The sequence below is a fragment of the Paramisgurnus dabryanus genome, chromosome 8, assembly GCF_030506205.2.
Source record: "Paramisgurnus dabryanus chromosome 8, PD_genome_1.1, whole genome shotgun sequence".
In the NCBI taxonomy this organism is placed as follows: Eukaryota; Metazoa; Chordata; class Actinopteri; order Cypriniformes; family Cobitidae; genus Paramisgurnus; species Paramisgurnus dabryanus.
In genome coordinates, this window is record NC_133344.1 from 19389008 (window position 1) to 19461096 (window position 72089).

At 42.5% G+C, this 72089-nt stretch overlaps 4 protein-coding genes across 4 annotated transcripts in view; 2 read left to right on the forward strand and 2 right to left on the reverse strand.

Moving 5' to 3' along the window:
* Positions 1 to 32820: 32820 nt before the first annotated feature.
* Positions 32821 to 33786, reverse strand: LOC135770406 (olfactory receptor 1M1-like). The gene has a single exon (XM_065280102.1). It carries the CDS (start codon positions 33784 to 33786, stop codon positions 32821 to 32823), a length of 966 nt encoding a protein of 321 aa, XP_065136174.1.
* Positions 33787 to 38386: 4600 nt separating this feature from the next.
* LOC135770404 (olfactory receptor 1M1-like) lies at positions 38387 to 39352 on the forward strand. Its single transcript, XM_065280101.1, has one exon. It carries the CDS (start codon positions 38387 to 38389, stop codon positions 39350 to 39352), a length of 966 nt encoding a protein of 321 aa, XP_065136173.1.
* A 22848-nt stretch (positions 39353 to 62200) lies between these two features.
* Positions 62201 to 63181, reverse strand: LOC135770407 (olfactory receptor 6N1-like). The gene has a single exon (XM_065280103.1). The coding sequence runs from the start codon at positions 63173 to 63175 to the stop codon at positions 62201 to 62203; it is 975 nt and encodes a 324-aa protein (XP_065136175.1). The 5' UTR covers positions 63176 to 63181.
* A 5257-nt stretch (positions 63182 to 68438) lies between these two features.
* Positions 68439 to 72089, forward strand: part of LOC135770408 (olfactory receptor 1M1-like) — a 5117-nt gene continuing 1466 nt past the window's right edge. The window contains exon 1 of the mRNA XM_065280104.1: positions 68439 to 69388. Within this exon, the coding sequence (XP_065136176.1) occupies positions 68439 to 69388 (950 nt within the window). The remainder of the gene's footprint in view (positions 69389 to 72089) is intronic.

The following is a 72089-nucleotide window of genomic DNA, read 5'->3' on the forward strand; positions in this document are numbered from 1 at the left end:
TGTTCTTACAGGAGTACACCGTTGCTGAAGTTGGCTGGACTGGCTGTACCACAGCGGATGCTCATGGTTTCCACCTCTTTTCTCTCATTTTTTTTTTTTGGTTTTGAGTGTGTGCATTGCCTCTCCCCTGTGTGCATCTGTCACAGGGTGACGATCTTTTGGGCGGAACCAAAAGTTGGGAAAGCTTGGTTCCGCCCGGATGTTTCTGTCACAGGGTGACGATCTTTTGGGCGGAACCAAAAGTTGGGAAAGTTTGGTTCCGCCCGGATGTTTCCGCCCAGACCGGGAAGAGGAAACACCGGACATCCGGTAGCATCGCGAGGGCTGTAATCAGCCAAACAAGGCACAGCTGTGAGTTGTTAAGAGGAGCGCCGGGTGATTGGAAGATTGCAGCACCCAGAAAAGTATTTAAGAGCAGTTTAAACCGCAGTTTGTGTTCGTTGTTGGTGTTGTTGGTGTGTATTGAAGTGCTGAGTTGTGCTCGCCTAATACGCTGATCGATCTTTATGCTTGCTCTCTCTCTCGTCTTGTGTCATGGATTTATGTTGATGGAGATACCGAAGACCTTATAGGTTGAAGAACAAACGAATATTGACATCCAGAGGAGAGAAACAAAGGAAGAAGAAACGTACTGTTGTGAGTATACACCTGTAGAAAAGTGTGTGTTGGCGACTGGAAACCGCCCTGCCTGTGCATCTGGAGTGTTTGTAGTGTGGATTAACGTAGAGAACGTGAGACGATGGAAGTGCAGAAGCCGTGAGTAACAAAACCCATTTTATGGAAATGAATTGCATGTACTTGACCTGTAGATCTTTTTGAGTGCCTCCAAGAGAGAGCGGGTGGCCCTACCCCTTAGTCAGTGTGGTGGGTGAGCCGAAGGATCCTTGTATGAAGCAGCTACAGTGATGAAAACAAGCACTAGGCCGTGTTATCATCGCCGTATCTCGCCCAGAGCGAAGTGGAGGAAGACGGGCGTCTTTTGTGTGCACTGAGCGTGGTGGGTGAGTCTTTGGATGTAGAAATTTTCACTTTGAAGTGGTGCTGTGTAATGCCGTGTATTGCAGTGAGATTGCTGTGTCTTGTCAGACGTATCCCCGCCTCCACTCACTCGTCACGGGAAGACGAAGAGGAAAGCGGTCCTAGAGCAAACTTGTACATGATTATGCTGTGAGTGTGTTTCAGTCTTGAATAACGGAGTGGCATCCTGGAGTGTTTTCGCAGCCGAACGCTTGGCGGACGTGTGTTTGGGGGTGGCGGTGAAGAACTGTGCAGTTGGCGGTGTGTGAGTATTACAAATAACATTGCTACCTTACCTGTGTAATTTCATCGTCGCAGAGCTAGAGGCGAAGGAGATCCGCCGCCCCGAGGTCTCTACAAAAGGGCGCCCCTGTCCAGTGTTCGATCGCCCAACGGGTACCGAGGAAAGGGCAGCGCTCGACCCGGTGTGACGGCGTGACGTTCTCGCCCCTCTGCAGACCAACGAGCTCGCCGAGAGGGTTTGGTCCCCGGCGTCGTATAGAGACCACTGTCCAGCTGACACACTGCGGATGCCAGCTGTCGTAAGTCCGCCGCCCTGTAAAGTGCATACTAACCTGCTAAGTCTGCCGATCAACAGAGACGAGGAGTGTGTCGTGTATATCGAGCTGTGAAGGAAGCCACACTTATCAAGAGCTATAGCCGGCGAAGAGGTGAGAGAACAAATTGAGATCGATTCATTGTATTCTTGTGTCCCAGTTGCTGTCTGTGGAGAGAGAGAGAGCCAACGTGAGCGCTAAGAAACCGAGCTGTGAAGAAAACCACACTTACCAAGGGCTGTAGCCAGCGAAGAGGTGAGAGAACCAATTGAGATCGATTCACTGTGTCCTTGTGTCCCAGCTGTCGTCTGTGGAGAAAGAGAGAGAACAAGCGTGAGCGCTAAGGAAACGAGCTGCGAAGGAAAACTATACTTACCAAGAAGCTGTAGCCAGCGAAGAGGTGAGGGAACCATTTGGGATCGATTCACTGTGTCCTTGTGTCCCAGCTGTCGTCTGTGGGGAAAGAGAGAGAACAAGCGTGAGCGCTAAGGAAACAAGCTGTGAAGGAAAGCCATACTTACCAAGAAGCTGTAGCCAGCAAAGAGGTAAGGGAACCATTTGAGATCAATTCACTGTGTCCTTGTGTCCCAGCTGTCGTCTGTGGAGAAAGAGAGAGAACAAGCGTGAGCGCTAAGGAAACGAGCTGTGAAGGAAAACCATACTTACCAAGAAGCTGTAGCCAGCGAAGAGGTGAGAGAACCATTTGAGATCGATTCACTGTGTCCTTGTGTCCCAGCTGCTGTCTGTGGAGAGAGGGAACAGGAGTGAGCATTGAGAGAACGAGCTGTGAGAGAAACTGCATTTACCAAGGGTTGTAGCCAGCAAAGAGGTGAGAGCCATCCAGCCTGATTTAATTGTGTCCTCTGTGTCCCAGTCACTGCCTGTGGAGAGAGAGAGACGGAAAGGAGAGTGAGTCAACGACAAAGAGCTGTGCGAGTCAAGCGGTGAAGTGCCGCGAGCGAAATACAGGTACGCAGACAGGAAAAGCCAATACCAACATTCATTGTATTTTATTCTGCCTCCAGGAAGGAAGAGGAGTGCGCCACGGGCAGAAGGAACCAGAGGCGGGAGCCTGTTCCTCGACGTTACCCCCCACCCTCTGTCACTCACTCGGCCGTGGCCCCCTGGAGGGCAGAGCCCGAGATTAGTTTTAATTTCCCTTTCCCCAAGTCCCAGTACATTTAAAATATTTAAATAAATAAAGAATATTTTTATACTTACCTGTCCTCGTTGTTGTCTGGTCATTGGGTTGGTTTTGGGGACCTCCTCGAGGTGGAAGTCGAGAAGGGGCGTGGCTATACAATTAGCAGCCAGCCCCTGGCTGGTGACAGATTTTGGCGTAGTCGGCAGGGCTCCACCTCGAGTTGAGTAACCAAGCTAGCCCAATGACCGACAACGCGGGGCCCGCAGCCCAACCCCGTGCGGTGCCTGTCTTCATGGGCAGCCCTTGGGTCCAAAAGTATGGAGGGACAGAGTCGGAAGTACGACTAACGGAATGGAAGGCCCAGTTAGAGTATCTGGCCGACTTACAGGGCCTTAGTGCAGCCCAGCGGCTCCAGTTCGTGCTGAACTCCCTAGAGGGAGAAGCGCGGCAAGAGGTACAGGCCGCCCCTGAAGCTGTCCGAGCCAACGCCCAAACTATATTCCAGTTCCTCACCGAGCAATATGGTGACCACACCCCCGTAGCCGTCCTCCGTTCCCAATTTTTTAACTGTAAACAAGGCCCCCGACAACCTATTAGAGCTTTTGCCCTGAGACTGCGAGAGCAGTTCACCCGGCTGCAGACCCGCCGCGATCATGGGCTGGGAGACGGAGAGACTTTGCTGCCCAATCAATTCCTTCTGGGGATGAAAGAGGGCCCTGTGAGACAGAGTCTGAGGGTCCAGTTTCGGAGGGACCCCGACCTCACATTCGAAGATCTAAGGAAGGAGGCGCTAGCCTTGGAGGGCGACGAAGTTGAAGTGAGTGAGACCCCAGTATGCGCGGTCGTAAGTGGAAACGCACCAACACAACCTGAGCGCACGGATTGGAAGCAGGCCCTGAAAGCAGAACTTTTGAAGGACGTCCGAGAACAGATGTCGGAACTATCCAAGACTCTTCTGGGAGAGCTGCGCCAAGGTAGGGCGCGGGAGGAACCAAGGCCGGCACCCCGAGAGCGAGTATACTCGGAGAGGAGCCGGGAGCCACCCGGACGCCCAAACCGCTATAATCGGCCCCGGTTCGAATGGGATAACCAGGGGCGACCAATCTGCAACCTGTTGTGGTGAGCCAGGACATTATTGCTGTCAGTGTGGGCCCCGCAGGGCATCTGAAGGGGGTTTTTAGGACGACCGGCCACAGTGGGTCGTGTGGCCGGGACCCCTCGAGAAGACCCGGGAAGAAGAGACAGCTCTAGGCAACAGATGGTCGGGCATAGCCCGGTGGCGGAAGTAAAAGTGTGCGGCAAGCTGATTCAGTGCCTGGTGGACACGGGCTCCCAGGTGACGATGTTTGCAGAAAGCCTCTCCAAGGAGATATTCGGAAGGGAAGGAACACAAGGAGCGGAGGCCCCCTGGCTGACGTTGAAGGGCGCCAACGGCCTAGAAATCCCCTATATTGGCTATCGCCTGACGGATCTCGAAGTGCATGGGGTGGTGGTCCCCCAAAAAGGTGTGATCATTGTAGAAGATAGGTGTTTGGGCGCCCACCGAACCCTATTGGGCATGAACGTCCTCTCCGAATGTTGGGAGGAAATATTCCAGGCTAGGCCTGGCCCAAGGATCTCACCTACTGAGAGGCCCAAGTGGGAGCGCGTAGTGGCCGACTGCCGCCGGGTCCAGATGAACCAGGTTCGTAGAGATCGGGAGGAAGTGGGAAGAGTAATGTGTCGTTTTGCTTTGTCTATTCCCCCTAGAAGTGAGGCTATCGTATGGGCAAGAGTGCCCCTTCGGGAAGCAAGCCCAGAGGAGTGGGTATTGGTGGAGCCACACACAGACTGCCCACAAGTGGAGGTCGCACGGGGACTAGCGGCGGTCCACCGGGGGAGAATTCCTGTGAGAGTACGAAACGAGCACCCCTATGCGGTACATTTACACCGACATCAACGACTGGCCCGGCTGACAACGGTCACGCCCCACCAGGTGAGGGAAGAGAGGGACGTCAGCTTTCGCCAGGTGCGCCCCACTGTGATCGAGGTGGCCCTGACACAAATGGACGCCCCGTCGAGTAACAAGGGGAGAGATGTGCCAAAACACCTAGCGGGTGAGTCATTGCAAGGGGAAGACCTGGAACAGGTACAGACACAGAAACTGCAGGCACTCCTTCGGAGGTGGCAACATGTGTTTGCGAGGCACGATGAAGACTATGGGTGCACCAGGGTGGTGGAACATCACATCCCCACTAGGATGCAGGGCCAAGCAGGGAGAGGTACCGACTGATTCCACCTACCTTGTATGCGGAGGTACGCACACTTCTGCAGGGCATGTTGGGCCGGGGCATCGTTAGGGAGAGTAGTAGCCCCTGGGCAGCTCCCATCATGCTCGTCTGGAGGTTCTGTGTCGACTATCGCAAGCTGAACTTGGTAACCAAGAAGGATGCTTTCCCCTTACCACGAATTGAAGACTCCCTCGCCAGCCTCACGCAGTCAGCCTGGTATTCCACCCTAGATCTGGCCAGTGGATATTGGCAGGTGCAAGTAGCCGAGGTAGACCGAGAGAAGACTGCCTTCACGACCCCTTTCGGACTATTTGAATGGGACCGGATGCCTTTCGGGCTCTGCAACACTCCGGCCACCTTCCAACGCTTGATGCAACGCTGCCTTGGAGGTCAGTTGATGGAGTCAGTATTGGTATATTTGGATGATGTGATTGTGTATTCCCCAGATTTCGATTCACACCTCCGGCACCTAGAGGAAGTCTTCCGAGCCATGGAAAGGTACGGGCTGAAGCTGCAGCCGGACAAATGCCACTTGCTGCGGCGAGAAGTGAAATTTCTAGGCCACGTGGTCAGCGCGGCGGGAGTGGCCGTAGACCCCGGAAAGGTCTCTGCAGTGAAGGATTGGAACGCGCCCAAGACTGTGAGGCAAGTACGATCCTTTTTGGGGTTCGTGGGATACTATAGGCGATTTATTAAGGATTTTTTGAAGATTGCCAAGCCTCTTAACCAGTTGCTGGTTGGCACAGGACGAAGCTGGGGCCGTGGATCGCCCTCCATTAACTGGGATGATAATTGTGAGATGGCTTTTCAAGGGCTGAAGCAGGAATTGTTACAGGCCCCCATCTTGGCGTACGCTGACTTTTCCAAACCTTTTGTTTTATATACAGACGCAAGCAACCTGGGACTTGGGGCGGTATTGGCCCAACGGCAGGAAGGAACAGAGCGGGTGATCGCTTACGCGAGCCGAAGCCTCCACCCGGCAGAGAGGAACGATGCCAATTACAGCTCCTTTAAATTGGAACTGCTGGCCCTGAAGTGGGCCCTGAGCGAGAAGTTCAAGGACTACCTTTGGGGAGCCAAGGTAACAGTCATCACAGATAACAACCCTCTGGTGCATTTACAGACGGCGAAGCTGGGGGCCATGGAACAGCGGTGGGTGGCTCAGCTGGCCAACTTTGACTACCAACTGCAGTATCGGCCTGGGCGAGAGCATACGAACGCGGACGTCCTCTCGAGACTGCCAGAGGTAGAGAGCCCCAGGCGCCGGGGGTACCGAGAGGAAGATAGCCATGAGGAGGGCTATATGATAGGTGCCGTGGAGGCGCCAGGAGGCCAGCAGGAGGCCGTGCCAGGGAACTGGGGGTGGGACCCCCGCCGATGGATAGAGAGGCAGGCCCAGGATCGGGACGTGCGCCAGGTGAAGATATGGGTGGAGCAGGGCCAACGGCCGACGTCAGTGGAAAGACTAGCCCAGACGGAGACTGGGAGAAGGCTACTGGGAAAGTGGGAGAAGCTGGAACTACAGGAAGGAGTGCTTTGCAGGAAAACCCGCGACCCGAAACTGGGCGAGGAAGTGTGCCAGATCGTGGTACCCGCCGACCAGGTAAACGCATTAGTCTCAGCCTACCATGATCAGTTGGGACACCAGGGACAGGAGAGGACCGTATCCTTGCTACGTAGATTCTTTTACTGGCCTGGGCTGGAGGCGTCTGTGCGCAACTTGATTCAAGCCTGCCCCAGGTGCATGTTGTTCAAATCTAAACGAGAGACTCGAGCGCCGATGGTGCCCATCCACGCTAAAGCCCCCCCTCCATATAATGGCGATGGACTTCCTGACGCTGGGCCGCCCTCAGGACCGTTATCAGAACATTCTGGTAATCACTGATCTGTTCACCAAATACGCCTGGGCAGTCCCGACACTTGACCAGACAGCCAATACCACCGCCACAGCTCTATGGCGAAATGTCTTTCAGACATTCGGATGCCCTGAGTTTCTGCACTCCGACCAAGGGGCCAATTTCGAATCCAAAGTAATCCGTGAGTTATGCCAGTTGTATGGATGTACTAAAACCCACACGACGTCATACCATCCCCAGGGGAACGGCAGCTGCAAGAGGTTTAATCAGACCCTATTGGGGTTACTGGGGACCCTGGACCAACGACAGCAGAGCGATTGGGTGAGTGCTTTACCAAATCTTCTGCAAGCGTATAATAACAGTGTTCATAGCACAACGGGGTATGCCCCTACTTACCTGATGTTCGGCAGGCACGTACGGATGCCCACTGACCTGGTCCTGGGAGTAGCAGCAGACCGGGAAGAAGTGAGTGTGGCGGAGTGGGTGGGGCGCCACCACCAGCGCTTACACTTTGCTTACGAACAAGTGTCAAGGAAGATACAGACGACAGGGGAAAGGAACAAGCGGTTGTATGATCGGACTGCCCGAGATGCCCCCCTGTTACCAGGCGAGAGGGTCCTGGCGAGGGATAATCGGCGGCAAGGAAAGGGAAAGCTAAGCGACCGCTGGGAGGCCATCCCGTATGTGGTCTGCAAGCAGCAGAGGCCGGGACAACCGGTGTACACCATCCGGCCCGAGGGAAAACCCGGCCCCGAACGTGTGGTACATCGGAACATGCTTCGCCCCTGTCCAAACTACCCTGAGGCCGCGAAGGAGGTGCCCACAGGGCCAGTGCCGGCGGCCCCCTGGATGGAAGGATGGGCTGTGGTACCAGGCCGACCTGTGGTGGCCCTACCCCCGGCCGCCCAGATGCAGCCAGAGTTAGCACCCGAGCCAGCTGAACCCCCGGCCGCCCAAATGCAGCCAGAGTTAGCACCCGAGCCAGCTGAACCCCCGGCCGCCCAGATGCAGCCAGAGTTAGCACCCGAGCCAGCCGAACCCGATTCACCCGTGAGACGCTCCCAACGGGAGAACCGAGGACGTCCCCCTGCCCGGTACGGTGAGTGGACGACTCCGAGGCATTCCAGGGACTAGAATGCATTGGCGGGGGAGGATGTCACAGGGTGACGATCTTTTGGGCGGAACCAAAAGTTGGGAAAGTTTGGTTCCGCCCGGATGTTTCCGCCCAGACCGGGAAGAGGAAACACCGGACATCCAGTAGCATCGCGAGGGCTGTAATCAGCCAAACAAGGCACAGCTGTGAGTTGTTAAGAGGAGCGCCGGGTGATTGGAAGATTGCAGCACCCAGAAAAGTATTTAAGAGCAGTTTAAACCACAGTTTGTGTTCGTTGTTGGTGTTGTTGGTGTGTATTGAAGTGCTGAGTTGTGCTCGCCTAATACGCTGATCGATCTTTATGCTTGCTCTCTCTCTTGTCTTGTGTCATGGATTTATGGTGATGGAGATACCGAAGACCTTATAGGTTGAAGAACAAACGAATATTGACATCCAGAGGAGAGAAACAAAGGAAGAAGAAACGTACTGTTGTGAGTATACACCTGTAGAAAAGTGTGTGTTGGCGACTGGAAACCGCCCTGCCTGTGCATCTGGAGTGTTTGTAGTGTGGATTAACGTAGAGAACGTGAGACGAAGGAAGTGCAGCAGCCGTGAGTAACAAAACCCATTTTATGGAAATGAATTGCATGTACTTGACCTGTAGATCTTTTTGAGTGCCTCCAAGAGAGAGCGGGTGGCCCTACCCCTGAGTCAGTGTGGTGGGTGAGCCGAAGGATCCTTGTATGAAGCAGCTACAGTGACGAAAACAAGCACTAGGCCGTGTTATCATCGCCGTATCTCGCCCAGAGCGAAGTGGAGGAAGACGGGCGTCTTTTGTGTGCACTGAGCGTGGTGGGTGAGTCTTTGGATTTAGAAATTTTCACTTTGAAGTGGTGCTGTGTAATGCCGTGTATTGCAGTGAGATTGCTGTGTCTTGTCAGACGTATCCCCGCCTCCACTCACTCGTCACGGGAAGACGAAGAGGAAAGCGGAGTGAATAACGGAGTGGCATCCTGGAGTGTTTTCGCAGCCGAACGCTTGGCGGACGTGTGTTTGGGAGTGGCGGTGAAGAACTGTGCAGTTGGCGGTGTGTGAGTATTACAAATAACATTGCTACCTTACCTGTGTAATTTCATCGTCGCAGAGCTAGAGGCGAAGGAGATGCGCCGCCCCGAGGTCTCTACAAAAGGGCGCCCCTGTCCAGTGTTCGATCGCCCAACGGGTACCGAGGAAAGGGCAGCGCTCGACCCGGTGTGACGGCGTGACGTTCTCGCCCCTCTGCAGACCAACGAGCTCGCTGAGAGGGTTTGGTCCCCGGCGTCGTATAGAGACCACTGTCCAGCTGACACACTGCGGATGCCAGCTGTCGTAAGTCCGCCGCCCTGTAAAGTGCATACTAACCTGCTAAGTCTGCCGATCAACAGAGACGAGGAGTGTGTCGTGTATATCGAGCTGTGAAGGAAGCCACACTTATCAAGAGCTATAGCCGGCGAAGAGGTGAGAGAACAAATTGAGATCGATTCATTGTATTCTTGTGTCCCAGTTGCTGTCTGTGGAGAGAGAGAGAGCCAACGTGAGCGCTAAGAAACCGAGCTGTGAAGAAAACCACACTTACCAAGAGCTGTAGCCAGCGAAGAGGTGAGAGAACCAATTGAGATCGATTCACTGTGTCCTTGTGTCCCAGCTGTCGTCTGTGGAGAAAGAGAGAGAACAAGCGTGAGCGCTAAGGAAACGAGCTGCGAAGGAAAACCATACTTACCAAGAAGCTGTAGCCAGCGAAGAGGTGAGGGAACCATTTGGGATCGATTCACTGTGTCCTTGTGTCCCAGCTGTCGTCTGTGGAGAAAGAGAGAGAACAAGCGTGAGCGCTAAGGAAACGAGCTGTGAAGGAAAACCATACTTACCAAGAAGCTGTAGCCAGCGAAGAGGTGAGAGAACCATTTGAGATCGATTCACTGTGTCCTTGTGTCCCAGCCGCTGTCTGTGGAGAGAGGGAACAGGAGTGAGCATTGAGAGAACGAGCTGTGAGAGAAACTGCATTTACCAAGGGTTGTAGCCAGCAAAGAGGTGAGAGCCATCCCGCCTGATTTAATTGTGTCCTCTGTGTCCCAGTCACTGCCTGTGGAGAGAGAGAGACAGAAAGGAGAGTGAGTCAATGACAAAGAGCTGTGCGAGTCAAGCGGTGAAGTGCCGCGAGCGAAAAACAGGTACGCAGACAGGAATAGCCAATACCAACATTCATTGTATTTTATTCTGCCTCCAGGAAGGAAGAGGAGTGCGCCACGGGCAGAAGGAACCAGAGGCGGGAGCCTGTTCCTCGACGTTACCCCCCACCCTCTGTCACTCACTCGGCCGTGGCCCCCTGGAGGGCAGAGCCCGAGATTAGTTTTAATTTCCCTTTCCCCAAGTCCCAGTACATTTAAAATATTTAAATAAATAAAGAATATTTTTATACTTACCTGTCCTCGTTGTTGTCTGGTCATTGGGTTGGTTTTGGGGACCTCCTCGAGGTGGAAGTCGAGAAGGGGCGTGGCTATACAATTAGCAGCCAGCCCCTGGCTGGTGACACATCATCAACAAGCATCTAAGAGTGGAATTTCCCCAAAAAGAGTAACACGAGTTGAATTTGTGTCTTTTTAAGCCATTCTCTTGTGTCGCAAAGATTTGCATCTTTTTAAAGAAAGATGCCGGAGAAGGGACGGCATGGCTGCAAAACTCTGAAAGGATAATCTTCTTATCACGGTGTTGAATAAGTCGAAAGGTTCATCCTCCAACTCTGAGCAACCCAATCCAAAGCCTGTAGAGGTGCCAATGGAGTCGCCGAGCTCATGTTCTGTGATGTCCACCGAATCTGTTGGCTCTCACTTAAACTCTATATCTCCCACTGCATTGGATGGGGGGCCGTCAGCCTCCGAAGTCAACTTAGATGTCCTCCCTCCCTCAGGACAGGTTTCGGTGCTGGAGTTCGACCCAGAGATGGCGACCGAAGGTACTCAACCTCCCCCTCCTGAACCGTTACGCCTTGACGACTGGCTTTGTGGGCACAGGGGAACCAGCCATCAGCAGCCCGCCCTGCCCTCTCAGCCCACTGCCCGTGTAGGAAAACAAATGTCCAAGCTGCTATAGCACACACACCAGTGATCACCTCTGTTCCGCTCGGCTGACCTACCTCATGTACATCAGTAGTGTTGTTAATTCCCCTCGTTCGGTCCCTGCGTGCCTGACAACAGCTTCCCAGCCCGTACCATTGGTTATTACGCATGATCCGCCTCTGTTATGCGATTCAATTCAACCGGCATGCCCCCAAATTCTCAGGCATTCGCTTCATCACGGTGAACCATGCCGACACACATGTACTGCATGCGGAGATCGATGTTCTACTGGCAAAGGACTTTGCGTTCTAGGGGAGGTCATATCAGTACAAAGTTTTACTATTCAGGCTGTCCCTCTATCCCAACTCAGACCAACTCTTTGTCTGTTACGGTGGTCAGCAGAGAGGGAAAGCTGTCACCAAGCAGAGGATGTCTCACTGGATAGTAGACACTATCACCCTTCCTAATGATCTGCAGGGCACCCCCTGTCCATTTAATTTAAAAGCACACTTTACTAGGAGTGTTGCTTCGTCTTGCTTACTCGCTTGTGGTTCCTTGCTAACAGACATCTGCAGAGCTGCTGGTTGGGCATCACCTAACATGTTCACTAGATTCTATAGTGTTCTTTTCGAGCGATTCTCCTCTCGTGTTCTCTCCTCATCCGGCTCGCATGTCGACTTGCAGCCCCATATTGACACTACACAGTAGTACCAGTATGGAAGGCCGTTTGGTCAAAAAGCCTGAAAGTTCTTTTTTGACCTCCTGCCACTGCCTTGACAACTGATGTCGCGAAGCATCGGCTGTCGGTCTCTCACTAGCTGCATTCTCTGTAATCCTATGTGTTTGTCTTGGGCCTCCACATTGTGTCCCCTACCCGGGGTTCCTTTGTTAGTAGTTTCAATGAGATTAATCCTATAAATCTACTTAATCCCTCAGCAGAGCCCGCTCTGCATCTCCCCAGTACGTCTTATTACTGTTTATTTATGTCTACCCATCGGTTGTTCATATCATGTACCACCTGTTTACCCCTCCAGGGGGTGGCTTCCGCAGCGTTCCTAGCTCCGCTCAGTCAGGTCTCTTCCCAGTTCGCTGGTTCACTATTGTGAATTAAGGAAAAGGTAGTGACCGGCCTCCTATGGTAAACTCTTTTTTCTGTCTCCTTAGTGGATTTGGAAGGTTTACGCAGGCACTGGTAGGGTCAGCTTCAGTGGCGCTTTGGTAGAGATTCCCAATTTGTCATTCACGACGTGACGTCGTAGTGACTGACTGAAAGGGAACGTTTCGGTTACGTATGTAATCCTTGTTCCCTGGAGGAAGGGAACAGAGACGTCATGTCCCGTTGCTACAGTTTGCTTTTCCATTGCTGAGTCTGGCCGGGCACTGATGCTAAGCTTTCTCAGCAAAAATAGCTGATTTGGTAATGTGCACCTGCTGCTTATATACCCGCGGGTGTGAAAAAAATCATGTTTCTCAGAGGTCTTCTGTGTTTTTAATCCCGTCCGTGTTAAGCACTAAAGAGTTTTACTGGTGAGAGAAACATTTATTTATTTGACATATTCTGGCCTGTTGTGTAGGCCAGGTTTTTTTCCTACCCCGGAAGAGTTTGTGGACAGCTCGACGACGGATCGGACCTTTGAATATTCAGCTTAGTTGCGAGACAGCATACGAATGAACAGAGATATTTCAAGCGGATACCAGATGGCGAGCATACCCAAGGAAATCTAACATGCAGGGACTGAAACACTGCACCCAGATCGCTTATACGGTTTGACCTGAACAAACTGAACTGAGCTATTCTTTTAATCACATTGGATATTGACTGAGCTGTGAACTAGGGATTTGCCCGAAGCCGAATACGTTATTCGGAAGGGCAAGGATAATGGCTTCAAAACGAATAACGAATTCATCCGAATAACAGGAAAAATATTCGGCCAGGAACAGCGAACAGTTTACTGGAACAGCGCTAAATGATAAACCCTGTTTTGCTGTTTTGGAATTAGTTTAAAAACGCTGCTAATATTAAACTTATTTTAACCCAACTGTAAAAAAAATTATTTAATTACACAAGACCAGAAAACCTTGATAAAATGCTGCAATCTGCCAATATAATATTCGTTAATAACTCTGTGTCTCCGTGTGACTTCAGTTGCAGATTATCTTTTAATTACTTCAAATTAAAGCAAGCTTCATTGTCAATCTAGGTGAATATAAAATAAATAAGTAAATAGATAAGAATATGAAAATATAACATTTTAAAAGCAGAATTTAAACTGAATATTACTATGACGTTAATTGCAATAAACATAAAAATAAACTAAGTAAATAACAACTGAAACATTTGAATTAAATCTTTCTAATTACCTTTTTGTTAAAAATCATTTTGCTTGTTTTGAACTAAGTCAAAACTGATTTTTAAATAAAAGAGCATGTTATTTGACATTTTAAACGAATATCTTATTATTTATTAATTTAGATGAAGATTAATGAGAAAGTTTTTTTTTTTAAACAATTCGTTTGGTTCGCGCAAACACTGTATGGACAAAGATAATAATGAGCTCAGCAAGTTTGTTGTAATTGCTTATTATGCTTTTGTAAATTCTTGTCAAAACCGTTGTTTTTTGAACAATTCTGTCAGTGCACGTACTTGCGTGTCTGTGCGTTGTGTTTCGGATCTGTAAGTCAGCGCGAGTCTTGTCGATCTTAATAACATTTTAACATAAATCAGTCCCGAATTTATCTCTCTTAATAACTCTTTAAACATCAAGCAAGTCCTGCATTTTATTTTCAAATTCCTGCATGTTTTTAAACCGAAACCAAGATGTCAGACATGACACAAATCTTGGTTAATCATTTCACTCTCAGAAAACGTACAAATAACGATCAGTTTAGATGTTTAATTACTAGAGTATTTAAATCGCTGGATGAGGGTTTAATGTAGGCTACTTATTTTTCCTGAAAACCTCCCACTCATTTAGACAGAATGGGTCACATATGTAACTGTGCTGAAAGACACAATAAACGCTTAAAGGTGATGTACAGTCAACGCTCTAAAGTTCAACGCACATAGGCACAAGCTGTATGAGGCTTTGAAAATGGGTTTTCCATGCCTATTATTAATTAGAATAAAATTATTTGTCTTTTTAATTAAAATTCTGTAATATTATTTGTAATAAATATTTACAGTTATTTAAGTTATAATTATAATAAAATCAAAAATTATTTTAAAATGCCATTTTCATGTAATATGACAAACTTCCGGTTTAAGTCCCGCCCACTTCCGGTTCCATCCGAATACAAATACAGATACAAATAATTTTGAGATTGTTACAGATACAAATACAGATACAAATACTGACTCCACTGCACACCCCTACTTTGAACAAATCGAATTGGACGGATCCTGCGAACTGAAATTATTTAAAGTGTTGCAACAAAGTGTTTAAAAATTTGTGAATGTGTCACAAGGTGGCGATCTTTTTGGGGCGGAACCAAAAGTTGGGCAAGTTCGGTTCCGCCCGGATGTTTCCGCCCAGACCGAGAAGAGGGAAACACCGGACATCCGGTAGCATCGCGAGGGCTGTAATCAGTGAAACCAAGCACAGCTGTGCGTTGTTAAGAGGAGCGCCGGGTGATTGGAAGACAGAAGCACACAGAGGAGTATTTAAGAGCAGTTTAAATCACAGTTTGGTGTGCTTAGTGTGAGTTGAGGTGCGGAGCTGTGCTCGTCCGATACGCATTGGTGGATTATTATTTCTTGCTCTCTCTCTCTTTCGTAGTCTACAGTGGAAGTGCTGGAGTGACAAGAAACCCTACGGGTGGAAGAAAGATTGGTCTAAGTGACACATTTAGAGGAACAAAGGAGGAAGGAAACGTATCGTGTTTTGCATCGTAAACAAAGGCAGACCGCTGTGAGTATCAACTCCTGTATTAAAAGTAAAGTGGAAAACTAACCTGTGAATTTATTAAATACCTCCAGGAGGAGGAGGGCGGCCCTACCCCTGAACTAGCGTGGTAGGTGAGCCGTAGGAGCTTCCCATGTAAACAGCCACAGCAGCAGAACAAATATCCAGGCCGTACTAACATCGCCCCCATCCAACCCAAGCGAAGTGGAGAACGACGGGCGTCTCTTTGTGTACACCTGTAGTGTGGTGGATGAGTCCTTGTATTTTGAATACCTTTCACGTTGAAGTGGTGCTGTGAAATTGCTGTGGGTTGCTGTGCAAGTGCTGTGTGTCTTGTCAGACGTTACCCCGCATCATCCATTTCATTGAGGAAGAGACGGAGAGGCTAACGGTCCTAGGAGAAATCATCTATCATATGCTGTGTGCGGTTTTGAGTGTAAAGTGACGGCGTGGGCCTCTGGAAGCTGCCCCCGTCTGTATATCGGCAGGTTTTGGAGAACGGCGGTGAAGATTCGGAAGCTGGCAGCGTGTGTGAGTACTGATACGGGCCATTTGCATTGATACTTTACCTGTGTGTATTCCCTTGTTGCAGAGTTAGAGGCGAAGGAGCTCCACCGCCCCGTGGTCTCTACAAAAGGGCGCCCCTGTCCGGTGTTCGATTGCCCTACGGGTAGCGAGGATAGGGCAGCGCTCAACCCGGTGAGACGGTGTGACATTTCGCCCCTCTGCCGACCAGCGAACTCGCCGAGAGGGTCTTGCCCCCGGCGTCTTGTGGGAAATCATCGCCCGTTGGACTTCCTGTGTATGCCAGCCTTCGCAAGTCCGCCCCCGCTACATTGTCGATCCATCCCTGCCATTTAGAACGCAGTATAGCGAGCTCTGGAAAAGTTGCACTTACCAAGAGCTGTAAACAGCGGAGAGGTGAGAAACAACCTAGTCAGAAATAACCGTGTCTTTGTGTCCCAGCGGTCGCCTGTGGAGAAAGAGAGAACGAGAGTGAACGTCAGGAGAACGAACTGTGGACAATTATACGTACCAAGAGCTGTAAACAGCGGAGAGGTGAGAAACCACCAAGTCAGAAATAACTGTGTCTTTGTGTCCCAGCTGCTGCCTGTGGAGAAAGAGAGAACGAGAGTGAACGTCAGGAGAACGAACTGTGGACAATTATACGTACCAAGAGCTGTAAATAGCAGAGAGGTGAGAAGCACCCAAGTCCGAATTAACCGTGTTGTTGTATCCAAGCTGCTGTCTGTGGAGAAAGAGAGAACAAGAGTGAACGTCAGGAGAACGAACTGTGGAAATTATACGTACCAAGAGCTGTAAACAGCGGAGAGGTGAGAAACCACCAAGTCAGGAATAACCGTGTCTTTGTGTCCCAGCTGTTGCCTGTGGAGAAAGAGAGAACGAGAGTGAACGTCCGGAGAACGAACTGTGGACAATTATACGTACCAAGAGCTGTAAACAGCGGAGAGGTGAGAAGCACCCAAGTCCGAATTAACCGTGTTGTTGTGTCCAAGCTGCTGTCTGTGGAGAAAGAGAGAACAAGAGTGAACGTCAGGAGGACAAACTGTGGAAAATTACACTTACCAAGAGCTGTAAGCAGCGGAGAGGTGAGCACCATCTAAGTTCAGATTAACCGTGTCTTTGTGTCCCAGCTGCTGCCTGTGGAGGAAAAGAGAACGAGAGTGAGCATCGGGAAAACGAGCCGTGAGGAAATTATACTTACCAAGAGCTGTGAACAGCGGAGAGGTGAGAATCATCCAAGTCCAAATTAACCGTGTCTTTGTGTCCCAGCCGCCGCCTGCGGAAAGAGGAAGGAAGGAGAGTGAGCTGGACACGAACAACTGTATGAGCCAGAGCAGAGTGCAACACAGGTACGCAGGTGGAGAGAGTTAACCCCCAAATCCTCACACTATTTTACCTTTGCCTCCAGGAAAGAAGAGGAGGGCGCCACGGATAGTGGGGACAGGCAGGAGCCTGTTTTCCACGTCTCCCCCTGGGTCTCCAGCCCCCCCTGGATCTCCGTTGCCCCTTTCCCTTCCTGCCACCTCCTCGTGTCGTGGCCTGCCTGGAAGGCAGAGTCTTTAGTTAAACATAGCCAGCCCCTGGGTGTGACAAATGGATGAATGTATGAATGTAAATTGGTTGATGTGTTGTATTTTTTCTTTTATATTTTCTTGTTAAAGTGAGACTCAAAAGTGAAGCAATTGCACAAACAAAAGAAACATTTAAAATACTTACAATTTACCTGCAAAGAAAGAGTTAGACCCTGTAAAGTGAAACAATCATACCTACATAAGCACGCTAAAATACTTACCTGTTCCCTTAAAGAAAGAAGAGTTAACTCAAAAGAAAACTAGAAACAAATAGCTTAAAAATAGTTAAAGCAACTCTTCTAAAAGAGCTTATTTTTAAGGAACGGTAATGCACTAGTTACTATTATGATGCCAATCACCTCAGAGGATCTATTTATCACAATTAACGTCCAGGACCCAAGCAAAAAATGAAGAGCAAGAGACTTTGTTCAATGAACTGAATTTCTATTAAATAAATCATCTCGGTTACGTATGTAACCCTCGTTGCCTGAAGGAAGGGAACGGAGACGTCACGTTGTGACCGACGAATTGGGAACCGCTTCGCGGGTGACCTATCTACTTCGAGAAACTATGAAAACGCCAATGAACTTGGCATGCAGGTATTTGCATAATGCTGGCGCCGCCCCGCCAGGTGCGTATATAAGCCGCAGGTTCATAATACCAAATCAGCTATATTATTGCTGAAAAGCCGAGCAACAGTGCCCGGCCTGAAAACAGCAATGGAACAGCAAACTGTGGCGACGGGACGTGACGTCTCCGTTCCCTTACTTCAGGGAATGAGGGTTACATACGTAACCGAGACGTTCCCTTTCAGTCGGTCACTACGACGTCACGTCGTGACCGACGAATTGGGAATCCCTACCAAAACGCCACTGCAGCTGAACCCTTCCAGTGTCTGTAAAACCCCTCCGCCCCCCACATAAGGGGCGGAACCTACGGCGAAATGCAGAAGGCCGGTCACAACCTGTTCCCTAACTCGCCATAGTGAACCAGCGAACTGGGGAAGCGTCTAAACTGAGCGGAGCTAGAACACTGCGGAAGCCACCCCCTAAGAAGGTTGAATGGATGACATAAAAATATGAAACAACCGACAGGTTGCTCAAAGAAGTCTCTGAACAATACATGGTATGCAGAGAGATGCAGAGCAGGCTCTGCTAAGGAAAAACGTGGAGGATTAGAACCCTACGGACTATACACACAAATGAACCCCACGTAGGGGACAAATGTGGGCGCCTAGCCTACACAGGTTTACAGAGAATACATCAGTGATAGGCTGACAGCGGATGCTCCGCAACATCGGCTATCATGGCGGTGGAGGAGAGCCAAAAACTGTTTTTTGACGTTTTTGCCTCAACGGCCTTCCATAATGGTGCAAATGTGCAGCACCAAAATAGAGGCTCCAAGCCGACACACGAGCCGACCCTCTGTGTTCTTAACTAGTTAACAGAAAGATCCCGAGTGGATACCGGCTCGACACGAACACTATAGAATCTTGTGAACGTATTAGGTGTCGCCCAGCCTGCAGCTCTACAAATATCCGTTAACGAGGAACCGCGAGCCAGTGCCCAAGATGATGCCACACTGCGTGTAGAGTGGGCACGTAAATTAAATGGACAAGGCACGTCTTGCTTTTGATATGCAAGGGCTATAGTATCCACAATCCAATGGGACATCCTCTGCTTGGTGACAGCTTTCCCTTTCTGCTGACCACCGAAACAAACAAAGAGCTGGTCTGAGGTCCTAAAGCTTTGCGTCCTGTCTATATACACATGTAGTGCACGAACAGGGCACAACAAAGCCATGGCTGGATCTGCCTCCTCCAAAGGCAGCGCTTGCAGGTTCACCACCTGATCTCTGAAAGGAGTGGTGGGAACTTTGGGCACGAAGCCGGGCCGGGGTCTCAGTGTTACGCTGGATGCAGCTGGCACGAACTGAAGGCACGAATCATCGACCGAAAATGCATGAATATCTCCTGTCCTCTTAACAGAAGCCAAAGCAAGGAGAGTTAAAGTCTTCATAGTAAGAAATTTAACACTCACACTATGCAGAGGCTCAAATGGGGCTTCCTGGAGTGATTTCAGCACCAAGGACAGGTCCCAAGGAGGAATAGAGGGAGGACGCGAAGGATTCAGCCTTCGAGCGCCTCTGAGAAATCTAATGACCAGGTCGTGCTGACCCACTGTCCTACCGTTTACGGGGGAATGGTGAGCTGATATCGCATATCGAGCTGATAGAATTGTGTTAGATACCTCTTGCGGTAAATCACTCAAATCCTCCGTGCCCCGTCCAGAGATCACACATGGAGGTTCCACAGGTCGGGGCGCGGGTGCCATGATGTGCCCTCTTGTTGAGAAAGAAGGTCCTTCCTCAGGGGAATCTTCCAAGGAGGGGCTGTCGCGAGGAGAGAGAGTTCTGGAAACCAACTCCTGGTTGTCCAATACGGTGCCACCAACAGCACACTCTTCTCGTCCTCCCGGATCTTGCATAGGGTTTGCGCAATGAGGCTCACCGGAGGGAACGCGTATTTGCGCATGTTTCGCGGCCAGCTGTGTGCCAATGCATCCACGCCGAGCGAGTCGTTGGCTAGTGAATAGAATAGGCGACAATGGGCCGTCTCTGGGGAAGCAAATAGATCTATCTGCGCTTTGCCGAAACGTCTCCAAATCTGCTGAACCGCTATGAGGTGGAGTCGTCATTCGCCGGGATGTGCAGCCCGAGAGAGCGCATCCGCCTCTACATTGAGCGTGCCCGGAATGTAAATGGCACGAAGAGACCTCAAATTGTTCTGACTCCAAGTGAGGAGGTGACGGGCGAGATGCGACAGGTGACGCGAGCGTAAACCGCCTTGACGATTGATATACGCAACGGTCGCAGTATTGTCTGTGCGAACTAATTCATCTTTGCCCCGTAACTCGTTGCTGAAACGGACGAGCGCAAGATATACAGCCCACATTTCCCAGCAATTTATGTGCCAATGCAGCTGGGGTGCCGTCCAGACCCCCGAAGCCGCAAGCCTATCGTACGTGGCCCCCCACCCCATGTCCGAAGCATCTGTGCATACTATTGCATGCCTAGAGACCTGTCTCAGAGGCACACCGGCTCGGAGAAACGCACGGTCTGACCACGGAGTGAAAGTGCGACGACACGCAGGTGTAATGACAACACGGTGAATGCCGCGCAGCCACGCTCTCCTCGGGACTCGGTCGTGAAGCCAATGCTGAAGCATATGCAGCAGCCCGAGTGGTGTCACAGCTGCAGCTGCTGCCATATGCCCCAGGAGCTTCTGAAATTGTTTCAGCGGGACCGCGCTCTTGCTCTTGAATGTATTCAGGCATGTGAGAATCGACTGTACATGCGCTTCTGTTAAATGAGCTGTCAAATCGACCGAGTCCAGTTCCATCCCGAGAAAAGAGATTCTCTGCACAGGGCAAAGCTTGCTCTTTTCCCAGTTGACCCGAAGACCCAAACGAGCGAGGTGTTCTAGAGTTAAATCTCTGTGATCGCACAGCGTCTGACGTGTTTGAGCTATTATAAGCTAATCGTCTAAATACGCGAGAATGCGCACACCTTTCTCTCTCAATCGTTTGGACGAATGCATGGAAATATGCGCTTGGGCGTCAGCATCTTGAACGGCATTCTGTGAAGTGCACGGTTCAGCGAATGCAGGTCCAGGATCGGTCGCAAGCCGCCGCTTTTCTTGGGTACAATAAAGTAAGTGCTGTAAAACCCTGACCTCATCTCGGCTGGAGGGACCGGCTCGATCGCGTCCTTCGCCAATAGGACAGTGATCTCCGCACGGAGGACGTGCGCATCGGCAGCTCTCAGCGCAGTGAAACGAACGCCGGAGAATTTGGGGGGACGCCGGGCAAATTAGATCGCATAGCCGAGACGAATCGTGCGTAAAAGCCAACGCGACGGGCTGGGAAGCTGTTCCCACGCCCCCAGACACCGTGCAAGAGGGACTAAAGGCACGATCGGTGTACCCGTGGCGGGCGCAACAGAGGTGATCGCCGGTGTGTGGGTATTGGCCGCACCGACAGCAGTGTTGTGTATGGACACACTCACCTGAGTTCGCTGCTGGGTGGGTGAGTAAGGGAGGCTCTGCTGAAGACCTCACGCCACTCGATGCACCCTCTGGCGAAGGGGGAGGAAGACGATGGGTTATGAGCCCGTGATTGTCTCCTCTCCCCTGAGAAGTTGGAGAGCGCAGTGGGGTTATGAGCCCGTGCATTGTTCTAGTACTCCTCTGATGAGTCGGAGAACGATGGGGGGTTATGAGCCCGCTCTTGTCTCCGGCGCTCATCTGAAGACCTAGAGATGGAAGTGGAATCGCTCTTTCTGTGATTGTGTGGGTGGCGACTGAAAAGTCGGCGGAACAGAAAAATGAAACAAAGGATTCCCCAACCGGCCCTCCTCCGGTGGGGGGAGTGGTGCCTTCACCATCTCCTGAAGAGCGATCCCCTCCATCTCTAGGTCGCCCGTCTCAGGGCCGCTTCGATCTTCTCTTTCAACCCTTTGGTGCGGGCGGGGCGGGCTGCTGACGACCGGTTCCTCGCTTCTTAGAAGAGCCCCGGGGAGGAACGGAGGCGGCCGCCGCAGGACGCCCTCGGGGAGGAGGTTTTATCAGCATCCTTTATGTCCGCCAGACACAGCCAGAGATGGCGTTCCTGGACTACCAGGGTAGACATCGTACGACCGACGGCACGTGCGGTGACCTTGGTCGCACGAAGCGCCAGATCAGTAGCCGCACGGAGCTCGGAGAACTCCGCCGAGTCGTGACCTCCCCAGTGCAGGTCCCTCAGAGCCTTAGCCTGGTGAACCTGCAGCAATGCCATGGCATGCAGGGCTGAAGCTGCCTCCCCACAGGCTTTGTAAGCAGCACCGGTCAACGCTGAAGACTGCTTACAGGCCCGTGAGGGGAGAGTAGGCTGGTCCCGCCAGGAGGAAGCGACACCGGCCGGACACAACTGCATCGCGACCGGACGCTCCACTGACGGGATACCAGTATACCCCCTGGCATCTACACCCTCGAGAGAGGTGAGGGGTGAAGGCTGAAACGGCCGGTTCCGGGCGGAAAACGGGGTTTTCCACGACCGCGTCAGCTCTTCATGCACCACGGGGAATAAGGGCACCGGGGGCGAGGACTGAGATGCCCTGGCACCCCCGAAGTACCAATCATCGAGGCGGGACGGTTCAGGTGGGGGAGGTTCAGTCCACTCCAAGCCGACCGCCGCCCGAGCGAGCATGGCTGCCATCTCGGGGTCGAACGCAGGACCCGGAACCCGACCCGAAGGCGGGAGCGGATCTGGATCGACATCCGAGGCTAACAACCCCCCCTCCGACGTTACGGTGGACATTGCGTCCGGAGGAGGATCGACAGAGCGCGAGGACACCATAGAACACGGGCCGCTTGTCTCCATCGGGACCTCTGCTGGCAACAGATCGGGGCGCTGGGAGCTGCTGGACGAACAAGCAGACCGACCCAGCACCGTTATATGGAGATCATCCTTCGCAAGCCTGGTGACTGCCCTCTTAGCAGCACCAGGCTTGGAAGGCAGGGGCCGTTGCCGGAGGAACGACACCCGTCTCCGCAAATCCGCCATAGTCATGCCCTCGCAGACGGAGCATGAACTATCACGCAACACTGCCTCTGCATGCTGGAGCCCCAGACACGAAAGACAACGCTCGTGGCCATCCCGGGGGGCGATGAACACACCACATCCAGCAACGGAGCACGGTCGGAAATCCATGTTTAAAAAGATGACCCCGACCGTGACACGAATGAGTGGCTGTCTTTAAAAAGACACAAAGCTCAAACGTGCTGCTCTTTTAGGGAAATCACTCTTTGTGCAAGCTGGTGAAACACACAGGGAGAGGCAACGCACTCACTCGAACTCAAGTCCTAAATTAAAGAGACAGAGAGAGAGAGAGAGAAAGGGTGGAAAAAAACACTGCGAGCCTCCGCTGAGGTGTCTTTGCCCAACCAACTTCAGCAAGCTGAGATTTTTATTTTCCTCCAAAGAACAGGGATCTACGAAGATCAGTTTTTAACAGCGTCTCGTGAGCAGATGTCTGCCGGCTTCGAAGCAATAAAAGCTGATTTGGTATTATGCACCTGCGGCTTATATACGCACCTGGCGGGGCGGCGCCGGCATTATGCAAATACCTGCATGCCAAGTTCATTGGCGTTTTCATAGTTTCTCGAAGTAGATAGGTCACCCGCGAAGCGGTTCCCAATTCGTCGGTCACGACGTGACGTCGTAGTGACCGACTGAAAGGGAACAAATAGAAGTTGTAACAATAATTAAACACTCATAAACAATACAATTACTCAAATAAATATACAAATAAAGAGTGTAGGCCTATGCAATATATATTGGTAAATACAGCAGTTGAATCAGTGAATGTAAATAATACAGATAATAGCAGTTGTGAAGATGTATCAACAAGGAATTAAATTCTTAAGTAAAGTTAAGAATTTACAAGTTTGCCGTCTTGTTATTAGTGTGCGTCATTGACGATCAACCACACACACATACATATATACAATTCACATAGGTGCACGTGAACATCCACTGGACACTAGGGTGCATAAAAAAACACAATTCTTGAATTTTGATATGGTTGGGTGCTAAAAGTGTTCCAATATATGTAGAAACAACACATTTTTCCAGTACATGATGATTTAGGGGTGCCACCGCAGATCTGTTTTTGTTGGATAAAGTGGTTAACAGTGCTCCATGGTCGCCATAAAGGTCTGAGGTAAACAATGCTACAGCTCAAGAAAACTGAGCTGATTTGAGGTGATCTTTCTGTGTTTTGGGTTATTTATGTATTTATGTATTATTACATATTACTATCATAACAGTTGGAGGAGCGTCTTTCAGTGGTGGTTGGTGTCCTGACGTATAAGAAGCAGACCAATGAGGCATGTGGAGTGATCATTGCCTGGTTGACATGCAAGTTGCTGCGGGATTGGTGCTGTGCTGACCAGGTTGTCAACATCGCGTTTGACACCACTGCGTCAAACACCGGCCATCTCACAGCACCATGCATTGCCATACAGCTCTCACTCAGCCGACCACTGCTTTTGTCTGGGTGTTGGAACCACTTTGGTGAGGTCCTCCTGAACCTGGTGAAGTCATCACGCTCACCAGAGGTTACCTTGTTCACACGTCTGAGAGAGAAATGGAACCTGTTACCACAAGAATCCATCAGCCAATGGTCCCACTACATTTCTGGCAACACCGAGCAACCACTCCTGGGCAATTTATGTGCTGAGCTTGTCAGGTCCGCAAAAGAAGTCACTGACCAAAAGCGAGGTGACTACCATGGGTTTTTGTGCAGCTGTGTCTTATGTTTCTGAATGCAGATAGTGAAGAGCAGACGGCAGTGACCTTCCAATGACTGGGAGCACTCCACAAGGCACGATGGATGGGTGACCAATGCTGCGTTCAAAAAAGAGAGGTCAATGTACATGCCATGAACGTGGTCAATGACTGTGCTGAGCGTGACGTCAAGCTCACATCCGACTTCATCACAGTGGCAAAGAAAGAAGCAGCACCTTCAAAATGTGCTGCAGGCAGTTGAGCATATTATTTTTTTTTAGCATATTATTATTTTCCCCAAGAGGAAATAATGAAATTAATACCATTATCAGAGAGTCTGGCAACGTGGAAACTTCTGCCAGGCGTTTCTGCTTGGGTAATAAGCACAGTACACATAGGATACATAATAAAATTTATTCATCGTCCTCCTCACTTCAATGGCGTGATATTCCATTCTTATGGCATCAGCATCCACGGTGATTCCTTTGGGGCTGTTGCATATGAGGCCGTTTCAGTTTTGACCCAGAGCCTGAGGGTTTCATCCAAGGGCCAACCCTCAAAGGCTAATAACAGTGATGCGCTGCAGGCTTCGTACACTAACTATGTGGATAAGACCCCGGTTTGTTGCCTTGGGTCCCACGCTATGGGCGACTTGTCATCGCGGACTGCTAATGACAGACACTTCCCTGACGGGCTGGGGTGCGACCTTAGATGGTCATCCAGCTCAAAGGGAATGGGAGGGTCATCAGCTCGGTTGGCACATCAATTGCCTAGAGCTGATGGATGTATTTCTGGCCCTGAAATACTTTCTCCCCCAACTGAGAAGCAGTCATGTCCTAGTGTGGGTGGACAACACAGCGACAGTCTCATACATAAGTCACCAGGGAGGTCTGCGCTCGCGCAATTTGAACAGGATGGCGAGGCAGATTTTTCTCTGGGCTCAGGACAAGTCCCTGTATTAAGGAGCAGATTTACTGTCCAGGCAGACATTATCGACTGGGGAATGGAAACCCCACCCAGACATAGTGTCTCAGATATGGACCTGATTTTACAGAGAGGAGTGGACCTCTTGGCCTCTTTTCAGATAGTTCAATGTCTCCTTTCGCCAGCAAGGCTCTTGCCTCTTACTGATAGTACCACGTTGGCCGAACAGAGTATGGGTCTCAGAGATAATATCTCTCCTCAACGGCTCGCCATTGGCGAGTCCAGAGAGGAGGAACCTTCTGTCTCATAGGATAATGCATCTCAGGACCGTCCTGTGGAATCTCCATGTTTGGCTCCTGAAGGGTACCAACTGAGGGACACAGGTTTGTCGCCTGGTGTTATTGACACTATATTGAGTGCTAGAGCTCCTTCCACTAGAAAGAATTATGCCTTTAAATGGGGTGTCTTTGAAGCATGGTGCACGACACATAATGCAGATCCTGTTAACTGCCAGATTGCTACAGTTCTGAGTTTTCTGCAGGAAAAGCTGTCAGCAGGCTTATGCCCATCCACTCTCAGGGTTTATGTGGCCGCTCTTTCAGCTTGTCACGCTTTGGTAGACGGGGTGCCCTCGGGAGGCATCCTCTGCTCGCTCGCTTTATTCGAAACTAAGATTCCTTCATGGGACCTAGCTATAGCGTCTGATAGACTTCTGACACTAAAGATGGTTTTTCTAATGGCAATAACTTCTTTAAAAAGAATTGGGGATATGCAGGCTCTGGCATCCTGTCTAGATCCTGCCCCAGGAATGGTGAAGGTGATTTTGCATCCTTATCCTAATTACCTGCCTAAGGTTCCCTTTTCGACTGTACATCCGGTCATTCTTGAGACTTTCTGCTCTCTGCCGTTCACCACGCCGGAGCAGGAGTTATACCACAGATTGTGTCCAGTCCATGCTCTTCAGACTTATGTCCACCGTACTAGCCAGTGGCGAAAGTCAGAGCAATTGCTTGTCTGTTTTGGGGGCCACAACAGAGGTGCTGCGGCCACTAGGCAGTCCATATCACATTGGGTTAGGGATGCCATTGCTCTTGCCTATGAGGCGCGCGGTCAAGTCTCACCAGCAGGTCTGAGAGCTCACTCCACCAGGGGAGTAGCCTCTTCTACTGCTTTAGTAAAAGGGGCCTCCTTGCAGAGCATTTGTGATGGGGCAGGCTGGTCCTCTCCGCATACATTCATAAGATTTTATAGCTTAGATGCTCATGTCACTCCAGGATCTCATGTCCTCGAGTCAACATCTCAAGCTGATGTCTATACCATTTGTCCATAAAGGGGTATCCCCCACTGCTACTATTAGTAAGGGGTGCCTTCTTACAGAGCATTTGTGATGCGGCGGGCTGGGCTTCTCCGCATACATTCATAAGATTTTATAGCTTGGATGCTCATGTCACTCCAGGGTCTCATGTCCTCGAGTCAACATCTCAAGCTGCTGTCTAAATCATTTGTTTCAAGAGGGGGTATCCCCCACTGCTACTATTAGTAAGGGGTGCCTCCTTACAGAGCGTTTGTGATGCGGCGGGCTTGTCCTCTCCACATACATTCATAAAATTTTATAGCTTGGATGCTCATGTCACTCCAGGGTCTCATGTCTTCGAGTCAACATCTCAAGCTGATATCTATACCATTTTTCCATAAAGGGGTATCCCCCACTGCTATTTATTAGTAAGGGGTGCCTTCTTATAGGTGTTTGTGAGGCGGCAGGCGCTTCCTTTCCAGACACATCCACTAGTTTTAGCTTGGTTGTTTATGTCTGAGATTTCCTTGCAGTCCTTGTGCGCACACTTACACATCCGTAAGGGGTCCAGACATCTCTAAGCATGGCAGCGTGGGTATTGTCGTTCCCCATAGCGCTTAGCAGCGCAGCATCGAGTAAAGCTTTTGATTGGGAACGGAGGGGTTACTTGAGTGTAACCTTGTTCCCTGAAAAAGCAGAACGAGATGCTGCGCTGTCTTGCCGTACAGTAGATGTCCCAGGACTGGTCTTCAAACAAAAGATCTGATGACACAGCTGGTGCTCATCTGTTTTATATACCTCCGGGTCAATTCCATTGACATGTTTGCACACTATATTCAGCTGGTCAACAATAAAGACGTTTTCCCCATAGCGCTTAGCAGCACAGCATCTCGTTCCGCTTTTTCAGGGAACAAGGTTACACTCAAGTAACCCCTCCGTTCAGTTGTTATAACTACCAAGCATGTAGTTTAAGTTTTGTATTTTTATCCTGATGCAACATTTATCTTTAAAGTATGACTGTATTCAGTACTCTAATTTGCTGATGTGATGCTCAACTTAATCACTTGAAGACATTAAAGAGAAACCACTAATTTTTGGCAGCATGTGATGATTTGAGGTGCTTCATTAGATCAGAATTACTTGCTACAGATGTGAAGAGACTCTTTCTTCATGGGCATAAGTTGCACGTTACATAAACATTCTTGCATTTCACCTCAACAATGGAAAAGTAACGTTTGTGCTTTTTATACTTTGTGTTTGCGTCCGCTACCTTTGTTTTGAGCTCGTTGTCCTTGCCATCGCTTTGTTGTTGGGGGTTTGTGCGACTCGGATCACGGATGGACTGCAGCGCGAGAACTGGGCTGCATGTGAGTGCCTTGAATGGGGCGATGCATGCTCAGAAAAGATCGCTAGATTTGTCCTAGTCGCTTTTTTAATAAAGTCGCCAAAGGGGTCTTAAACGTTTGCGAGACTGCACAGACTTTTTTTAACACTGTTGAGACTTTCTGCTCGGACTGACTGTGCGTGCTTGTATAAGAACTCTGCTGCCTAAGGTTGGCTAACGATGGAAATTAAGCCAATCATCATCAGCTATGCGGTTGTTCCACCCCCTCTAAAACACACACACCAATCATCATCAGATATGTGTCTCCCACCCCCAGACACATGCACACTAGAGAAAAACATTGCCTTTCTGGTTAAAAGAGCTTACACAGGTATATATTATATATTGGGATACCAGTTCTGGGGTATATGGGGTGGCAATGTTTTTTTTTTAAAGTGGCACCTGCCACCCCGTGCCACCCTGGTAGATCCGCCCCTGACGGTATCAGATGAGTCATCCACTCATATTATTCATTACCGTTTTTAATGAAGGCCTACACATTGAGACTAGGCTACTGGGAAAAAAAATCCCAGCTTGCTTAGCATTGAACCTGTTGTATCAGATGATATGCAGGATGAAATGCAATATACTAGTTGACCACAACAGATTGAAATTAATGTCAATGACTACGAAAGAAAAATGAAAACGAATTAATCATTATTTTGGTTAAATCAAGCTGGATAGATCATTTTTAGTCAGACTGATTTGTCATCATTTCAGAACAAGCTTAAATGCCATCTATAACTACTTACATTATATCCCGAGTGTTACTTGGTTGAAAATATGTAGAAATATAGCCAATGCGAGTAAAAAAAAGAACAAAAATGTTTAGCTCACGCGGAGTACGCGCAAATACGCATTCCCCCCAGTGAGCTTAATCACACAGACGCTGTGCAAGATCAGGCAGGACGAGGAGAGCTTTTTACTGGTCGCGCCTTACTGGACGACCAGGAATTGGTTTCCAGAACTGATGCTCCTCTTGACAGCCCCTCCCTGGCGGATTCCCCTGAGGAAGGACCTTCTTTCTCAGCGAGGGGGCACATTATGGCACCCGCGCCCCGACCTGTGGGATCTCCATGTATGGTCGCTGAGCGCGTGGTAGGTTGTGGTGATTTATCGCAAGAGGTATCTAACATCTCTGCAGCGCGAGCGCCGTCCACCAGACGGGCTTACGCGCTCAAATGGAATCTGTTCGTCACCTGGTGCTCTTCGCAACGCGAGGACCCCAGAGAATGCCCCGTTAACATCGTGCTTTCATATCTTCAATACCGTTTGGAGCGTAGGCTGTCACCCTCCACCATTAAAGTTGATATCGCCGCTATATCTGCTCATCACTCGCTTATGAACGGCAGATCGGTCGGGCAGCACGACTTAGTTATTGGGTTTTTAAGAGGCGCTCGAAGGCTAAACCCTTCGCGCCCTCCCTCTATTCCTCCTTGGGACCTGTCCATGGCGCTGAAAGCCCTGCAGGGACCCCCGTTCGAGCCTTTGCAGTCTGCGAGTCTTAAGTTTTTGTCAATGAAAACTCTGACCCTGCTCGCATTGGCCTCCGTGAAGAGGGTAGGGGATCTACATGCATTCTCTTTTGACAATTCGTGCCTTCAGTTTGGTCCTGCTGTCTTGAGCGTAACACTTAGACCCAGGCCGGGCTATGTGCCCAAAGTTCCCACCACTCCCTTCAGAGATCAGGTGGTGAGCTTGCAAGCCCTGCCCCCGGAGGAGGCAGACCCAACCATGGCTTTGTTGTGCCCCGTACGCGCACTGCGGCTCTATGTGGATCGCACGCAAAGCCTCAGGACCTCAGACCAGCTCTTTGTCTGTTATGGTGGTCAGCAGAAAGGGAAAGCTGTCACAAAGCAGAGGATGTCTCATTGGATAGTTGATACTATCGCCCTGTCTTACAATCTGCAGAGTATTCCTTGCCCATTTAATTTGAGAGCGCACTCCACACGGAGTGTTGCCTCATCTTGGGCTCTCGCTCGTGGTTCCTCGCTAACAGATATCTGCAGAGCTGATCTATAAGGTGTCGCCCAACCAGCAGGTCTGCAGATTTCTGTTAGCAAGGAACCACGAGCGAGAGCCCAAGATGAGGCAACACTCCGTGTGGAGTGCGCTCTCAAATTAAATGGGCAAGCCTCCGACTGATGCTTCACAATAGTGTCAGTATGGAAGGCCTTCAAAACAAAAATGTGTAATGGTTTGAATTGTTCTTCCTCTGCTGCCTTGGCAGCCTATGTTGCAGAGCATTGGCTGTCAGCCTCTCACTAGCTGTATCCTCGCAAACCTATGTGTCTGGCTCGGGCTCCACATTGCGTCCCTTAAGTGGGGTTCCCTTGTGAGTATTTTCCGTGGGGTTAATCCTACCAGCCCACGTTCCCTTAGCAGAGCACTGCTTTGCTGACACAGCCACGGCTGTCCTTTATCAACTAAGGTTGTCTTTCGCCCACCATTTGCCCTTAAGAGGGGCGGTGGCTTCCGCAGCGCCCCTATCCCGCTCAGATAGAGCGCTTCCCAGTCGCTGGCACTACTGTGGGGTTAAAGGAACATCTAGTGTCTGGCCTTCTGCCCTATCCTATTTCTCCACCTCCTTAATTGGAACTGGAGGGCTTTTTGCAGACACTGGAAGAGGTCAGCTCCTAGTGGCGTTTTGGTAGGGATTCCCAATTCGTCGGTCACGACGTGACGTCATAGTGACCGACTGAAAGGGAACGTCTCGGTTACGGATGTAACCCTCGTTCCCTGAAGGAGGGAACGGAGACGTCACGTCCCGTCACCACAGGTGCTGCTCCCTGCTGATTACGGCCGGTCACTTTCTTCCGGCTTTCTCAGCGAAAAATAAGCTAATTTCCATATTTGCACCTGCTGCTTATATACACACCTGGCAGGGCGGCGCCAGCATTATGCAAATATCTCAATGCCAAGTTCATTGGCGTTTTAGTAGTATTTGAAGCAGATTGGTCTTTCTAAGTGAGTTCCCAATTCGTCGGTCACGACGTGACGTCTCCATTCCCTCCTTCAGGGAACGAGGGTTACATTTGTAACCGAGACGTTTGTTTACCTTTTGTGTCTCACGTGCGCACTCTCTGTCTCCTCCCTTCTCGTTATCCCTGATTGTTTTCTTCAGCTGTTGCGTTTGTGTCTCCCTCTATATTAGGTTCAGGTGTGCTGTGTTCTGTGCACATTCGTTGTGTTCGTTGTGTTCTTGTTGGTCATTGATCCTGTTATTTGATTATGTACTCACTGTGTTTTGCCTCCAGGACTCGGTTGAGCTTGTGTTCTCTCTTGGTTCCTGCTCTGTCTCTCGTTAGTCCTGGATCTCTGTTTTCCTCTCTCTGGGGATTATCCCCGTCTGTACGTGTCGGGTTATCCTCTGTCAGCGAGTCTCGCCTTTAGACTGGGACTGACACTTTTTTAACTCAGTACAGTACAGATCTGCAAACATTTAATGTCTCATGTACATTTCTCATCGGTGTGTCTCGTTTTCAGACAAGATCCGATTGGTCACATGGTGTTCATCACCCTTCGTGGACTGTGTATTAAAAGCCCTGTTCCTGAAAACACTTCATGGATTGTGTATTGAAGATCGAGTTCCAGAAACCTCCGTGGATTGTGTATTGAAAGCAGAGTTCCTGAGCCCATTGTTGGGTTGTGTCTCGAGAGTTCATGACTTTTTACCTCTGTTGCTGTTTATTCTAAATAAAATATATTGCATCAGATTCCTCTCTGTCTCGTTCCTAACATTCACTGTATGATTTAACGAAATATGAATAGCATGGTATTACATTTTGAATTGAAATGTACCCTTGACAACCTATTTGGCCTTTATTATACATGTATGATATGAAAAACAAGAAGGGCATAGCTATATATGAATTTAACGTGAAAAGCGTTAAATTCTTGCAATTGGTTTCCTCCCTGCTCTAAATGTGGTGCTGTGCTGCATCTCGCCGTGTTTACCTCTACTCCTTGTTTACTTCTGGTATAGGCTACTGTGTGCGGGTTTTCTGGCGCATCCAGTACAAGAAGTTCCTCTACTCTAAAGACCAAGATTCCTTGCCAATAGAACGTGCGCAGAACACAAATCTATGTTCCTTTTGATGGGGATATGCCGATACGCGTTTACATGACCAAAATTTTGGGTTAGAAAAGGGGTAACCCAGGGCTAATATTCGGGATTTTAAAAACAGGAATATGAGCATATTCGTGTTTTTGCCGGTGTTTACATGGCCGTGCGCGACCGGGTTATTGCTAATATTTCGGATTGGAACAGCTTATTAGTTGCATGTAAACTTAGTCATTGATCTGATCAATCAAAGTCTGCAAAAAGAAAAAGACAGATGGATTAATAGGAGCAGAGAAGACACAAGAGGGGAGGAAAACTTTTTAATAAACAAAGAATTAATCAAGGCTACAAGCCTGATGATTTAAATAATTAAGAAACAAGAACAGCAAAACAGGGTTTTGATGAGGATGATACGAGAGTTGACAAATTCAGTAACTAACTTCCCTATTGGAACAGAAGTGAGCATTGTAACAGGCGAGGTTGCATCTTTGAGAATCTAAAGATACAACGTCGGCTGGGTGTAGGTGTTAACATTGTTAGAACAACAGATGACAGAGATTTGCTGATGACTCTAGCATTAAGGGAAAATAAAACATAATTGCAATGTATATACAGATAGGAAAAATAACAGGTCTTCATGACTTATTACATTCCAACCTTTAATGACAGTACAACATTAAATTAAATTAATTCCTTACATACATTTAACTATTCATTCTGTTTGAAAACAAAACTGTTACAAATTTACTATTAAAAGTAAAAAAAAAAACAAGGACAGTTTTACAGTCTGTTTGAAATCCCTAAATTGGTAGAGACCTGTTTTTAAACACTTTTTGAATTAAAAGTTTTATTTCAGCTGTGTTTAAAACATAAATAATGGGATTTAACATTGGCGGAGTTGCATATGCCAGAGATACGCTGATGATTCTTGCATTGGGGGAGAGATAAGTTGTTAATGCAATAAGATAAATGCAAATAATTGGAAGAAATAGTGAAGTTACCAACAGCAGGTGAGAAACACAGGTCTTCAAAGCTTTCAAACGTCCTTCCCAAGTTGTGATTTTACTTAAGGCAAGAAAAATGCCTAGATATGATAGCAAAATAAGAATCAATGGTGCTATAAGGTATAAACCTGTGTTAAGTTTTGCTATAAAAACATTTATGCTATTGTCATTACATGCCAACCTATACACTGGTCCATGATCACAAAAAAAACTTTGTATTACATTAGATTTACACAATGAAAGTCGGCTGATAAAATACATAGTCACGGCCACTAAAAAAGCATTAAATGCCCATACTGCTGAACATATTAAAGACATGACAGTATTTGTCACAATATTGTGATATCTGAGTGGCTGGCAAATTGCAACAAACCGATCATATGCCAAAACAACAAGTGTGGAACATTGCGTTGAACCAAAGAAGAAAACAAAAAACATGTTTGCCAAACAAGCATTGTAGGAGATGTACTGTGATTCAAAAACAAACGTCCTCATCATGTTAGGAATCAAAGCATTAGTTTCACCAAAGTCAGCCAAAGCCAAATTAAACACACCAATGTACTTTGGGCTGTGCAGACTCCTGTCAAAGGCTATAATGAGAAGAACTGTACAGTTCCCTATTACAGCAATAATGTAAGTGCAAAATAAGAAAATATAATAATAGTGGCTATATGGTACACCCGTAAGTCCAGCGATGAAAAAGTATTCAGGATGCACAATTGAGACATTCACATTGAACAAACTGGTATCATTGGCATTCATAGTAACTTTGAGTTTGATCTTCTGCCAGGGCTGATAATAGAAATTACAAGAATACTTAAAAAATGCATAAAAATGTTATTTCACGCAAACAATTGTCAAATTCTAGAAATAGACCTTTATGTAGATTAGAATATAAACTGCATAATATTTGAAACACAAACCTGTACAGATAAACTAAACATACATCTAAAGAAAGACTGAGTGACCAGTGAAAGTTTGACAGTAAGCTTCTTTAAATGACTCAGCTGTGAATAAAAGCTTTTATTCTCTCATAGCAAAGATCACTGGATATGTTTGTCACTGAATCCAAATATATATCCATTGATACGACCCTAGCGAGAGCATTCAAACAACACAATGATGTAATACTAAATGCTTTAACCACATTTGCATAAACAGTTTGTAGTTGACACAAGCTGTACATCACCTGTCAACATCACCTGTCAACATGGCTGTAGCTACTATTGAGGACAACGAGGTCATGTCCTCAGCAAGATGCTTGTTTGATTATTGTGTTATGCTTTTTAGTAAATTATAATAAAAGAAAATAAAAATATGCAAAGAAATGTGTAACTGCAGAAAGGTTTATTAGTCAAAAACATACTTTTTTTCACAGACCTGCTCAACAGTTACTTTTTATATTATGCATTTCTGGAAAGGATTTAGGTTGTTTATATTTTTGTTTTGTACATGGAAGAGCAAGCGTTGTGTCAAAAATACCTTTGTGAGGCCTGCCACAGTGTAGCCAGTAAAAATCCTTTAGCATTATTGTCCTCTTAATGTATATATAAAAAATTATAATACTATACAAAGTACTGACAAAATTAATACTGAAATATGTTATTGAAAAATAGTTTTTTAGAAATTATTAGAAAAACACTTTATCTTTTCAAAGACAGAATGAGCAGTAGTACAATAGTTGGGGATTAACATACAGTAGCTGGGTCTACGTGCATGTAACATTTTATTTCTTTTTGCCAATAACTGTAAAGTGGCAAAAGTTTCCAGAAAAGATTAGAGGTCATAACAACAAGTTCATGTCAAAATGAATCCCTGAATTAGACATTTAAATATAATAGATCATGAAATTATATAAATTGATATATTTTGTCCAGCACTTACTTAAATTCACCCAGTAGATGGCAGTAAAATAATATACAACTAATGAATCAGAAATTTCATGGTAAAATTACATAATGTGAATTTTATTGTGACATTTTTAATACTAAAAATAATTTAACATGCCTTAAATATTAGTCTTCTTTTCACACTTTGTTTCATTTCGGGCTTAAAAAGATGTAGAGCAACGTAGGAACTTAATCTCATGGCAAAGGCAAGTTCAGTCCCTGCGCCATGGGCAGGCTTGTGAGTCACCAGTGCCCGCCCTGGACGCCCTGTGAGTCACCAGTGCCCGCCCTGGACGAACCTGCGGACTCCCTTCACCTGTTCAACAGCTCCATGTTTTTATCAATAGGCCACTGTTATTAATTAAAAGTTATTGTTTTGTACATATATAACTCCTGAATAAAAATAAAAATGTGTTTGGTCTGATTAAAAAAAAAAAATATTTTAAACGAATTTGATTGGTTTGTCAATAGTGAGCGCGGATATGTTTGGTCGTTTGCTAAGCGCGCCACCGCTTAACATTAAGACACGATTGAGTGCTGCCTGCAGTGAGACTGACACGTTATGGTTCTGCTGTTATCTTTCACTATTTTCGCTGCTGAAACAACAAAAACAGTCAACATTGCGCCTAAAATGTAAGTGGCTTAATATGAATTACTTGTTTAGTGAACTGCCATTAAATCTGTCACATTTTCAACCGTGATGTGATGCTGCTTAACTGTATCATGTTATTAAAAACTCCATATTTTTACTGCAGTATGTTTAACCCACTTTGTTAACACACTTTGTGTTTGCTGTGCTTATTTGTTTAACTTTGCGTTATTACCAGGGTGCGATTTGCCGGGGGGGGGAAGCGTGGGATTTCCCCCTTTCTGGTCAATGTATCCCTGCCTCTGCTTAATTATTTTTATCCCTGATGGGGATAAATTTATCCCCCCCCTCAAAGTGATCAGTGCTACTACACTAGTGGCGAGACGGATCACAAAACTTATCACGGATCCGTGGTTTGATTAAAGTCAATTTTATTTTAAAATGCGCTACTTTGGATGGCTCTGATATAGCTGCCGCACAGCCTCTCTGTATTCACCACTCTGAAGACTTGCTCAATGTCCCGCCCACGGCGCTATCTGATTGGTTACCAACCCGGTTACACCTCACGAGTAATAGCCTATCAACACTTGCGAGATGGTTATGGAGCTGTGTCGAAACGATGGAAGGCAGCATATTCAGCCGCATATTAATAAAGCGGGAATAAACATAACAATCTGATTATCTGTTTATGATGACAAGCAGAGTTAGTGTCCCAGTCACACCACTGAGAATGGTCGAAGTTACACACATGATAAATGCAGATGAGGCGTTTAGCGAGGTGCGGGCGCGTCCAGTTTGCGCACTGTAGCTCAGCATGGCGGTGTAAAGTTAATGTTATTACTTTAAAAGCAGCAGTAAAGCTGTTTCTACTGTAATGGTTTAACTTTGCAATCAATACATTGTTCATATTTATGTTTAAGTTGACACTACGTTGTGCCATATAGTTTTGCCATTCAAGATTTAATTATTGCGTGTTTTCTCGTTGTGCATGATCACAGTTCATATGTGTGAGGAAAGAAAAGCTATTAGAGCTATAATCGACGCCTATGAAAACATCCCCCCCTCTGTTTTTTTCACAAATCGCACCCTGGCTTTATCTAACAAATATGCAGCGCAAAGGAGAAGCAGAGAGAGTCACAGATGCAGCGAGATGCTGCAAAATCACAGAAATATTCGCCAATAAGAGAGCAGGTCAGTCAAGTTACCAGTGAAAGCACACATCTATATATTGCTGATTACATGTTTTAAAATCAGGTGCTGGCATGATGCATTGCTTTACGTACAGTCGTTGCTCTGAACACATCAGGCAGATAATTAATTTGCATTTTCAAAAAGTCCTGCTGTTTTCATGCAACCACAGCGAAACACCAAGGGTGATATGTGAAGTTTATCATTTTATAAAACTTTGTTTTTGTGAGAAACTGGATCGAAAGTGCAAATCATGCTTTTTATGGTCGTTTCATTTTATATTTGCAGTTCTTTAAAATACTTTTTTATCTATTAATATAAGTATAGATTATTATGTTTGTTTCATTTAATTTAAAATATTTTAATTTAAAAATTTGATCCCTCCCTTTTAAAAAGTGTAAGCCAGCTGTGGTAGGTAGTATACATTATGTATTCCTAGTAAGTTTTTGAGGGTTCAAGACTAAAATGCTAGAAAGTAGCTTGCACTAACATATCTTAAAATACACCAGTCACATTCTTTTGTCTCAAGATGCATACGTGATGTTTTTGTAAGGTATATTTGTAAAAACTATTAACATTGTAATATAACTAAGGCCTAGTCCTGGCTTAATCTAAACCCGGTCCTTGAAACCGCATCATAGACTATAACTCTATTTTAAGGTATTAAGGTCACTTGTTGGTCAGTCCCCTTTTCTATATTTTACATCTGTATAAATTTGTTCCCAGTCAGATGAACACAGTGGCTATATAAACTAATGATATTAACCTATAAGATTAGCAAATCCGGTGGATTACATGAACATGGTGACGGCAGCAGCAAGGTGGCCTGGGATGGAGTCAAATTCCTGGCCAGAATTATTGTCCCAGTCCACCCCTGGGTCCGCCCCCCATTTTTTTATCATACCCTTATTGGGGGCTGAGCCCACCTAAAATGAAAATCCTAGAATCGCCCCTGCTCCGAGGCTGAATCCAGCTGAAGCTGGCACTGGCACGGCCCAAGGTTACTGAATACCTACCTACGCACTCAATGGTAAGAAAAGATCAATTACTTAACACTGTGATTTTTATGTATTAAAATCATAACCAAATCTGTTCATGTGTTGGGGGACTATTTATTGTTGAATCAGGTAGATGCAAGGTATTGAGGGAATACAGGCGGTATATCAAATATATAAAAAAAAACAATTCATCTGAGTAAATGTGTTATTAAAAAGTGTTGAAAGTGTTATTTTCTGCAATTGAATCAACATGAGAACATTGACAGGTGATGTACAGCTTGTGTCAACTACAAACTGTTTATGCAAACGTGGTTAAAGCATTTAGTATTACATCATTGTTTTGTCAGAATGCTGTCACTAGGGTCGTATAAATGGATATATATTTGGATTCAGTGACAAACATATCCAGTGATCTTTGCTATGAGAGAATAAAAGCTTTTATTCACAGCTGAGTCATTTAAAGAAGCTTACTGTCAAGCGGTCACTGGTCATCAGGCTTTCTTTAAATTTATGTTTAGTTTATCTGTACAGGTTTGTGTTTTAATTATTATGCCGTTTATATTCTAATTTACATGAAGGTGTATTTTAAGAATTTGACAATTGTTTGTGTCAAATAACATTTTTATGCATTTCTTTCTGTACATTTTAAAGGATTCTTGTAATTTCAGCCCTGGCAGAAGATCAAACTCAAAGTTACCATGAATGCGAATGATACCAGTTTATTCAACGTGAATGTCTCTATTGTGCGTCCTGAATACTTTTTCATCGCTGGACTTACGGGTGTACCATACAGCCGCTATTATTATATTTTCTTATTTTGCACTTACATTATTGCTGTAATAGGGAACTGTACAGTTCTTCTCATTATAGCCTTGGACAGGAGTCTGCACAGCCCAAAGTACATTGGTGTGTTTAATTTGGCTTTGGCTGACTTCGGTGAAACTAATGCCCTGATTCCTAACATGATGAGGACGTTTATTTTTGAGTCACAGTACATTTCCTATAATGCTTGTTTGGCAAACATGTTTTTTGTTTTCTTTTTTAATATAACGCAATGTTTCACACTTGTTGTTTTGGCATATGATCGGTTTGTTGCAATTTGCTTGCCACTCAGATATCACACCATTGTGACAAATACTGTCATGACTTTAATATGTTCAGCAATATGGGCATTTAATGCATTTCTGATGGCCGTGACTATGTATTTTATCAGCCGACTTTCAATGTGTAAATCTAATGTAATACAAAGTTTTTTTTGTGATCATGGGCCAGTGTATAGGTTGGCATGTAATGACAACAGCGTTAATATTTTTATAGCAAAACTTAACACAGGATTATACTTTATAGCACCATTGATGCTTATCTTGCTATCATATCTAGGCATTTTTCTTGCCTTAAGTAAAATCACAACTTGGGAAAGACGTTTGAAAGCTTTGAAGACCTGTGTTTCTCACCTGCTGTTGGTAATTTCACTATTTCTCCCCATTATTTGCATTTATCTTATTGCATTAACAACTTATCTCTCCCCCAATGCAAGAATCATCAGCGTATCTCTGGCATATGCGACTCCGCCAATGTTAAATCCCATTATTTATGTTTTAAACACAGCTGAAATAAAACTTTTAATTCGAAAAGTGTGTAAAAACAGTTCTATACCAAGTTAAGGGATTTCAAACGGATTGTAATTCAGTAAAACTTGTAAATGTACTTTTCCTTTATTAACTTTTAATAATAAATTGGTAACAGTTTTGTTTTAAAACAGAATGAATAGATCAATGTATGCAATGAATTAATGTAAAAAAAAATGTTGGGATGTAATAAGTCCCTGAAGACCTGTTATTTTTCCTATCTACATATACTGCATTTATGTTTTCTTTTTTCTTCAATGCAAGAGTCATCAGCACATCTCTGTCATCTGTTGTTCTAACAATGTTAAATCCCATCAATTACATTTTAAATAATTTTCTAAATGCATATGAAGAAAAAACACCAATTAAAAAGATCATTTCAAAAAGTAGTGTGCTGTTTGTTTTTTAATGTATATACAGTATATTTTTATTTAATCTATTATCTGTACTGGCATAGTCAGTGTAGTAGACTAAAAACATTACATTCAATTTCACTGCAACTGCAACAACGCATCCAGCTGGTATTTTATGTTATGGTCCTCAATAAAGAGTTTCCCCAGTTTCATCTGCTATTTAAACTTCACAAACACTTTACATTTAAATAAATTTGATTTGCTGTCAGATTATATCATTCATCTGTTGACAAAAAATTGCCATGAAAGTGATACAATTCTTGTAGTTTTATTGTCATAGCTGTGTTGTGAACTTTCTATTCTCTTTCAGTTTAAATGATTTTGAAGTTTATATTTTATAGTTAACATTTTCATCTAGTGTGAGTGGCCCTTAAGCCTTGTTGTTTTGGTGTATAATCGGTTTGTTACCACAAAAATATACCATTGTGGCAAATAGTGTCATGTCTTTAGTTTTTTAAAAATACAAATAAAATACATCTGCAATTGAATACATTTCTTCAGAGCAATTTATTAAAATGTATCATAACACACTGAGTAAACAAGCAACTAACAGTTTAATTTACACTGGTGCTCTTATTACATGTACAGGACACTGATTGTGTGTGTTGATGATGCTGATGAAACTGTTATTAAATTAACAAAAACATATACTGTACAAAACTGTATACTGTACACATTAAACAAACACATCATTTCATACACTGGACAACTGTCTGAGGTGTTTCCCTGTCCTGTCATGATATAAACTCCAGACATATGGATCATACCCTTCTTGATTTAACGCCTAGTTTTTGTCCTTTGCAATCGTGCCACCAAGACTTTTCTCACCTCATCTGTTCTTAAACAATAAATAAATGGGTTAATAATTGGTGGCAAGAGGCTATACATCATTATTATGACCAATCGCAAATAAGTACTGAACTTTATGTTAATATTGCTAGATATTAACAAATAATATTGACAAATAATTAAAACATCTGGGTAAGAAAAACAGAGCAATAATGATGAGCTGAGGACTGCAGGTGGAGAAAGTCTTCAGTCTTCCTTGAGCGCTCGATATACGCAGAACGGCCACAATGATAGCACAGTAAGAGAAAACAATAATAGCAAGTGAACCCAGCAGCACTACCATTCCTTAAATAGATTATCTTAGATAATAATACAAATTTAATAAATACAGCATTTCCCATCAGTGTACACACATAAACAAAAAACAGGACTGCTGACACAATGCCATAATATTGATGCTGAAGTCCTGGAATGCCAGAAATCCTTTATAAAAGTTTCCATCGTTATTTTGTTCTATTATCATCACATATCCAACAATCTTTTAATGAAGTATGAGGTATGAAATTGTCTTCTGTAAACTTATGTAAAACTTGAGCGTGAGCTGCCTCAGATAGTGCAGATAGCCACAAATGCTTATCATCTTTTAGCTTCCTCCTCTACAAAATGAGCCCATTTACAGCGTTTTCTTTGGTTGTTTGCATGAATAATCCCTTGCTATTAATTGTATGCGTAAAACACAACAAAGTACTGTTATGATATTCAAAACTAAAAAAGTTATTTCCCAACCTTCAGTTGATTCAGAATAACTTAAGCATCTACAAGATAAAGACTCAGTTCTTTTTGTGCTTTTACTTCCACCTGCTGGTAACAACCAGAACTGTTTCCAGTCCCATAGAGCACACAGAACCAGAGTTATCCACTTTCAAAGCACAAACTTTTTTTGGTGGTTCATCATATGAAAAACATCATAAATAATAATATTTGTTACAAACAGCAGCTTTTTATGTAACTTCAAAGGGTTTTCTGTAAAATGATATAAAGATATTGCATTTATTCTACTGTGGTTATGGGGACACTTCAAATATGTTTAGGCATAAATTGAATACAAAAAGGATATTATTCCTTTTAGAGATAAATTTCCTCTAAAAGCTGATATTTGCTGGAATCAAACAAAACTGTCTGCAAGATTCTGGAGCACTCAGAGCCAGAGTTATTCACACTGTAAAAAATCCAATTAATGAAATGTTGGACGGGCAAAAATATATAAGTTAAACCAATTTTTTAGTTTGAGCTAGTTGAGAAGACATATTATTTTAAGTCTAGATAAATCTGTGTTTAAAACATTAAATGAATGGTTATTTTCAAATCCAGTCAACATTCAGAATGGCTAATGTTGACTGAACTAATTAAGACAAATCTGGTCAATATGTGGACTTATGACAGCTATGTTTCCTGACAACAAAATGCTCACAATATTACTGTTATTTGGTCACAAAATGTAATTGTAAGAGTTGTTCAGGCGTGAATGTATGTGCTTAAAGTTTAAATATGGGGTCGGTTAATAAAGATAGCGTCTATTTAAAAATGTGCTTGGACACTTTCGGACGGAGATTAGCTCCATATGAGCTCCATATGAGCTCCAGAAAATCACCGGCGCTTAAGCGCTCACACCCCGCCCAGCGCAGCCTCGCCTCGGCAAGCGCATCAGAAATCGACTGCTGGCTCTGATATCTCTGTGGCGTTTGAACGTGATTTAATTCATTTTAATTTCTCATACTTAACAATGAAAGGGTTATGTTTTAAATCATATTTTAGGATTGCACTTAATTGACATTGCTGTTGAGTGATGTTTCATATCTTTTACATTTGTTATAACCGGACTGCATGAGAATTTGAACTTCAGAGCTGAAGGAGTGGATGGAGAAATAGTCCCAATATCATAACAATCTTAAATAAAACTTCTAAATATACCCGTGTGTGTACCCGTGTGCGGTCGCGCGCGTGTGTGTATGTACAGTATGTGCGTGAGTTTTTAATTTAAAATGTCTTAACTCGGAAGGATCTGGATCACAGGTCATTTCATCCGAGATTAATCCGCACCTAACAGCCTGAATCACTTACTGATTCACATGACACAAGTCATCAGCTGTTTCCTCAAGTTCACGTCAGGTAAGTGTTTGTAAATAAATGTTAATTTTAGACTATATTAATTGGCAAAGACGCAAATACTCGACGTTTTTGTAAAGATATAAGTTATATAAAGGTGAGTTATGTTATGTGTCCGAGTTAAAGTGGAGCTATTTTAGTAAAGATTACCGGACAGGGTTTATTACTCCGTCTTAATTATAATTGGGACATTTTTACAAACAAACCTTATAAAATACAATACTGGCGTGCATTTTGAGACAAAACAATAGCACTCATATGTTAAGAGATGTCAGTATTTTAGTCAGTGATAAGTCCTGTCCGAGAAAACCGCCCAATAGTGTTTAAATCAATTACGTGTGATGTCTGAGGGAAATTTGGCAATTTTAGGGTAAAGTCTTTCACGTTCAAGCTTTATTATAATAAACATGTATTTATGTATGTGTGTGTGTATTTATATTCCTCTGTTTATCAACCAGAGCGGTGATGATGTGGAGAGGCAGACCAGAGGGATACATGGCGAAAGAAGTTCTCCTAAATGGCCCTTCAGATGTTCTGACTGACTTTGGAGTGCTTTTTGGACTGTTTTATGCCCTCTATCTAGAGAAGACTTAATTCTGTATGTACAGTCTGTATGATAAGTGAATGAAGGTTTTGTTTTTATGTGACTGAAGTTAATTATTTAACAACACCAGCATAAATTATTTGATAAATAATTTTAAAAAGTTTATTAAGTATTCCCAAATAATAAATATTAATTGAAGTAACACATAAAACATTGACTAAATACTTAAATTTTAATTGACAGAGTCTTTACTGTAAGTTTTTAAAGATTCAACTGATTAAAACATTTTAGCTGAATGAGCTATAAAGCTAGTTGAGCAAACATACTTTTTTATATTTGAGTCAAGTTTGGGCCAACTAAAAAACATCAATCCAGGAAACACTTTGGAGTCAGAAATTGAGTGAATGTAAAATTTCTGTGGAACTAGCTACTAAAAAATAATTCATTGAGCTAACAATTTATTTTTTACAGTGCACTTTAAAACACAGACATTATAAAAAAAAATCAAAAATCGCATAGTGTTTATTAGGGGACTGAAAACACATACATACAGGGCCATGCCCTAATAGGCTGAGGTGCCCCTCTCACCTATCGCCGCCTCCGGTCAAAACATTCTGTTCCTGCTTGCTAAAGATCCACTGTTTCTGGTTATCCATTTCGTGATTTCATGCCTGCTCCGGAGCATCTCTCACAATTTTCTTCAGCTTAAAATCTGGGGTAAAATCGGAGTTGTGCAAGTGTGTTTGTTTAACACTGGATTTTGTTGAAATGGGGAAGTCCCAGTGATTAAACAATCGGATCATGAGTCGCAGGTGGTCAACTTAAACTGCATCAAACATCTGAGTTTTGTTGGCAATCAGCGTGTAAGGGCATATAATGTAAATGACATGAACATCTAATGATTCATAAAAAATCCAGAGATAGTGGGATAATGTTTTGTGTGTTTTGCCTGCTTGTTACTCACTTTGCCCACTTTACGTCAAGTACGAAAGAAGCGGAAAACAGCTGATCTGTTTTTTATAAATCGAATAAAACTAAAGACTCTTCGCCGGTATGAAGGATGCAATACTACTCTTTAGGTACTCAGAATTAACATGAGATTAGCAGAAACAGTGTGTGTCACCTTTAAAGATATAATGTTGTAAGTCTACAAAGGAGAGTTGACTGTCGTTCATTTGCTTGTTGTTTTTTATACTGTACATTTAATGTGATTTTATGAGAATGTGTTTGTATTTTTTACCACACATACATTGACAGTTGTTGACAGGAATAATATGATAATTATTTACGTATGAACAGCTTTAGAGATTTATACATTTGTATGAATTTCTATTCATAAATAATAAAATTGTGGGCATTAGCGTTTACTCATATCAATGACACGTTTTTAGTCATATTTTTCTGACTTATTTATTTAAGACAGTTTACTCCTAATGAAATGTTCATGACTTCAAAGAATTACACAATATTAAACAACTTTAAACTTTAAAATTAATAATATTTCTGTAGGCATTTTATCATTTTTGTAACATTGCGTCAGAAGCTGACATTATAAGATCCTTTCTTCTATCACATCTCACCTGAAGCCTTATTGCATAACGCTAGTGCAGTTGAAATTCACACTGGCCAGTGGAGCTCAAGACGGTAGTAGGGGTAGAAGCCGCCTCCACTATAAGAAGCACCGTCTGAACGGCATAACCTCTGATTTTTACTCCTTCATGAAAACAAATCCTGAAGCAATTACAAGAAGCCTGCAACATTGTTAAACCTACACTAAGCAAACGGACGTCCCTCTCGGCAGTCAGATGGTGCAGAGTTGGTTTCCCTGCATGGATCCCATTCACCAGCCGGATTCTCATGTGCATTGTATCATCTGCTTGGAGCTCGACCATGCAGAGTCTGCTTTCGCTGGATCCGGGTGCCCACACTGTGATGACCTTCTGATGCGAGAGCTCAGGACCAGGTGCAACACCTCCCTCAGTGATGTTTTGCAGTTCCCTGTTGCCACCGCCGAGCCACTGGTGGTGGTACTGCCAATGAAAGAAGGTGAGCTTGTGTCAATGCCTTGCCAAAAGTCTCTGCCCCCTCACTTGCCAGTGCAGTTTGCTGCTGAGAACCTGGGAGCTCTGAAGTTCATTTCCTACAGGGCTGCAGAGGAGAATGACAAGTCAATGTCTCTGGCGGCGGCCTAGCAGGACTGGGATTGGAATCAGGGAGCACCATTCTGATGCAGAAAACCCAGTGTTTTTCTATGACAAGCTCCTGGTTCCTTTACTCGGGCTGCCAAGTGCCCTATTTCTGTCTGACCTGCATCAGGGGGTTGCTGGAGTGAATGTGGCACCCCACAAAATCCACACTCATGCTGGCAGCTTGGAGCTAGTGTAGTACGGCTGGTAAATAATCAACTTTAAGTTTATTTATGAAGAGACACTATAAAACAATTAAACCTCAGGTGGTGTTGCTAACCCAAATTTGACTCTTAGGTGAAACTGTTTACAGACATGCAAATCTCTGTTCTCCTAATCTCTTCATCACAAAGGCTTTGGCACTGTTAGCCTTAAGGCTCACATCACTGAGTATCTGCTGAAATATATGATGTAATGTATACATATTATGTGGTTCTAAGTTGGTATTTAATATTAATGTTTAGTATTATCTTAAAGGTCATGGTGCGATGAGTAAAAAGGTCTCATTTCTATAAATCTAAGATATGATGGATTAAGGTTTAAGAACTTTGGATAGAAGATGCATTTCTTGTAGAGGTGGGGTTTTGCCTTGATATTTCTGGCTAGTTTGACCAGTTGCCAAGATACTCCTGGCTAGTTTGACCAGGTGCTCTTTAGTATCACTTGGCACAGGTCAAACTGGATTTTGACCAGGTGTTCTTTAGTATCACTTGGTACAGGTCAAACCAGATTTTGGTAGTTTTCTCAAGCTGTGTATAAAAGGTGGCCTGGCAAAACATTCGGGAAGGCATCCTGTAACCAGGAGCTCCCACACTTTGTGTGTAGCCTATACAAACCTTATGGAGCCATTCTGTACCCAGAAGCTCCCACACTTTGTGTGTGTACTAAAACATCATGGAAGAAATCTTTAACAAAAATCTTCTTACACCCTTTTAGGTGTATTATATTCATGATAGAAGTACTCTGTAGCCAGAGTGTCTATTACCAGGTATGACTTTGTAACTTTTGCAACTGTTGATCATTTTAATTGAAATTGAATCATATTCTGTATTATGTGATATTCTTTAAGCTGGAACCTGCCTGGTATAATAAATTGTTATTCATTTTAATTCTTCATAAATTGTATTTAATTCTTTCAGAAATTATTATGACTAGTAGATTAGAAGGAGTCTGGTATTACCGCAAGATTATTCTGTCAGGATATGATCACACTGGTGTTTTGATGTTCGAATGGAGCATGGGGCACATTCATTAAAACTCTAAGATTTATGTCTATCACCTGCCTTAGCAAGTTGCATGAGCGCTAAACTAAATTAATTATTTTTATGATCGGAGCAAGCATGGAGCGGCCCGACATAAAAATATTAGTTTTCCCGGCAACCTCTGACTAAGATCAGACTGACAATCTTGTGTCCGTGAGATATACACAACGGCCGGCGTATACTCTGTGCGATACCGGGTCCCTAATGAACGAATAACTAAGACTATGGGAATTTATAAATAATCAAACATATAAATTATGATCAACAGATAATTGGAATAATACACTAAATTCTTACTATATTAAATTGGAGTCAGATTATAATTTAACCACAGAGGTCAAAGAAACAAATTAAATAAATGGAATTATTCTTCTAGAAGCGCTAAAGGAAAACGAGAACACGAGACCCCTTCTCCCCACGCCATTGGACTCCGTCGTTGGACCAGTGGGTGGCGTCTTACAGCTTGGTGATCCCGACGTGATGACGTATACCACAGGTGACGTAATTCTGGTGACGTAGTACACCCGAAAAAGTGACGTGGTACTCCAGGAAGCTTTCCAGCGCGACATTTCAACCATAGCAGAGGATTCCATTCATCGCAAAATAGGAGGTTTAAACGTCTACTTTTTGTCTGCAGCTGTGTTGGTAAGTTGATTTTATTTGCCTATTAGAAATGTTGAGGGTGAGCATAAACGCACCCGTATGTGTTTTAGAATGGGACGGTAAACTCAGTGAAAGTCCGGAGAAATCCGGTTATGCATGAAAGTTAAAACAACAACACCGCTGTCAGGGATATAATTGTGGCAGTGCAGATAAGAAATAATATATTTCCTCGCGCTCCGAATCAAACATCGTTTACACTCAGAATACGTGAATATTACATGGACTAATGACTAAATATTATCATGGTACATTACGAGTTCGTAAATTTGAGTCTAAAAGTGGAAACATCGCTGTGGCGATTATCTATTTTCTCCGTGGAACGATCTCGCAACTATATTGGAAACCCGTAAAGTATTAGCGAATATCCGTGAATAATAAAGTCAGTCGGATGAGATGAGAAAACTCCGTGCCCAAGTCGATGCGTCCATGAATGTAAACAAAGCTGCGCAAAACAGGCGATAATAACTCTGTTAATGGAAATAAAGTTACACAGCATGACAACAGCAGTGTAGATGAGGATAAATTCCCTTTGTTAGCAAATCAAATTTCTTTTGTTTGTGAAAGCAACAAAAGATTAACTTAAAATGGATTAACATCTTCCAAATTTTATGCTGGTTCTCAAATAAGGGTAAACATTGAATTACAGTTATTACTAAATGTATAGTTGTTTATGTTGTTCACACAGCAAATGTGCAACATTTAAAGGAACAATCTTCTGAACAAGAATTAACTTAAATAAAGGGATGTTATATACATTTAAACTGCAGTGTAAGTTAATGTGTTTGCATATGATAAGTGAATTTTGGGTTTACATGATTGATATGACAAGAGCAAATGTTCATATTAGTCTTTTTAAGATCATTAAGTGCAGTAAACATCAGTGTGTTAACTATACCTGATAAGTTAAGGAGATACGTGTTATAATGGGAAGATAGAAAGATAGATGAAGGTTTATAAATGATTGAAGGCAGCATTGTTGATGTTAGAGGTTCAGTGCATGCAGAGTGGAGCTAAATGTTGGATATTAAGCAAATGATTGTGAGTGAATCTCCTAAAGAACACTCAGGATTGCATAAGTGTAGATATAATGGAACCAGTAAGTTTTATTACAACTCCTAAATTAATGCAGAATTCTTCATTGCTGAAATAAGGTAAATTGAACTAAAGCTTTAACTGATGCACAGAAAAATAATGATGAAACTGTTCTTACAATTGTCAATAAAACACATGTGATCTTATCTCACTGAGAAAGAATTACCACTGAGATCAAAGGGCTTAACCCCCCTCTCAGAAAAGATCTGCTGTTTTTCCTTGTTTCAAGGGAAATATGTTTTAGCTTGGTTGTAACAAATAAAATACATCATTATTTTCTGTGAATCAATCAAAGTGATTTAAGGCTATGATTAACATCATGATATACAGTACAGTGTTGTCAGCACTGTTAAAAGTTCTAGGCTTAGTCCTTTCTTTATGAGATTATGAGAATTGTCAAATAAACAATTTAGTCCAGTTGTCTAGAGATTGTTGAAGCTGAGTCTTTGTTTCTCTATGAGATTGTGGAAATTGTTAATGAGCAATTTGTTGTCTAATTGTCTAAATATTGTGAAAGTCATAAAAATAGAGCTTATAACTGAGTCCTGAAATCACAGCAGGAATACAGAATTTCTGTTTAAATTTAATCAGTCAGAGCTAAAAGTCTTTTTACACTTCTGTATGTCTTTGTTTAGACTTTAAAATTTAAAGCAAAAATTTGTGTTTTACACCCTATTCCTTGATTACTTTTTATATTCACAACAGGTAGCTGTTGTTGTTAGTGGAAATGTTAATGCACAGGAACAAGTTCTCAATTTTGCAAATTTACTATCATTCTTAAGCCCTTGAGACCAGTAATAAAATTATTTTAATGAATATTATTTTTAATTTAATGTAATTTATATTATAATCATATTATAATATACATTATATTATAATGGCCAGACAGGCCTAATATGGTGAAAAATTATGCATTAGATGCATTTCAAACTTACACGATTAAGACTCAGCAAAAGGCCCGGGGAATATTTAGATTCAGATTTATTTGGTCCACTATCTCGTGCCAAAACGGGGGTATGTGTATGCTTTTGCTTGCTTGTTGCTTTTGTTTTTTGTTTTTGTTTTTTGCTTTGCAGGAACACAGAGAATACTATGGCACAAGATAGCAAACCAAACAACTCTTTTATAAGTTTAAAACATCAACTTAAACTGAATCTGATTAGTCAATGTACTTTTATAGTTGGTTAAAACTGTGGGAAATGTTAAATCATCAGAAATTACAGTCCTACAGGTCACAGAGATGTGAAAAGTTTAAAAGTGTGTACCATAAACAACAGACATCACAGCAGTTAAACATGTGAGCTGACGGTACTGAGAACAACTCAGAGTAAAGCCATTTAAGTTTAAAGTTAATCCAGAAATTTCCCCAGCAAAACTGGGATTTCTTATGCTCACAGTTTAAATGCAAGTGCAGTTTATGGTGCTATACACTCAGACTATACTGAAACAACATAGTCAAATATAACAGAAAATTCCCAATTTAATCTGGCCTCTGAAATTAATTTGCTAAAAAGTAATGATAAAAATCTTCTTAACAGGAAGAATTTACAACCTAATGCTGTCGTTGACAGCTGTGTGGTAGTGACATCAGTAGAAACTAAAGATAATGTCATGTCTTAATGCAAATTGACCAAAGTTTAGAAATGCATGTTTCTTTGTCTGTTATCTTAACATCTTCCCTTTCAGGTGGATCTCTATGACTCCTTAAGAGTCCAGATACTAGAGATGTATCTGAGCCCAAATACAGGCACAAACCTGAAATGCAGGAGCTGGGTGTGATAATGTTTAAAGGGGTCATACACATCTCACAGTAATAAACTACTATATTCATTATATGACCTCCCGATGTAGCATCGGAACTAAAATTGTGCTACACAGATTACTTTAAGTTAGAATCCACCCACTCCCAGGCATGAACATTTAATGCATATATTTTCACCATTGAAACAACATAACACTGTTACCTGGTATAAGTTTTAAAAAAATATCCAGGCTGAAAACACCACACATATGTATGATTAATGACTAAGAATCCAAACTCTAGAGTTTGTCATACATACAAAACCATTTAGCATCTCACACATAGGAAATCAAAGAGCTTCTCATGATGCTGATTTTATTTTTAATATAAAAACTATGTTTGCATTTTTCTTTTGAACTACGTGAAATGTTACAGTATACGTAGGACATATGCATGGTTATAGTCACAAATTAAGGTTTTTGTCTCTGATTGTATAAATAAAAGGTAGAAACTCTACCTGAAACTCTAAATAAGACCTATTTGAGAATAAGAAAGTGAAGAATTAAGCCATTTGATGTGGTTGCAAACATGTCTAATGACATTCCAAACTTTAAAAAATGGTTAGATCTGAAGTGCACTTCTATTGATCAACCAACTGATTCTCAATCAGACTTCTAACCATTGAATGTGACTTTGCCAACGTATATGTATAGAATTTGTGAACAATGGTTAAATAAGAAATTCAGAATCTGTTTGTGTAAGTTTTTCTAGGTATGTTTTAATTTGCTTTACTGAAGTTTTAGATCTACATGGTTAACTTGCATTTCAGTGTTCTGAACTAATAATATGGTTATTAAAATATAGTCATATATAATATAGATATATATTATATATATACCTTAGTATAAATATCTGTATTTTATATACATATAATTACATGTATTTGTATTATATTTGAATAGTATTGTTATTATATGCTTTAATGATGTATACCACTGGTAAATATGTCAGTTAAAAACTTTAAAATTCCTTTAAAATACACAGATTATATCAAAATTCCACTCTATACAAGAGATGCATAATAGAGAAGAAATTGGTATTTAAATGGGATCATCTTATGGGAAATTACTTTGAAAAGAGAAACAAGACCTTTTACCATTCGCACCAACTATTATGAAACCTCTAATAATGTCATTTGTTTTTGTTATTTTTCACAACCATTTTCGTCCAATGAAAGTCAAGTTCTTCAGTGTTCAGCCATTGCATGATCATATGTTTGATGTTCTTCAGATGTCCCACATACAGTGGTGCATTGTCAGTGTGAGGAATTCCTTCACCTATGGAGGTCTGACTATTCTACAAAAAAAAATAACCTTCTGCCAATAGGTAACAGAGGACTTTTCAAAATGTCAGATAAATATCCTGGGGAGGATCCCGTTAGACACACGTCTCTCCGTGGTGGGGAGACACTTTCAAAGAACGCAGCACACAGTCATTGACTGACACCATGAATTTGGTGCAACAGACGATTCAACAGACTGAGTATCATCTAAACCAGGCTCAGGTAGAAACAAACCTGGCCAAAGGAACAGCAAAGATTTTGTCAAGTTCATCTATTCGCTTTGCACAGTATGTATACACTTGGTGGGACTGGATGTTTCGTGGGTGTGTGATTGGCAGTGAACTTGTGTTTGCTGGTATTTCAGGTCCACAATTCACTTACGGACATCTGCCAATGCTGCTATCACCCTAAGTCCCCTACAAGTGCCCGCCATACAGAGACTGTTGCAATAACAAAAAACACACAAGGATTTGAATATGACCAGCAATGGCCCTTATGGACTATTTTTCAATTGCCCCAAAAGGGCCAGGGGAGGAATTGTAGTACGGCTGGTAAATAATCAACTTTAAGTTTATTTATGAAGAGACACTATAAAACAATTAAACCTCAGGTGGTGTTGCTAACCCAAATTTGACTCTTAGGTGAAACTGTTTACAGACATGCAAATCTCTGTTCTCCTAATCTCTTCATCACAAAGGCTTTGGCACTGTTAGCCTTAAGGCTCACATCACTGAGTATCTGCTGAAATATATGATGTAATGTATACATATTATGTGGTTCTAAGTTGGTATTTAATATTAATGTTTAGTATTATCTTAAAGGTCATGGTGCGATGAGTAAAAAGGTCTCATTTCTATAAATCTAAGATATGATGGATTAAGGTTTAAGAACTTTGGATAGAAGATGCATTTCTTGTAGAGGTGGGGTTTTGCCTTGATATTTCTGGCTAGTTTGACCAGTTGCCAAGATACTCCTGGCTAGTTTGACCAGGTGCTCTTTAGTATCACTTGGCACAGGTCAAACTGGATTTTGACCAGGTGTTCTTTAGTATCACTTGGTACAGGTCAAACCAGATTTTGGTAGTTTTCTCAAGCTGTGTATAAAAGGTGGCCTGGCAAAACATTCGGGAAGGCATCCTGTAACCAGGAGCTCCCACACTTTGTGTGTAGCCTATACAAACCTTATGGAGCCATTCTGTACCCAGAAGCTCCCACACTTTGTGTGTGTACTAAAACATCATGGAAGAAATCTTTAACAAAAATCTTCTTACACCCTTTTAGGTGTATTATATTCATGATAGAAGTACTCTGTAGCCAGAGTGTCTATTACCAGGTATGACTTTGTAACTTTTGCAACTGTTGATCATTTTAATTGAAATTGAATCATATTCTGTATTATGTGATATTCTTTAAGCTGGAACCTGCCTGGTATAATAAATTGTTATTCATTTTAATTCTTCATAAATTGTATTTAATTCTTTCAGAAATTATTATGACTAGTAGATTAGAAGGAGTCTGGTATTACCGCAAGATTATTCTGTCAGGATATGATCACACTGGTGTTTTGATGTTCGAATGGAGCATGGGGCACATTCATTAAAACTCTAAGATTTATGTCTATCACCTGCCTTAGCAAGTTGCATGAGCGCTAAACTAAATTAATTATTTTTATGATCGGAGCAAGCATGGAGCGGCCCGACATAAAAATATTAGTTTTCCCGGCAACCTCTGACTAAGATCAGACTGACAATCTTGTGTCCGTGAGATATACACAACGGCCGGCGTATACTCTGTGCGATACCGGGTCCCTAATGAACGAATAACTAAGACTATGGGAATTTATAAATAATCAAACATATAAATTATGATCAACAGATAATTGGAATAATACACTAAATTCTTACTATATTAAATTGGAGTCAGATTATAATTTAACCACAGAGGTCAAAGAAACAAATTAAATAAATGGAATTATTCTTCTAGAAGCGCTAAAGGAAAACGAGAACACGAGACCCCTTCTCCCCACGCCATTGGACTCCGTCGTTGGACCAGTGGGTGGCGTCTTACACTAGTTTCTAAAGTCAATGGAGCATAGCCCGGGGTTACATGCACATTCCCCCCATCAAGGAGGCTATGCATCTCTGCCCATCATCTGCTTCACTGGGCAGTAAGACAAGCCATGCCATCAGCCCGTATTTGGATGATAAGGATTATGCTTCTTCCGGAAAAGCCTTGTCAGCAAAGCACACTATGGCAGTATTACAGATTTTCCAGATACTTCAGAGCTTGGACAAGGGCAACAAGGACTTAAGTGCCTTTAAAGACCTCAGAGCAGCTATGGACTTCGCACTCAAGGCTACTAAGAAGACAGCGCAGGTAATTGGGAGAAGCATGTTTTTTTGGTGGTGCTTCACCACCACCTTTGGCTCAACCTAGGTGTGTGCCCCGGCATTCTGGCCAAAAACATGCCCATTGGCCTACTAATCACCCCCACATATACTAATCGTCTCCTTGCCACTAATAAGCTGGTGTGTGGTGGGCGTTCTGGTGCAATATGGCTGCCATCACATCATCCAGGTGGATGCTGCACATTGGTGGTGGTTGAGTAGATTCCCCAATTCATATGTAAAGCTCTTTGAGGTCTGCAGATAGAGCGCTATATTAATATAACAAATTATTAATTATTATAATTATAACCTAAACAACCTTAAAGAGATGGATGTGAAGATGCTCCTCAATGCATCCTGTTTTCTCTTTGGGTCTCTTTGGTGGAGACAATCACACAACTGAAGTGTAGAAGAACTTCTTGCCTCGCTTCTTTCCATCCCATCCCCAACACAAAAGTTGGAGTCTGCATTTCGCGGGCTGGTGAAGCAGACACCAGCAATGACAACACCCCTTGCACCGGACTTCTCACTCCTACACTTCCTTGCAACAATCTGCCTCGATGCCCAGCGCATGGCATACATTCTCCATTTTTTCCTGTGCCCATAACTCATGCACTGCAGAGAGGCACGGTAAAAAAGACAGTTGTGGTCCCCCGCCAACAGGCATCAACCTAACTCATTGCTTAACACTCAAAAGCGTGTGGGAACACATGAGCCTGGTGAAGCTCTTTGCCCACTATCTTAACATTGGGACACCTGGCAGGACATCCCAAACATCTCAGAATTGGTCCTGGGCTTCATTCTGTATGGCTACACTCTCCATTTTCGATGCCAGCTGTCCCCCTTCAATAGGATGGTGGCATTGGTTGTTTGGTCACAGAATGCGCTAACACAGCTTTAAGAAATCTGCAATCTCCTCACAAAGATTCATATTAAGGTTACGCTGCGCCACTGGCACTTCCTGAGGTTTATGTTTGAAGGGGTGTCATACCAGTTTAAGGTACTCCCATTCGGTTTGGCTCTTGCCCCCACACATTCTTGAAAGAACCTGCTACAGTTTATCGATATTTCATCTGGTCTCTTGAACTTGTAATACTGGATGTGAAATAATCAACTTTAAGTTTATTTATGAAGAGACATTGTAAAACAATTAAACCTCAAGTGGAGTTGCTAACCTAAATTTGACTCTTAGGTGAAACTGTTTACAGATATGCAACTCTCTGTTCTCCTCAATCTCTTCATCGCAAAGGCTTTGGCATTGTTAGCCTTTAGGCTCATATCACTGAGTATCTGCTGAAATATATGATGTAATGTATACATATTATGTGGCTTTAAGATTGTAATTTTGTATTAATGTTTTATTGTATTATTTTAAAGGTCATGATGCGATGAGTGAAAAGGTCTCATTTCTATAAGTCTCGGATAAGATGAATTAAGGTTTTAGAACTTTGGATAGAAGATGCATTTCTTGTAAAGGTGGGGTTTTGCCTTGATATTTCTGGCTAGTTTGACCAGTTGCCAAGATACTCCTGGCTAGTTTGAACAGGTGCTGTTTAGTATCACTTGGCACAGGTCAATCTGGATTTTGACCAGGTTTTCTTTAGTATCACTTGGTACAGGTCAAACTAAATTTTGGTAGTTTTCTCAAGCTATGTATAAAAGGTGGTTTTGCAAAATATTCTGGGAGCCATTCTGTTTGTGTGTATTCAAACCTTATGGAAGCATTCTGTAGTCAGATCTTCCCGCACTGCTGTGTGTTTTGAATTGCCTTATGACTTTTATTTTTATGCGCCAATGACGAGATTTTCCGTCTTTCCGCAATACCGCTATTATCGCAACTTTTTAAAACCGGAAGTATTGCCCTATGGCAAGCTGCTGCATGTCTGTGTCTGTTTTAAAGATCGCTCTGAATGGGATCTCTATGAAAAGTCTGTCACAAAAATGGAATTATCTCTGCTTTTTGCTCAAAATGTGGTGTTTTTGCAGAAACCTACCCATATTCAAAAGCTGATTACAAAAGAACTACTCAAGGTAGGATGAAACGGTTTTTTTGTTTGAAAGCAGACGGTCTGTTCTTTCATTTGGTATATTGTATGTTTATATATTTAAAGAAGAACATTTTCTGGAAGGCATTAAACTTTGGTGAAAATCATGAAAAACGCTGGCCGCTGGCTGGCAACTTTTTTAGAAAACGCTGGCAGTGAAAGAGTTAAGGTTGGATGGAGAATTGCCTCAACCTAAACATAAATGGATCCTCTTATTTTCAATGTGTTTTGGAGAAACCTCCATCTGTAACTTAAGTTAGAAGGAGAATGCCTCTATGCCCAGCTGTATGTAACTCTCTTAGCACCTTTAGAATTACACCTTATTCTCTATGTGAATATAATTGATTCTAAATAAATATAATAATAATTGTGACCAGTCACGGAAAGCAGGGTCGGACTGGGAACAAAATTCGGCCCTGGCAATTTTCTCGTGGAACGGCCCACCACTGGACCGACGACACCCCCCACTCCACACACAAGCCCACTGATACCAAAATCACCCCCCTGATTCCCCCCAAAAATAACAAACACACAGTATTATGCTGAATAAGAGTCATGTTGTAGCAACACTTCATAAACTGAACTCAAACATTTAGCTACAATGTAAAGACTAAATGAGGTATTTCCCACAGATCTGAAATATAATTGTGGTGGTAGCAGGTGAAAAAGGCAATCATTATAACCCACCGACAAAAAATGGTCTACTATACGTGTGAAAAACAACTAGTAGGCTATTGTGTGACCTAACCCAATGCTTTGATTTATTGAACATTTATATTAATTTCACAGTATATTTAAAATTCAGAGCTGAAACTTTTTGTCAAAGCACCACAAAAACACTTTACTATTTTTCACTGATATATGAAGCAATACTTGTGTAGATGACCCCTTTTATCAAACTCTACTGAATACAATAATATGTAAAGTATATTAATGATAGACAGTGCAGCTCTATAGATTATAAATGTGACCGGTGTTAAAATGGTATATGTAGCTTTCTTCACTTTCTATTAGATAGAGCACAAGCAGTAGTGCCTCTCTTTCTATCCCTCTCTTGCAGATTAAAAAAACTTAATCCACGTGTTATGTCAGATTCAAAATTCTACTTGCTGTCACTGTGACGGGTGACTTTACTTTACAGCTTTGCGTTTTTATATCTTGAGTCAGCTTATAAGGACTGTTTGCCCATTTGAGCTATAATTGGTCGTTCAGTGCAATGGGCTTGACATTACCTTTGCTTATTTGCTACCATCTCCATCTCTTATATCTAAAATGTTTGCTCAGAAAGCAAAGATGGTTCATTAATAATATTTATAAAAATAGGAGAAAGAAAGTGCATCGTGACTTTTAAAACAAGAGCCAGTTGCTTTAGCCATAGAAACCAGAGGCAGGCTTGAGACTGCGCTTTAACGCATTAGCGCCTACTGACTCTGATCACGGCTGGTTGATCAGACCCAGGACCCGAAGTAATTAAACTGGGACCGACCCAGACCCAACTCTGCTCAAGTTCAGAAACATGGACACAATGTGACACTGAGCTTGCCTCGACTCACACTTCATCAAGAAACAGAGAGCATGCGAACGCATACCAAACTTGTTGGAAGAGAGACGTGCTCACATGCAAATGTTATTATCAAATAGTGTCATTATCACGGAAGAACAAAAAAAAGTTATGCCAGATATACTTGGGCGGGTGTTAATATAGCCTAGCTGAGCGACTTTTTCTCGCGGATCTTCTCCGCTCCCCCTTTCTTCTTTTTGGAGCCTCTATTGTCCATACTGATTATTCTTAAGTGCAAGGTTAAATGATGCACTATCTCTCACTGTAAATTTCCCCATGAACCTCGCGGCTGCTTGGACAAATCCACTTGAGGGGTGGGGCAGGGGGCGCGATCGTAACACACACTGAACCTGTCATGAAGAGGCCGAAAATATTTACCTGTCACCCGCCCCCCAAGCCAAATGCACCCGGTTGTACAGATTGCCAGTCCGAGCCTGACGGAAAGTTCTGACACAAGTCGGATCTGGGGCATTTTGAGCCATTTGAATATAACACATTCAAGAAAGAGAATGCTGAGAAATTTGAGAAAGAAGAGTTAACACTTTTCCCGGCCTGGAGAGACAATATGGCTCATTTATATCTCATTTAGCTAAGCCATACCCCATATAAAGCTGTTTTGAGATACAGATGTTCTAGCATCATATGTAGTATTTTGTGAAAGAAGTCCATATGACAACATGCAAAAATAAACAGAACTTTTTACCTTTGTGGGGATCACAAGTCGAATCCAGTCTGTTTCAGATGTGTGAATCATCCAATGATCTTTTTTGTCCACAAATGCGTATTATCCGTGAAATATAGATATATAGTCTATTGTTTACACCAGAAAGTACTTTGACGTCATCCGACTGCGGCGCCGCATAAAGTCAGTGACGTGACTGACGTACGAGGCGGCTGACTGTTATCTGTTCCTTCCCCCGACTTATTTTTTTTTGTTTTGTTTTGTGCGCCCGAGCTTTGTTTAAAGTCTGGGGAGACGCACAATTTTTAAATTTGAAAAAAAAAAACTTAGTAAACATGTCTGAGGGACAGGTCAGCCGCGTCACTACAGTCACGTGACTTCACGCGGTTCAGAGCCGGAAGAGAAGACAATGCTGAATAAAGTCGTAATTCTTGCTATTTTTGGACCAAACTGAATTTTCGATGCTTCAACACATTGATGTCATATGGACTACTTTGATGATGTTTTTATTACCTTTCTGGACATGGAAACCGTACATAGATTTTCAATGGAGGAGACACAAAGCTCTCGGACTAAATCTAACGTTAAAACATCTTAAACTGTGTTCCGAAGATGAACGGAGGTCTTCTGAGTTTAGAACGACATATGGGTGAGTCATTAATGATATTATTTTCATTTTTGGGCAAACTATCCCTATTCAGGAGCAACGCTGTTCCCTTTGGGGGCGGAGGCGAAAACACAAGCTTATACAGTATGTAAATATACACACAGACAATGACGCCCCCCGCTGCACGCTAGAATCTCTGGAAAAACAAGCCGCAAAATGTACACTTTTAAATGTACAAAAACTGCTATCTCAAACATGGAGAAGCTTCTTCGTGATCTCAACTAACAGATTCTGCAATAAAATGAAAATCACAAATTTTGAAAAAAAAAAACTTTGTTTCTCATTTTCTCGAAACTTGTGCTGCCGACTTGTGACACTGGTTTCCGTGACGGGTCACAATTATATAAATTATGATCAGCATCAGAATAGTATCGATATAATTTAAATTGGAGTCAGATTATAATTTAACCACAGAGGTCAAAGAAACAAATTAAATAAATTGAATTATTCTTCTAGAAGTGCTACAGACGGAAAGAACACGTGATCCTCAGGGCCGGCGTCAAGGGGGGGCATTCGCGGGCAGTGCCCCCCCGAACAGGTTGTTGTGCCCCCCCTACAAAGTTTTTTATTACTTTAATATATATATAGAATAATTAAAATAAATTAAACATTGAATGTTTCATGACTTATACTGTAATCAAATGAGGAAAATATAGTTGATATGTTTTCTTTAATTAAAATAGACCAGTTTCTCTGATTTGATGTATTGCCGCGTCTCACCCGCCTTACGTCTTTAGCATAATTGTGACTTGACACTAGCAAAGTGTTTTTTTCGCGGCATTTTATGGATCGTGTAAAATATGGATATTAGAACATTTAGAACGAACCAGCACCGCCTGCTTCATCTGACTTCATGCAAACACAGACAGGCTCAAACTCAGAGATTAGAGGTTGAGGTGGAATTTACAAATCTACAGGACACTGTTTTAAGGAAGTTTAATGTTCTTACACGCCGTCTTCACCTATTTCAAAGGTAAGTTAGCGTTGTTTTAAATTATGTAAGCTTAAAGTCGCCATGAAACGGAAGTAGCGATTGCCTTATTTTCCCCGTGGTGACGTATATCCGAATGAAACGGCTTTTGAGATGAAATAAGGCAGGGCTGGATTTGAATTTGTCCATCGAGATCTGATTGGATCGTTTGAAGTTGGGTCGTGTTGCTAATTGCTAATCACTGCGATCTTCTCCCGGACCCCGCCCACCTGCCATACTTTTGACCGGAAGTGAAGAGAGATCGTTTTGAGGAGGGGAGGAGATTTGCATTTTTGATTAAAGATTATGAGCACACACGAATTTTTAAAAAATAATGAAGCTCACAGATAAGTCATTTGTTAATAATACCACACTATTAAAAATACATATATAGTTTTTCATTTCAATTTCATTGCGACTTTAAATGTGAAGTGTGGCTATAGACCGTTAACAGCATTACGACGTGATTATGGTAAAGCGGCTTTTTTTAAAGCTAGGACGCGGTGTTCGCTGCGCTATGAAACCCATTCATTTAAATGGCTTGCGCCGCGCGAGGGCGGTTTGTTGTTGCGTCGAGTTTGCGCGAGCGCAGCGGAGCTCAGCTTGCGCTCACGCCGCGGTCCAAGTTCAATAGTTTTGCGCATAGTTTGTGGTCTTTTGCACTTTATACGGGAAATGAGCTGACAGTCTGTACCAGTTGTATGAGTGTGTGCTTGCTGTATTTGTTGTTTTAAGGTCTTGTTTTTGCAAGTTATTGTTGCTATTGCGTGCCCCCCGTTGGAAGCCAAGTGCCCCCCTGTTAGTTATGGTCTGGCGCCGGCTCTACCTTCACCACACCATTGGATACCTTCGTTGGGCCGATGGGTGGCGTCTTACAAACTTAATGGCGAGATGTAGAAATGAGGAGAATTATAAGCAAATCGAGAGACATCAACACAGCATATTAATAAATCTGTTTTATTAATATTGATTTGTTATCTTCCTTATAAATTTTTTTATATGAGTTCTCCATTTCTGTGCACAGTTAATCCTAAAATACCTGAAACTATTAACCCTGATAAGAGTATTATGAAATTTCTGAATAAGAGTTTATATTTAAAATTGCCAATTGGCTTACAAAACAATGAATATAATGTATATGTGTACAATTATATTTGTTTTTTGAACTATTATTTTAAATATGTGACAGACACTGAAATCTTATTTTGGTGTAGCTAGTAAAAAATTTGTCAGGGCAAGTGAAATCTGAACCACTGGCCCGACCAGCCCAATACAAAAATTATTTCCATTGAGCCATACAGGTCTGTTTAAAATATTAAGCAATCTGTATACAGAATAACACAAGGTTGTATTTCTAGAGTTTAACAATTGTAATTCAATGGCAATTTTGTGAATTTCTTACATGATAAAGTATTCTTGTCATTTGTATATTATTTTACTGCCACCTACTGGGTGAAATTAAGTAAGTTCTGGACAGAATAAACTAACTAATATAATTTCCTCATCTATTAAATTTAAATGTTTAATTCAGGGATTCATTTTAATATTAACTTGTCGATATGACCTCTAATCTTTTGCCTCTTTACAGTAATTGGCAATAAGAAATAAAATGGTACATGTACTTAAACCCAGCTACTGTATGTTAGTCTCTGTCTTTGAAAAGATAAATTGCTCTGCCAATAATTAAAAAAAAAGTATTTTTCAATAACATATTTCAGTATAATTTTTTTCAGTACTTTGTATAATATTATAATTTTTAATGTAAATTAAAAATTAATGTAAATTGTAAATTAAAAAATTAAATTAAGTTAAAATAATGCCAAAGGATTTTTACAGGCTACACTGTAGTAGTCCTCACAAAGGCTTTTATGACACAACACTTGCTCTTCCATGTACAAAACAAAAATATAAACAACCTAAATCCTTTCCAGAAATGCATAATATAAAAAATAGCTGTTGAGCAAGCCAATAAAAATATGTACATTGTATTCCTATGATTACAGGTCTGTGAAAAAATATGTTTTTGAATAATAAACACTTCTGCAGTTGCACACATTTCTTTACATCTATTTTTTAAGTTTATTTTCATTTACTAAAATATATAACACAATAAGTAAACAAGCATCTATAAGTAAATTTAACAATAATGCTTTTATTACATGTACAGAACTCATACTCAGTGTGTGTGCCGATATTGAAGAGCTGTTATTAAATAAACAAAAACCTACAGAAAGCTAATATTGTATATTGTAGACACATCATGGCAGACACTAACAAACTTTTTGTGGTGTTTCCCTGTTCTGGTCTGAGATATATGAGATAAACTCCAACACTCCCCACAACCCTAAATGCTAGAAAATCAGGAGACATATGGATCATGGCCGCCTTAATTTAACACCTATTTTTGTCCTTTGCAATTTAGTCAGTAAGATTTTTTTCACCTCTTCTGTTCTCAAACAATAAATAAATGGGTTAATCATTGGTGGCAGCAGGCTATACAGCACAATTATGACCACCTGCACATCAGCACTAAACTTTATGTTAATATTAAACACTACGTTAAGATAAAAAGATGCATAATATAAACATCTGGGTAGGAAAAACAGAGCAATAATGATGAGCTGAGGACTACAGGTGGAGAAAGTCTTCAGTCTTCCTTGAGCACTCGATATACGCAGAACAGCAACAATGATAGCACAGTAAGAGAAAACAATAATGGCAAGTGAACCCAGCAGCACTATCATTACATTAATGAAAGTAGGTTGAACATAGTCTTCTCTGGTAGTGCATGCCAGTGCTATTATGGCAATATGATCACAGTAACAATGTACAATAGTGTTTCCTGCACAGTATGGGAGTGGGTAAGCTCTTATTACCATCATCAAAGGGCCGATTAAACCCACAATCCAACAGCCAAAGATTAAAATGAAAACATTTCTGTCTGTCATAATGCTGTGATATCGTAGTGGGAAACATATGGCTGCATAGCGATCTATAGCCATAACTGACAACAGACGTGCAGTGACTGCACCAAAATAATGCACAAAAAACATTTGAAGAAAGCAGCCCAAAAATGAAACAGATCCATCTTCAAACCAATACCTGCTGATTATCTTTGGTAATGCAGTGGTGCTGAAGAGTACATCACACACTGCAAGATTGACAATGCAGTAATATACAGGCTTTTGAAGGCTCTTAGATAATACAAATAATGTTATAAATACAGCATTTCCCATCAGTGTACACACATAAACAAAAAACAGGGCTGCTGAGACAATGCCGTAATATCGAGGCTGAAGTCCTGGAAAGCCAGAAATGACAAAATCCTTTATAAAAGTGATGTTTCCCATTGACACGATGAATTGTCCTTTAAGTCCCAGTTTTAGCGTTCCGTATGTACACAATATTCACAGTATTAGCACATTAGATTATTTAACATTTCGAAAAAAAAAAAAAATTGTTGATATTGAAATCCACCAGTTTTGTTAAGCCAGACTAGCTGCTAGAGGAATGTAGAGGAGGGTTTATAACCATAAGTGGTTATAGTTAGTTATCACCAGACAACATAATTTATATCAGAGAACATTCAAAATTGCATGACGTAAAACAACACGAAAACTCCCAGGATAATCACAGCATAAGTTATCTCTCATAATCTTTCCCTATAATTTGAGTGACGGTTATTTACCTATGGTAATCCTAACACAGACCAACAATAAAGTAAAAAAATAATAATATTGAGATCATTAAGAAGTTTGTGATAGTTAAATACAGGTTTATAATAAATATATGACATGTATTTATTGCAACAAAGATGGCGGCGCGCTTAGTCGCAGCGGCTCCTAGCTCTCCCGTTTGGTGTTTTGTTTATGTGGTCATATATGTTTTTTCAATCCTGCTAGTCAAAACAAGTTATGCTTATATTTCCTACGAACGTCAGAACTTAATCAAGTATGCATTTTTGTGCAAACAAACAATTACAAGTGATTTCCAGAGGACTCACAACATATCTGCGGACATAGCAAGAGAACCGGGATCTCCGTGGATCGTTGTCGGGTCCAACATACGACGCAGGCGGCGGAGAGAGAGAAAGCAAAAGCGGGGATGCCGGGCAGGCCTACTCGCCCGGCTACGTAAACAACCATTTAAACCACCGCTTCCCAGTATCTTTCTCACCAATGCACGATCAATAACTGAGTTGGAGTTACAGCTGGCAACAAATCCCCTTGTTCGGGACTGTTGTGTTATGATAATAACGGAAACCTGGCTGCACACGCAAATTCCCGACGCAGCGGTCCAACTACCAGAACGCACAATCCACCGGCTGGACAGAAACAAGGACTCGGGTAAGAGCAGGGGAGGAGGACTTTGTATCTATGTACACAATAACTGGTGTAACAATAGCAATATTATAGATACATACTGTTCACCGGATTTAGAGGCGATGTCTGTTATGAGTAGACCGTTCTACTTACCGAGAGAGCTAACAGCAGTAGTTGTGACTGCCGTTTACATCCCACCAGATGCTAACGCGAACGCAGCTCTCACCCAACTACATAACACTATAGAAAAAAACCAACGAAACTACCCAGATGGAGTGCACATCATAGCAGGTGATTTTAATCGGACATGTTTAAAAAAAGTTCTACCTAAATTCACCCAGTATGTTAAATGTGCGACCCGAGGGAAAAATACACTGGATCATGTATATTCCAACATTAAAAAAGCCTTCAAAACCTCACTCCTCCCCCACCTGGGACAGTCAGATCACTATTCACTGCTTCTTCTCCCAGCATATACCCCACTGAGGAGGAAAACAAAACCAGTCACAAAGATTATCAAAACTTGGCCTGATGAATCTCTACTTCAGCTGCAGGACTGCTTTGAACGAACCAACTGGGAGGTTTTTGAACATCAAGACCTGCAACAATACACAGAATCTGTTTTATTCTACATTAAAAACTGTACAGAAATTGTCACTGTAAATAAAAAGATTCGAGTGTTTCCAAATCAAAAACCCTGGATGACACGGGAAGTACAGTCTTTACTTAAAGCACGTGACGCCGCTTTAAGGTCTGATGACAAAGCCTTGTACAGCACTGCGAGATCTAACTTAAGGAGAGGCATTAAACTCGCCAAAGAAAACTATAAAAAGAAAATAGAGGACCACCTCACAAACAAAAATCCAAGAAGAGTGTGGCAGGGCATTCAGAGTATTACCAATTACAAAAATAAAAACCACAGCAACACTACCACTGATGCCTCACTGGCAGAGGAACTCAACCATTTCTTTGCTCGTTTTGAGGTTAAGCAACCCACAACAAATTTTGCACATTCACCAACTTCCGGCACCCACCATCTCACACTACAGGAACATGAGGTAAGAAGAGTTCTCAAAACTGTAAATACAAAAAAGGCTGCTGGTCCGGATGGAGTAATTGGCAAAGTACTCAAAGCCTGTGGAAACCAGCTAGCTGGAATCTTTACAAAGATCTTCAACCATTCGCTGTCATCAGCCATCATACCACCCTGCTTAAAATCAGCCACTATCATCCCTGCTCCTAAGAAAGCAGTCATCAGCAGCTTAAACGATTACAGACCAATTGCACTAACACCACTAATCATGAAGTGCTTCGAGAGATTAGTCTCCCAACACATCAAAAGTAACCTTCCTCCCACACTTGATCCATACCAGTTCGCTTATAGAGCAAATAGGTCCACAGATGATGCAATCTCCATTGCCCTTCACACTGCACTCAACCACCTCGAACAACAGGGAACCAATGCAAGAATGCTCTTCATTGATTATAGTTCTGCATTTAACACAATAATTCCGGACATTTTAATAAATAAATGATTCGCACTGGCCCTCTCCCCCTCCATCTGCATATGGATAAAGGACTTTCTCACAAATCGCCCACAAACTGTGAAGCTTGGCTCCCACCTCTCTCCTACCATCATGCTCAGCACCGGCTCTCCACAAGGCTGTGTTTTGAGCCCCCTACTCTACTCTCTGTATACATATGACTGTACCCCCACTTATTCCACCAACTCCATTATCAAATTTGCAGATGACACCACAGTGATTGGACTCATTTCGGGAGAAGATGAATCAGCCTACAGAGACGAAGTCCGGAAATTGAAGGAGTGGTGCTCTGTAAATAACTTGACCCTGAACACCTCCAAGACAAAAGAGCTTATTATGGACTTCCGAAGGCATCACAGTGAACCAGCCCCACTCTACATCAATGGGGAATGTGTCGAAAGGGTAAACACCTTCAAATTCTTGGGAGTACACATATCGAACACCTTGTCTTGGTCTACTAACACCTCCGCAACCATCAAAAAAGCACAACAACGGCTGCACTTCCTCAGAGTGCTTAGGAAGAACAACCTTGAAAGTAAGCTGCTAGTGTAATTTTACCGCTCTACCATAGAGAGTGTGTTAGTGTACTGCATTTCAGTGTGGTACTCCAGCTGCACTGCATCAGACAAGAAAGCACTTCAAAAAATTGTCAACACAGCTCAAAAAATCACCGGCTGTCCACTACCCTCCCTGGAAAGCATCGCCCACTACCATTATCTCTCTAGGGCCAAAAACATCATCAAGGACACAACCCACCCAGGACATCACCTGTTCAATCTTCTTCCATCTGTCAGACGCTACAGGTCATTACGAGCAAAAAACGTACACTTACAAAACAGTTTCTTCCCAGTTGCTATTAGGACTTTAAACTCATAATGCATTAATCTCAACACCATGTCAACCATGCTATTCTGTCATAGTCACTCATTTCACCAAAATCTCTTCTAAATGTCTGAAATATGCTCTGTGTACACTTATCTATGTAATACTTGAAAGGTCAAAGTGATATTTCATTCAGGGTCACTTTACTAAATAGTCACTTTACTTATAATCAAAAGTCACTTTATATTGAAATGTCACTTTATATGTTGGTGTTCATATGTTTACTGGCTTTGGTCCTCGTTTATTGTCTGTGGTTATATGTTGATATTGAAACACCTATCAGGAGTAGCACAACCAATTTCATTGTATGAAATGCAATGACAATAAAAGCATTCAATTCAATTCAACATCAATATGTATAATATTGCAGAACTAAGGTTTCGAAGAACATAACTGTCCAGTAAAGAGTTTATAAATATGCAACTGTGTAGTGTAAGTCTATAAAAAGTCTTGACTTTTGTTCATTTTCTGGTTGCTTTTCATACATTATTCTACTGTATGTTTTTTTTTATGTTTTTCATATTTCAATGTATTCTTTATGAAAGAGCTTTATAGCAATACCTTGAAACAGCAGACTGATTAGCCTTACATGCTTAATAGAGCACATGCAACTGAGTATTGTAGTCTTCTTATTGTTTTCCATACATTCATCTACAGTAAATGTCATGGTAGACAGTGTTATTCCTTTGAATATTTCACATTTTTAATGTATTCTTTATAGAAGAGCTTTTTTTTTAAATATTGTACATTAAAACAGCAGGCTGATTTGTCTAACATGCTCAATAGAGCACATAATAGTGCACGGTATCAGATGAGTCATCCAGTGATATTATTCATTACAGTTTTTAATAAAGGCCTACACACTGAGACTAGGCTACTGGGAATAAAAATTCCCAGCATGCTTAGCACTGAACCGATTCATCTGAATAAATGTTTTATTTAAAAGTGTTTAAAGTGTTATTTTCTGCAATTGAATCAAAATAAGAATGTTGATAGGTGCATGTTAGTGCCTAAACTAAGCTCAATGGTGACCTAAACACAAATAAAAGTATTCAGTATTGTGCAGAAGAGTATAGTTTAGTTTGGGCTGAAATCAGGCTGATTAAAATTTATTTTGAATGCTGTAACACTATCACAAGACTACTTTCACTACTATATTTCAGTTATTGAAAATATTTTGCATACAAATGTTAGACTGTTTCATTAAGATGTTGTTTTTTTTTAAGGAAGAAACTCAATGCTTTTCGTTCTCACAGCATAAACAACATCACTTTATAATTTGCTGTTTTTATACTCAACAGCAATTTTATTGTTCTTAACACACTTTATTGTTTTCTGGTGTCCCGCAGTGCACTTAAAAATACATAAAATTTCACAACAACATGATTTTTTGCACAATTATTTATTGCTGATTTTTGAAGACATTTCATGATTAAGATGCAGCATTTGTCAACTACAAACTGTTTGTGCAAACTATTGGTTAAAGCATTTAGTATTACATCATTGTGTTTTCTGAATGCTCTCGCTAGGGTCGTATCAATGGATATATATTTGGATTCAGTGACAAACATATCCAGTGATCTTTGCTATGAGGGAATAAGAGCTTTTATTCACATGAGCAGGAGCTTACTGTCAAACTGTCACTGGTCACTCAGGCTTTCTTTAGATTTATGTTTAGTTTATCTGTCCAGGTTTGTGTTTCAAATATTATTCAATTTATATTCTAATTTACATGAAGGTGTATTTCTAGAATTTGGCAATTGTTTGTGTGAAATAACATTTTTATGCATTTCTTTCTGTACATTTTTAAGGATTCTTGTAATTTCTATTATCAGCCCTGGCAGAAGATCAAACTCAAAGTTACAATGAATGCCAATGATACCAGTTTGTTCAATATGAATGTCTCAATTGTGCGTCCTGAATACTTTTTCATCGCTGGACTTACGGGTGTACCATATAGCCACTATTATTATATTTTCTTATTTTGCACTTACATTATTGCTGTAATTGGGAACTGTACAGTTCTTCTCATTATAGCCTTTGACAGGAGTCTGCACAGCCCAAAGTACATTGGTGTGTTTAATTTGGCTTTGGCTGACTTTGGTGAAACTAATGCTTTGATTCCTAACATGATGAGGACGTTTGTTTTTGAGTCACAGTACATCTCCTACAATGCTTGTTTGGCAAACATGTTTTTTGTTTTCTTTTTTAGTACAACACAATGTTCCACACTTGTTGTTTTGGCATATGATCGGTTTGTTGCAATTTGCCTACCACTCAGATATCATGCTATTCTTAATAATACTGTCATGTCTTTAATATGTTCAGCAGTATGGGCATTTAATGCATTTCTGATGGCCGTGACTATGTATTTTATCAGCCGACTTTCATTGTGTAAATCTAATGTAATACAAAGTTTTTTTTGTGATCATGGACCAGTGTTTAGGTTGGCATGTAATGACAATAGCATAAATCTTTTTATAGGACAACTTAACACAGGTTTATACCTTATAGCACCATTGATTCTTATCTTGCTATCATATCTAGGCATTTTTCTTGCCTTGAGTAAAATCACAACTTGGGAAGGACGTTTAAAAGCTTTGAAGACCTGTGTTTCTCACCTGCTGTTGGTGGCATCACTATTTCTTCCCATTATTTGCATTTATCTTTTGGCATTAACAACTTATCTCTCCCCCAATGCAAGAATCATCAGCGTATCTCTTGCATATGCAACTCCGCCAATGTTAAATCCCATTATTTATGTTTTAAACACAGCTGAAATAAAGGTTTTAATTCAAAAAGTGTTTAAAAACAGGTCTGTATCAAGTTAAAGGATTTCAAACGAACTGTAATTCAGTAAAACTTATAAATGTACTTTTCTTGTATTAACTTTTATTAGTAAATTGGTAACATTCTCGTTTTTAAACAGAATAAATAGATAAATTTATGTAATGAATTAATATAATTAAATGTTGTAATGTCAATAAATGTAGGGAGAGTATGCTATTTAATGTATTAATTTTTCATGTGTACAGTACATACAGATGCAAACAATTAAGCTTGTTTTTGAGTCCATGTTGTACTGCTTATATCTTTACTTACTGACTGCAAAAAAAAAAAAAGGAAAATACTGAAGTCTTTAACAATATGAATGACACAATTTGAATGTTTTTCTGATGGGCCTGACTGTCGATTTTATCAATTAACTCACATTATGTTAACCTAATGTAATACACTATAGTAATTATAATGCGGTCAAGGAATTTTTCTTGTTTTAAGTAATATCACAACTAAGGATGTAATAAGGCCCTGAAAACATGTGCTTTAAGTTAAAATAAACGTAATACAGCCACACAACAAACGTATTATTATTAACTTATGAAAATATTTTAATCGTTATTTGCATGATAATTTTTTAACGCAGCCACACAATAAATAAAAACTATCACCACAATGCTCACCACTATGATTCCCCTTATCTCGTGTATTAATATTTTTTTGTGTAACAATTTATGATTTGCAAAAATAACTGTTGCATCTGTGTAGATTAGATGCAAAGTGTATGCGCGTTGTGCACGCTATACATTATGGTCAAGCATGCGCCCTTAAAATAGCATAATGAACCACGCGCAACACGCCACTGACTTTAAACTCTTTTTTCTGGTCAGTGGCGCAATTGTTTTTTGAAACTGCAAAATAGCATCAGGGATGCTGAACCGCCCAGGGAGCGCAAGTTCATTCCCTAGTTTGCCGACGTGCGTCTGTGGAGGGAAAAACCAGCTGTGTGCCAGTGCAAAATACGAATGATACATGCATCACTGACAAAGTCAATTGCGCTGCGTGCAAGATAGGGCCCATAGTGTTTTCAAAATGATTATGAAGAAAACTTAACCCAATTAGAAAGATCATTTGAAAAATTACCATGCTGTTTGTTTTTAAATGATTTGAAATTAAATGACCTATTTGAAGGATTTATTCCTTTTACACTTATATCTTTTTTAATTATAAGGAAACAGAGATGGCCACAGACAGTCTCTAAAAACCACAAAATACAATGTAAAGTATGGAGTATGCAACTTGAAACCCTTTCTTTAAGACTTAGAAACAAGACAATCATCTACGGGGAGATTTCCTTTCGCTTCTCCTGATTTTGCCTAGTGGTTGATGTTGATGTTACAGTCCCCCAAATTTATGTTGATCCTGGGAAAACATTTCAATCAGGGACGTGCACAGGGGGGTTGCTCAGGTTGCCCGGGCAACTGCCCATATGCCCTTCTCGACTCAAGTTGCCCTTCCGAGGTGGAAAAAAAATAGTTGTACTTTCACTTCACATTTACACTATGCAGCGTTCCTTCGTTACTGTATTTTGATTAATTACGAAATTTGTATTTTATTTTTAAATTGCTATCTTGTGTTTCTGGCGCATTCGCGAATTAATAACTCGTTAGAATCGATTCCTTACAAAGTGTTGCAAATAAATGAGTCTTTTGATTCGATTCTTTACAAAGCGAATGGGCCAAAGGTTTTAAATTGGTTCCCGAATCAGTTTGAATGAATCGTTCAGATCGCAGCAAAAACGGAATCGTCCGAAGCTGTTTAACTCGTAACCTATGTAGAAACACGCAGAATATAACCAGTGTTGGGTGACGTGGAAATTAATTTACCAATCTTTTAACTAAAATCAAAACTTCACACATGTACCCGCCATTACATACACGCGACCTGTTCGTCATCAGACACAGTTAAATGCGTGCAACCTCCAGAAGCATTGTAGCACAGATTGAAGAAAATCCATCGATGATTGACGTCTGATTCGCTGTATACTGTAATGCATGATGTAAGTGATTCTCCCAAAACACACGTGACATGACAACGTAAGAAAACATGAGTTTTGTCTAAAATAATTTTTATGTAAGTGTAAACTGTCAATGTCCTCAGACCATTTTAGGAGATTACTAATTTTTACATATGCAAAACTGTCAGTTTACTTGTCTGATATTTCAGCTATAAGCTACATCAACATTGAGACTAGAGTTAATTTGTTAATTTGAAAAGCTTGTCTATTCTGTGTTTGTATTCTTTTTTTCTGTACTGTTTGTGTATGTTGCAGTTTTGCACATACTGTAGAAGTGCCCTACATAAGTATTCTTCTGTTTGTTGTGGAGTCAAGAAATGTCTAAACATTAAAAGATGAACATGAGACAAAAGTACAGAATCTGTCACATTATTTTTTTTATGGTCACTGAGCTGTGTCCTGATTGTTTACACATGAAAAGCATAAAATGTGTAGGATCAGTTTGATTCACTTATGTGCATTTGTGTACAGCACACATAAGTCAGCATTTAATGCTGTTGTTCTTTGTTGTTAAAGCATGTATGTGTTGAAACATAAACAAAGGTTAATAAAATGTGACATTCTAAACTTCTGACATACTGATATTTATCTTACCAATTTCTGGTCTCCACAAACAGAAAAATCTTGTCTTTACAGTTCTGATACTTATGGAGGGCACTGT

Excerpts from the sequence above, each read along its gene's own strand:
- LOC135770406 (XM_065280102.1), bottom strand. The coding sequence starts at position 33,786 with ATGAATGCCAATGATACCAGTTTGTTCAATGTGAATGTCTCAATTGTG.
- LOC135770407 (XM_065280103.1), bottom strand. The coding sequence starts at position 63,175 with ATGGGAAACATCACTTTTATAAAGGATTTTGTCATTTCTGGCTTTCCA.
- LOC135770404 (XM_065280101.1), top strand. The coding sequence starts at position 38,387 with ATGAATGCGAATGATACCAGTTTATTCAACGTGAATGTCTCTATTGTG.